Source organism: Elaeis guineensis, chromosome 1, assembly GCF_000442705.2.
Source record: "Elaeis guineensis isolate ETL-2024a chromosome 1, EG11, whole genome shotgun sequence".
Classification (NCBI taxonomy): Eukaryota; Viridiplantae; Streptophyta; class Magnoliopsida; order Arecales; family Arecaceae; genus Elaeis; species Elaeis guineensis.
This window is the reverse complement of record NC_025993.2, coordinates 173562495-173634583: the sequence shown is the minus strand read 5'-3', so window position 1 is coordinate 173634583 and position 72089 is coordinate 173562495. Positions and strand designations below refer to the sequence as shown.

The 72089-nt window shown below is 38.8% G+C and overlaps 4 protein-coding genes and 1 long non-coding RNA gene across 7 annotated transcripts in view; 4 read left to right on the top strand and 1 right to left on the bottom strand.

Moving 5' to 3' along the window:
- The first annotated feature begins 26455 nt into the window (after positions 1-26455).
- LOC105039648 (aldehyde dehydrogenase family 2 member B7, mitochondrial) lies at positions 26456-33422 on the top strand. The gene is made up of 11 exons (XM_010915864.4): positions 26456-26658; positions 28083-28220; positions 28371-28513; positions 28640-28793; positions 28899-29128; positions 30007-30096; positions 31303-31476; positions 31569-31706; positions 32350-32487; positions 32570-32631; positions 32999-33422. The coding sequence occupies exons 1-11, from the start codon at positions 26484-26486 to the stop codon at positions 33270-33272; spliced, it is 1716 nt and encodes a 571-aa protein (XP_010914166.1). The 5' UTR covers positions 26456-26483; the 3' UTR covers positions 33273-33422.
- Positions 33423-39824: 6402 nt separating this feature from the next.
- On the top strand, positions 39825-50082 carry LOC140853812 (uncharacterized). Its single transcript, XR_012136916.1, has 3 exons — positions 39825-40654; positions 45560-45739; positions 49526-50082. It is a non-coding gene; the product is annotated as an uncharacterized lncRNA (long non-coding RNA).
- On the bottom strand, positions 41617-44885 carry LOC105039647 (rust resistance kinase Lr10). The gene is made up of 3 exons (XM_010915863.4): positions 44718-44885; positions 43211-43286; positions 41617-43130 (listed from the first exon to the last, which is right to left on the bottom strand). The coding sequence occupies exons 2-3, from the start codon at positions 43284-43286 to the stop codon at positions 41917-41919; spliced, it is 1290 nt and encodes a 429-aa protein (XP_010914165.1). The 5' UTR covers positions 44718-44885; the 3' UTR covers positions 41617-41916.
- A 609-nt stretch (positions 50083-50691) lies between the features above and the next one.
- LOC105039646 (cytoplasmic 60S subunit biogenesis factor REI1 homolog 2) lies at positions 50692-58687 on the top strand. Its single transcript, XM_010915862.4, has 5 exons — positions 50692-50921; positions 55332-55934; positions 56035-56204; positions 57624-57842; positions 58291-58687. The coding sequence occupies exons 1-5, from the start codon at positions 50817-50819 to the stop codon at positions 58448-58450; spliced, it is 1257 nt and encodes a 418-aa protein (XP_010914164.1). The 5' UTR covers positions 50692-50816; the 3' UTR covers positions 58451-58687.
- A 6949-nt stretch (positions 58688-65636) lies between these two features.
- Positions 65637-72089, top strand: part of LOC105039645 (uncharacterized) — a 7921-nt gene continuing 1468 nt past the window's right edge. The window contains exons 1-3 of one of the 3 annotated variants that reach the window (XM_010915858.4): positions 65637-65932; positions 69258-69352; positions 71959-72089. The exon at positions 71959-72089 is cut by the window's right edge and continues 869 nt beyond it. In XM_010915858.4, the coding sequence (XP_010914160.1) occupies positions 69310-69352; positions 71959-72089 (174 nt within the window). In that variant the 5' untranslated portion in view covers positions 65637-65932; positions 69258-69309. The remainder of the gene's footprint in view (positions 65933-69257; positions 69353-71958) is intronic. The other 2 variants (XM_010915860.2, XM_010915859.4) reach the window with 2 other exon arrangements.

Here is a 72089-nt window from a genome sequence, read left to right as displayed (position 1 = left end):
GTATTAGATTGTATCCATAAATATATTATGGTTTTACATATTTTTTTTTCATAATTTCTAATTCTTAGATCATGGATCCTTCAGTTAATCTGAAAATGATGTAATAATTGCTTTAGCATCAAATATTTATAGTGATTTTGAGTAAAAAGTGATCCAAATCATTGATGAGATGTGAATAGAATGGTGAAGTTGGGATGAAAAGAAGTTAGAGGAGATAGAGTTGCACTAACTTTGATCTCTACCAATGTAAAATAAAATCACTTCTTTCTATTCCAAGAAGGTAAAAAGGAGAAAAGATAGAAATCTCGAAGGAGAGGTTTTTTTACCTTCTCATTGATAGAAATTTTAAACGGAAGAAAATAGAAGAAAGAGGAGAGAAGAATTTTTAAAATTTTTTTCTAGATCGGTAAAAAAAGAACATGTAAGAGGGTAGTATTTATCATATGACAACCCAATCATGATAAGCAGAATCAAGATCTGAATTGAAGAGATTTAAAAATTCGATAATCTGATTGCACTAAATAAAAATTTAGGATGAGATTAAAAATCTTTCAAAAATTTAAAAATTTTTATATAATTAAACTTAATAATAAAAATAAAAAATAAGAAATCAACGCATGGAGGCTGCAACTCCATCCAACGGAGGGGTGTAGCACGCCCGTAGTGTTTCTTGTTTGGGATGAGAGGATTAACGTAGAGAATATGCATGGTTGCCAACATAAATTGGGGTGCCGAATCGTATTATGCTAGTTTGATATGGCAAAATTTTGCATCGTCTTGAAATGGACCAGTAAATCCAAATGTTTAATCTGCTCATGAAATGGGCGGGAGTAAAATCTGTTGGATGAAATAGTCTAATGAGTGTTTGGTTGGTTCCTTGCAATGAAATAATCGAGTTACTTCCCTTGCGGCAGCATCGTATATGTCACACCAAGTGTTTGGATCGGGACCAGGAAATCTCCACCTTTGGACTTTGCGAAGAAATCTCTATGCAATCACCAAATCTTCTAGTCGCGTGGCTTATGCGTCATTTTCTTGCCCACGCCTATATGACGTTGAATTCAAGGAAATTATATTACCAAAATAAGATGCTCAGAAAGCGAAGTTGATGTTAGACTACATGTCACGACATGAGGAGCTTTTTCTATCATTTAGTTTAGGATAGCAATTCGGTGGATGAACACAAGATAATTAAAATATCCAAAGGCTAGCCACAGATCCACAATTAATGTGCATAAGCTACAAGCTGCCCACGGATGATTGTTTCCACCTTTATAGTGATTGCATTTTTTATGTATGCAGGTAGTCGTAGCACCCCATCTTGTTTTGCTTTACGTAATTTTATACCCAACGTCTTCCATCAATTGTTTTGATGCTTTCGCAATTCTGTAGTTTTAGTAGCAAATTCAAACTCGTGCCTACGGCTGTCCAAAAATAAGCACTCTATTTCATGAGGAGTAGAATCAGGCCCCTGAGCCGGTCTGCTAGAAGTCCCATTCCATATCAAATCTCTTATCAAACAAGTGGGCGTAGATATTTCATTTTGAGATGCACCATCTAAAAAATTGGCTCCACAAGAATAGAACACGTGTCCAGATCCATGCGCATGGGGGCTAGCAAGCACCAACTGGATGATGTAGATGCTTTGCCTCAAAGTAATTTTGGCTACTTGTCAAAGATAAACTTGGTACTCAACCATGGGGCCGGCACTGCTGCCTTTCTTGTCGCATTGAATTAAAAAAAAACAAGAAGCCAATGGGGCCCATAATTGGCGTTACCTGGCCCAGTCCCATTCTCTGTTCAAAAGGTAGACAAACCCAAGTGTGAGTCCGATGAGGCGGCGAAACATTTCTTCTTGGCGGTATTTTAGTAAGCAGAAACGCGGACAGTGAGGGTCGAATGTCCTTTTTATATATAGGCTCTCAGTCATTGCCCCATATCAGTTTGGGACGCTACAGGCCGTCCACCTTCAGAGGACCGGAAGGTGGAGGCAGCTGTCTTTCTCCATCAACGTTCCCTCCACTGCATTCTCTCCAACAAACACTCGTTGCCTTAAAATAATGCTTCGGGGCCCAATCCTGGCACAAAATCCCTTTACTTCGCAGCTGTAGTGCACGTGACAGCGGAAACCAGTGCAACATGGCCCGAGCAGTAGGTGTAATATGGGAAATTCTTTGTGCACCGTAGGCGATGTAGAATCATCCGTGATGATTGACTCACACGCAGGAATGAAAAAAAAAAAAAAAAAAATTATGCATCACATTCTAATCTTATACGTGAGTCAATCACCACGAGCGATGCGCATGTTGTGCACCGCTCACGGTGCACAAAAAATTTCTCGGTGTAATATTATTCATCCTCGTAGCATTTCATTTTCTTCTTTAGATCACAGCTATTATCTATTTTTAGGCCCATATTTGCTACTAGAGCTGGAATCGGATATGATCATATATCGGTCACATTTATATTTATTTTATTTGATGAATATTGATATAGATATTAATCATATTAAAGAAATTGATATCTATATTTATTTTAAAATAGATATTGTTGGATATAAAATACCCACAGCCGGAACCCACGGCGGAACCGCCATCAGCAAGTGCAGCTCCGCCCGGACTCCTACAGGAGCCGGGCTCTACCGCCATTAGCAAGTGCAGCTCAGCCCGGACTCCTACGGGAGCCGGACTCCACCGCTATCAGCAAGTGCAGCTCAGCCCGGACTCCTACGGGAGCCGGGCTCCACCGCCATCAGCGAGTGCAGTTCCGCCCGGACTCCTACGGGAGCCGAGCTCCACTGTCGACATCAGCGCAGCTCCGCCCGGACTCCCACGGGAGCCGGGCTCCGCTCTCAGTATCAACGGCTGGTAAGCTCAATCCGGACTCCTATCAGAGCCGGATTTCACCCTTAACTCTGTTTGCAGTGCAGCTCAGCCCGGACTCCTACGGGAGCCGGGCTCCACCGCCATCAGCAAGTGCAGCTCCGCCCGGACTCCTACGGGAGCCGGGCTCCACCGCCATCAGCAAGTGCAGCTCAGCCCGGACTCCTACGGGAGCCGGGCTCCACCGCTATCAGCAAGTGCAGCTCAGCCCGGACTCCTACGGGAGCCGGGCTCCACCGCCATCAGTAAGTGCAGCTCAGCCCGGACTCCTACGGGAGCCGGGCTCCACCGCCATCAGCAAGTGCAGCTCAGCCCGGACTCCTACGGGAGCCGGGCTCCACCGCCATCAGCAGTGCAGCTCCGCCCGGACTCCTACGGGAGCCGAGCTCCACTGTCGACATCAGCGCAGCTCCGCCCGGACTCCCACGGGAGCCGGGCTCCGCTCTCAGTATCAACGGCTGGTAAGCTCAATCCGGACTCCTATCAGAGCCGGATTTCACCCTTAACTTTGTTTGCAGTGCAGCTCCGCCCGGACTCCTACGGGAGCCGGGCTCCACCGCCATCAGCAAGTGCAGCTCCGCCCGGACTCCTACGGGAGCCGAGCTCCACTGTCGACATCAGCGCAGCTCCGCCCGGACTCCCACGGGAGCCGGGCTCCACTCTCGATATCAACTGCTGCTCCGTCAGGACTCCTACAGAAATCGGGCTCCGACCGTTACCGAGCTCCAATCGACAGATCCGCGCCTCCTGACAGGCCCTCAAAATGGCCACGACCCTGCTCCACTTCCTGTGGCGGACTCCGCGCAGTACCATCATTCCCTGACAAGCCGCAGTGGCCATAGCCGCCCTGCTCCACTTCCTGTGGCGGACTCCGCACAGCTCCACTATCCCCTGGCAAGCCACAGTGACGGCCACGAACCTGCTCCACCTCCTGCGACGGATACCATGCGATTCTCCTGACAACGGACGCTGCTCCACCCCTCATAACAGACTCCACGTGGCGGGTCGAGGTGATGCCCACGTATCTGCTCCATTATATTCCGCAATCAATTCCCCTGACCATGGGCGGCCCACTACCAGGCGGTTACAAACGTCGCCATCAGTCCGTTGCCTCCCCCGCCTATAAAAGGGGGACTCAGATACGTTATTCTTTAAGCTCTTTTGCCTTATCTCAAAACTCTGCTAAACTCTTCGTTCGAGCACTCCATTCTTGTTGAGGCAGAGAACTGACTTGAGCGTCGGAGGGTCTTGCCAGAGCAACCCCACCTCCGGTTTAGACTTCCCTTGCAGGTCCCGGCGGCGACCGCGGCTTCCTCAACTCCAGCTTCTCCGACGCAGGCGGATTTTTGCACCAACAGAATTGGCGCTAGAGGAAGGGGCCTGTGTCTTCGCAGCACCCTTGTTCTTGAAGGAGCGCTCAACGGAGCCGTCTCCGGCCATCTCTCCGTCATCTACTCCTAATCCTCCCCCGCGAGATCGACACCCGATGCCTCCGCGCAGGGCGTCCACCCGGCGGTCCACGGCCTCCGCGGTCAGATCTCAGGCTCCGGCCTCCCCTCCCGTTTCTCAGCCAGCTCCTCCTCCCCCTCCGGCGACGGCGGTCGGCGCGGAGCAGTTTGACTTGCTGGCATAGCAGGTCAAAGGCCTCGTCAAGGCCGTACAGGCAATGCAGCAGCAGCCGCCGCAGGCGTCGGCACATCCGGAAGGGGCATCTCCGGAATGCCAGAACCCGACGGCGGGGCGGGCCACCTGGGCCAGCCGCCCCGTCCTTCCCGGGAAGGCGAATCCAAGGGTGGAGAGCCCTCAATCGGACCACGACTCCACCCCTGGGAGATCCCTGCCCCCGTTCTGCCAAAGGACCCTCGAGACTCGAAGTCGAGAGGATTTTCTGGACCGGAGGCTCCAGGAGATGAACCGGCGGATCGAAGAACTCCGCCATGCGCCTCCCGCTTACGGTGAGGATATCTGCACTGACCCTCCCTTCTCCCAAATGATTATGCAGGAACCGATCCCGCCGAATTTCAAGCTTCCTCAGTTCGAAAGCTACGACGGGACGTCGGACCCGGTCGATCATCTGGAGGCCTTTCAAACGATGATGCTGCTCCACGGCGCCCCTGACGCCATCTTATGCCGGGCTTTCCCGTCTACCTTGAAGGGAGCAGCAAGAAACTGGTACTCAGCTCTGAAGCCGGGTACCGTATTCTCCTTTGATCAAATGAGCCACCAATTCGTGGCCCATTTTGTCAGCAGCCGACGTCCCCGAAAAGGTTCGGAGTCCCTCATCAACATCAAGCAGAGGGAAGGGGAGTCCATACGGGCCTACATCAACCGCTTCAACATCGCGGCGTTGGAAGTCCGGAACTTGGACCAGTCGGTTGCCATGGCCGCCCTGAAAGGCGGCCTTCAGAAGAATGATCTCTTATACTCCCTGGAGAAGAAGTATCCCAGGGATTTCGCTGATCTGCTGGCTCGGGCTGAAGGATACGCCCGAGCGGAAGAGGCCTTCAGAATGAAAGATGAAGAGACTGCGAGGGAGCGCCAGGCGGGAAATTCTGGTAAGCTCGCAGTTGAGAAGAGGCCAAAGGAAGCCCGGCCTCGCTCCCGATCCCCTCCTGGGCATAAGCGCGCCCATACTCCCCCCCGGGCACGCAGGCAGAGGAGCCCGGACAACAGGTTTCGGCGGGGTTCCCCGCCAGGGAAGTTCCGCAGCTACGCCCCCCTCAACGCCTCGAAGGCCCAGGTACTGATGGAGGTCAAGGAGCTGCTTCCTAGGCCGGAGAGGATGCGCACGCACCCCGGGAAGCGCAACCCCAACAAGTTCTGCCTCTACCACCGCGACCACGGCCACGACACCGAAGAGTGTATCCAGCTCCAAGACGAGATCGAGGAACTCATCCGGCGAGGTCGGCTCGACATATTCATCCGCCGCCGGCCTGAGGGTAGAGGAGACCGGCCAAGAGCCCTCCCACCGCCCGAACCGCAGAAAAGGGAGGAGCAGCCCGGGGACCGACCTCCTATCGGGACCATCGACTCCATCGCCGGAGGGCCTCAAGGAGGAGCGGGAGAACTGTAAATGTATTGCTTACTATTTCGTTTTGAATCTACTTTTCTTTCTAGCTAACGCGCTCCTCCTACTTAACGCGGATGTATTATGACTGGGTATGACCCCTCCAAAAACAACGGCCATGTCGGGAACAGGAGGAGAACCTCGTCCTGACATGAGCAAAGTCAAAGGCCCGATTCTTTTAGACCGGATGGGGGGAGAGGCCCTACAACGCCCTAATGCGCCCCCACAGCCCTGTTAGGGACAGGAGGAGAACCTCGCCCTAACTTGAGCAAAGTCAAAGGCCCGGTTCTTTTAGACCGGATGGGGGGAGAGGCCTTACAACGTCCTAATGTGCCCCCACAGCCCTGTTAGGGACAGGAGGAGAACCTCGCCCTAACTTGAGCAAAGTCGAAGGCCCGGTTCTTTTAGACCGGATGGGGGGAGAGGTCTTGCAACGCCCTAATGTGCCCCCACAGCCATGTCAGGAACAGGAGGAGAACCTCGTCCTGACATGAGCAAAGTTGAAGACCCGATTCTTTTAGATCGGAGGGGGGAGAGGCCTTACAGCGCCCTAACGCGCCCCCACAAGCCAGGCTGATAACGAGAACCTCGCGCCGGCTCAAGCAAAATGGAAGACCCGGACTCCTACGGGAGCCGGGTTCCGCCACCAAGGTAAGCTTCGCCCGGACTCCTACGGGAGCCGGGTTCCGCCACCAAGGTAAGCTTCGCCCGGACTCCTACGGGAGCCGGGTTCCGCTACCAAGGTAAGCTTCACCCAGACTCCTACGAGAGCCGGGTTCAGCCGCCAGGAAAGCTTCGCCCGGACTCCTACGGGAGCCAGGTTCCGCCGCCAGGTAAGCCTCGCCCGGACTCCTACGGGAGCCGGGTTCCGCCGCTAGGAAAGCTTCGCCCGGACTCCTACGGGAGCCGGGTTCCGCCGCCAGGAAAGCTTCGCCCGGACTCCTACGGGAGCCGGGTTCAGCCGCCAGGAAAACTTCGCCCGGACTCCTACGGGAGCCGGGTTCAGCCGTCAAGAAAGACTTCGCCCGGGCTCCCAAGAAAGTCGGGTTCCGTCCGCTACTTCGCCAGCAAGGGTTAAGAATGGTGGCGAGGCTTGGCCACATGACGAGATCGGATGGAAGGGAAGAGCCCCTTCCCACGATGACCTCTAAGCCAAACAGGCCAAACGACGAGAAAGGGTCAACGAACGACAATATTGGTGCTACGCGCGGACAAGGTAACACAAAGTGCTTTTTCCTCATTTCCGATATATGTACTACAGGGCCAGGACGGCCAGAGAAAGAGGGACAAAACGACAAGAGAAAAAAGGGCAGCTACAAAAAGGGGGTGACTACAAAAGAACTCTAAGGAGGTCCTGCTCCCTCTAACCTAGGGTGATCACCTCCATCCCTCGACCAGGACTGCCTCAGGCTCTCCACCATTTCCTCTAGTTCTTCCTTCTTTTGCAGCATATCCTGGAGCGCCTGACGAAGTCGCCGGCTCTCAGCCTCCGCTTCCCGATGCCACTTCCGCAAAACTTCGGACTCCGCCTCTGCGTCCGCGACGGCCTTCCGCTCAAGCCCCAGTTGGATTTTTACTTGTTGAAGCTCGGCTGTCTTCTCCCCAAGGGAGACAGAAATCCCTTCGACGGTGCCTCTCAAGGCTTGGAGCTCTTCGGTATCTTGGGCGTTAGCAAGCTGCGCCCTAGTAACCAACTGCCCCTGGAGACGAGCAACCTCATCTTGGCAGCGCTCCTCCGCCCGAAGAAGATCCCTTCTCATGCGGCCCGACGCCTCGACATAGGCGAAGAGCTGGTGCCCGATCTGCAGGGACAGATAGAGAATCACAACGAAGACCGAGCAATTGTGCCAGTAAAAATCCGCTTACCTCAAGAAAGGACCCCAAGGTGTCCCAGGCCCGCTGCTCGGGATCGGCACGGTCGATCCTCTCCACGACATCGGACAGAATGCAACCATCGAGCAGCCGACGGATCAGAGCCTTGTCGTTGAAGGGGTTCTCCGATCCCCCCTCAGAGCAGACGGACTCGTCTGCAGCGGTTCGGTGACTGCTCGGCCGACGGGCCACCGATTTTCTCCTCCTCCCCGCGGCGGGCGCCTCCGCGGGGCGGACCTCCGGAATGGGGACCCCGGTCGGCGGGCTCCTTGAGGGGGCCCGGGGGGCCGTTGGCTCGGCATCCGAAGGAATGTCGATTGCCGGGGTCGCCTGGGCGGGGGCAGCCAAGCTCGTCTCCTCCACCCTGGCCCTCTTCGCCGAGCCAGAAGTCATCGCGCCCTTCCTTTTCTGAGCTCTCATGGCCTTGACGAGCATCCGTGTGGCTTCGGCGTCCATTGCTAAAAAAAAAAAAAAAAAAAAAAAAAAGAAAAGAAAAGAAGAAGGAAAAAGCGGCATCGATCAGTCCAGAGTCAAAAAAAAAAAAAAAAAAAAAAAAAGAGAAGAAGAAAGGAAAAAGAGAAAGAGAAAAGAGGAGAGAAAGAAAGAGAGAGAAGAAGAAGACAAGAAAAGGAAAGATATATACTTGCTGGATCCTGAGGGCTCCGGCCGATGTTGAAAAGAAGCTGCTCCCTCAGTAGGTTCGGAAGAGAAGGAGCGGGGTAACTCAGGAGCTTCTGGGCGGCCTGAAGGTCGTCCTCTCCCAGGCTGGGAGCCCGGCGGATGGAATCCCTCAGAGACCCCCAAGGGGGCAGGCCCAGTTCCAGGGTCGGACAGTAAATGAAGAGAAATTTCTCCTTCCAGTTGTGAATCGAAGAAGGGGCGCCCTTCAGCAACCCCTTCTTACCAAACTGGGGGGAGAAGTACCACCAGTCCTTCGCTGAAGGATGGCGTTTGAAGGTGTAGAAATGTCTGAACAGGGAGAGGGAAGGCTGGACCTCGGCTATATGACAGAGAGAGAGAAACCCTATCAAAAACCTAAAGAAATTCGGGGCGACAGAGGCGAGGGAAATGTCTAAGAAACGAAAGAAGGCGGTAACAAAAGCAGGAAGCGGAAGCCGGAGTCCGGCACGGAATGCCTCCTGGTACAGACAAAAGCGACCAGGAGGGGGAGCGCTGGCCCGATCAGAGGGGTCAGAAAGCTCCAGGTCGTACTCTGAAGGGACCCCGTACCGAGCCCTTATCAGGAGAAGTTCGTCCGGAGTCGACGAACAAGGAATGGCGCCCGATGCGAAAATCGGGCGAGGCCCTGCCCCGAACGCGGGTTCATCCGCAGAGACAGGGGCCTGGGGGTTTGAAGCAGAAGAACTCCCAAAACTTGCGGGGGCAGAAGAATCGGAAGACATTTTTCTTTGGGGGAGAACCTAAAGGACCCTAGAAAAGCAAGACGAGAGGGGAGGAAGACACCGGAGGTCAACTCAGGAGAAAATACAAAAGAAGTGAAAGGAGGAGAGGACCCTAGGCGGTAAGAAGAAGAAGGTGGGCACTAACCTATCTTGCTCTGGAGGCCTGGGGAGCGAGAAACGGAAGGCGCCTACGGCTCGAGAGGGCGTTCGTTAGAGCGGACTCTCGGGGAGATGACAGACGCCGGCAAGAAATCAGAAACGGAGTGGGGCGCCTGAAGGGGGAGGACGGGTTTAAATAGGCCCTGGGATCCGACGCCATAATGATCTCGAATCCCCCCAGGCCAGTCCGCATCCGACGCGTGTCCCACTCCCCGTGGCAGACGGCTGAAGGCGGCTGGCGGTTGGCAGGGTCATAATTGCGCCGTACCTAGGCCAGCGTATCTGCGGAGTCTTCGAAGCGTCCTCTCGTACCGTCCCAATTCGAAAAGACTCCGGCATGCGCTCATTTAATGCCCAAATATCTGGGAGCGGCGGGGTGCGGGATTCGAAGGGACGGTTCCGGCTGTACTTCTGTGTACTTCCTTCGTTTGAAATTCAAAACTCGGATGTAGGGGGACTGGTGTTGGGTATAAAATACCCACAGCCGGAACCCACGGCGGAACCGCCATCAGCAAGTGCAGCTCCGCCCGGACTCCTACGGGAGCCGGGCTCCACCGCCATTAGCAAGTGCAGCTCAGTCCGGACTCCTACGGGAGCCGGGCTCCACCGCTATCAGCAAGTGCAGCTCAGCCCGGACTCCTACGGGAGCCGGGCTCCACCGCCATCAGCGAGTGCAGCTCCACCCGGACTCCTACGGGAGCCGAGCTCCACTATCGACATCAGCGCAGCTCCGCCCGGACTCCCACGGGAGCCGGGCTCCGCTCTCAGTATCAACGGCTGGTAAGCTCAATCCGGACTCCTATCAGAGCCGGATTTCACCCTTAACTCTGTTTGCAGTGCAGCTCAGTCCGGACTCCTACGGGAGCCGGGCTCCACCGCCATCAGCAAGTGCAGCTCCGCTCGGACTCCTACGGGAGCCGGGCTCCACCGCCATTAGCAAGTGCAGCTCAGCCCGGACTCCTACGGGAGCCGGGCTCCACCGCTATCAGCAAGTGCAGCTCAGCCCGGACTCCTACGGGAGCCGGGCTCCACCGCCATGAGCAAGTGCAACTCAGCCCGGACTCCTACGGGAGCCGGGCTCCATCGCCATCAGCAAGTGCAGCTCAGCCCGGACTCCTACGGGAGCCGGGCTCCACCGCCATCAGCAAGTGCAGCTTAGCCCGGACTCCTACGGGAGCCGGGCTCCACCGCCATCAGCAAGTGCAGCTCCGCCCGGACTCCTACGGGAGCCGAGCTCCACTGTCGACATCAGCGCAGCTCCGTCCGGACTCCCACGGGAGCCGGGCTCCGCTCTCAGTATCAACGGCTGGTAAGCTCAATCCGGACTCCTATCAGAGCCGGATTTCACCCTTAACTTTGTTTGCAGTGCAGCTCCGCCCGGACTCCTACGGGAGCCGGGCTCCACCGCCATCAGCAAGTGCAGCTCCGCCCGGACTCCTACGGGAGCCGAGCTCCACTGTCGACATCAGCACAGCTCCGCCCGGACTCCCACGGGAGCCGGGCTCCGCTCTCGGTATCAACTGCTGCTCCGTCAGGACTCCTACAGAAACCGGGCTCCGGCCGTTACCGAGCTCCAATCGACAGATCCGCGCCTCCTGACAGGCCCTCAAAATGGCCACGACCCTGCTCCACTTCCTGTGGCGGACTCCGCGCAGTACCATCATTCTCTAACAATCCGCAGTGGCCATAGCCGCCCTGCTCCACTTCCTGTGGCGGACTCCGCACAGCTCCACTATCCCCTGGCAAGCCACAGTGACGGCCACGAACCTGCTCCACCTCCTGCGACGGATACCATGCGATTCTCCTGACAACGGACGCTGCTCCACCCCTCATAACAGACTCCACGTGGCGGGTCGAGGTGATGCCCACGTATCTGCTCCATTATATTCCGCAATCAATTCTCCTGACCGTGGGCGGCCCACTACCAGGCGGTTACAAACGTCGCCATCAGTCCGTTGCCTCCCCCGCCTATAAAAGGGGGACTCAGATACGTTATTCTTTAAGCTCTTTTGCCTTATCTCAAAACTCTGCTAAACTCTCCGTTCGAGCACTCCATTCTTGTTGAGGCAGAGAACTGACTTGAGCGTCGGAGGGTCTTGCCGGAGCAACCCCACCTCCGGTTTAGACTTCCCTTGCAGGTCCCGGCAGCGACCGCGGCTTCCTCAACTCCAGCTTCTCCGGCGCAGGCGAATTTTTGTACCAACAGATATGGATACAAATTGGATGCTAGCAATATGAATATAAATATGAATATAAGATGGATAAATAAATTTATAATTATATAATCAATGATATTATTAATAATAAATTAAGTCAATAGTACGTTGATACGTTCATTTATTTATCTTGAAAATTTTATAAAATTAAATAGTGTTATGAATATAATTAAATATTCGAATATGAATCAGTAGTTGTTTATTCATATTTTTATCTATTTTTTATATAATATATATAAATATAAATATAAATATTAGTTGAATATTTAAATTTTTATTAATATCTGAATAGATTCAGATATAATCGTGGATTTGGATAAGAGTTTCCGATTTGCTTCCACCCCTATTTATTACTACTATGACTATTGCAATAGCTTGCTTGCTTATATTCAAAACTCATTTCTTAGTGCCAATGTGGCTCAAAAAGATTTGAGCGGTCATGGGGAGTTCGCGTGTTGCATGAGCCAGCAGCTAGATCTACCAAATAAGTGTTGTGTTGCTAGAGATTTGAGTGGAGGAGGAGATAATTTGTTGATCATGAAAGGACAATATTGAGTCCTGCAAGTCTGATTTTTTTTTTTTTCCCAGAAAAGAAAGCCACATTTGATGCTTGGCATGGAGGTGAGAGGCATGTGCAAATTCTCACGTAAACAGCCAGTGATGAGCATATCCAATGCACGCGGCATACTGGATATAGATGGTTGTGGATTTAATTGTAGAAATAGGGAAAAAATAGAGTAGAATGATCAAAAGGATTAGGTCAGCAGCAAAGAAAAAGAATGCAAGGGTTAAATGCATTCGATAAGAAACGTACGTGTCCTCGTGAAAATGTTATTCTCCTGGTAAAGCTTGCTACGTCACAGCGTGGTAAATATTTCAAATGCTACCAGTCTGTCCTTCGTCTGGGATTTTTTTTTTTTTTGGTAGAAACTCTAGTCTACAATTGGGTGAGCTAAGGCTCCGTCCTCCCTTAAAGGCTAAACTTGAAGTGCAGTTATCTGGATCATAAATTTGGGTTGTGAATCTTAAGGTTCAAAACACTATGCCAATCTAGATCATGCAATGTGTCAGTTTACCAACCAAATGGTTCGTTCTTTTATGAATAAAAAATTTAAAAAAAAAATAATTTATCTATATAATTTTATACATAAAAAAATAACTTTAAAATCTGTTATCCATATTTTTTTATATTAATATTTTTCTAGATAAATTATTAAAATTTATCCATATTGTCCATAATACTTTTTATATTTTTTAGATTTAAAGAAGATGAATGATTGAGTTATTAAGCATTGAATGATGAAGATATTAGAAATGAAAATGAGGTATTTTAAGAATAAAATTAAATACCTATCTTACTGATTGATGAGAAAATGATTTAGCCACTTCTAGATGGATAATTTTTTTTTATTTTATAAATAAATATTATCCATAAAAAATAATTTATCTATCTTAAAAAATGTGAGAACATAAATAAATTGATAAATAAAAAAATTAATTAATTTTTTTAATAATTATTATTCATAAAAAAATAGATCATCAGGAGAACATGTTTAATTTGATTAGGAGACTTCCTCAAAAATTTTACCTTATACTTTTCATAACATGCTTGGGGCTTTAATTTCTCTTATATATAAACTTTGATTTATCTGTAGATTATACCCATGACACAATCTTATTTTTATCAACCTATTTTTCTAGAACAAAATTAAATAAATTAAATTATTTGATTATAAAGATATTTATGAGAATCCATAGAATAAAATATTTAACAACTGGTCAGAAAACTTGCTGAAGTATCTCAAAATATAGTCCCGATTCCATGAACCAAGATTTTAAACTTCAACGTAACTGCACCTTTTGATACGGTGGGTCCGTGTATGACGTGGCATGTACCGGATGTAGAGACTTTTGTGATATTGCTTGGTTCAATTTGGATATGAGGGGTCGTACGCTCCATCACTTTCCATCTCCTTGGAGAGACTTTTCCCCCTCACGATCACCACATCCAAAATAGAGGTCAGCGTTTCCTCGAGGTGTGCAAGCACCTCAGCTTTCAAGAACCGTCCGATCTTGACCGCACATCGCAAACCAATAATTGGAAACGAGCCGCAGACTGTAGACCGTCGGATGACGCCACAATTTTTGGACCCCTCACCCACTTATTGCTTTCCGTTCGTTATCCGCGCTGCGTGCAACGGCCACTGCCCTCTACTTTGCCCCATGTTGCCCTTGAAATTACGAATTTTGCCCCTCGACAGCGGATTTTTGAAAAGGATGGTAGAAGTGTAATATAGCAGACTTGGAAGGCTAAGAAGCAGGAAGGATTTATTTATTTATTTCGTTCCCTCGTGGTCGCGGATGGTGTTGTTAGACTTCCTCCCAATTCTGGGCAAATTAGACAGGAATCGAGGAAGCTTTTTTTTTTTGGGGGGGTTAAAAATATTGATATGCATTGGTGGCTTTTGGGAATCATACTGGTACGGCTCGTTTGGTTGACAAAAAGTAGGGGAGGATAAGACGGTTACTCAAAAATAAAAAAAAAAATTATTATTTAGTTAAAATTAAAAAAAAAATTATAAAAAATTATTTTTTATATTTTATAAAAAATAAAAATTATAAAAATAAATAAATTTTCATATTTTTCATATCAAGAGATAAAAAATATTGATATTTTTTTCAAAATATTCTTTTAAGATCAATAACTAAGATTTTACAAAATATCAATGAATTATTAGAATGAAATACTGAACAGTGATATAATATTATATTAGTATTATTTTAATATTTATATAAATATAATATTAATATTAATATTATAATATTTATTATATTTTAATATTATTTTAATATTTACACTAATATAATATTTATATTAATATAATATAATATTTAATATTATATTTATATCTATATTAATAAATTTATTATATTAAATATTAATATATATTAGAATTATATTAATATAATAAATTATTATTATCTAATGTTATATTATAATATATTAATATTATATTTATTTTAATATAAATATAATATTTATATTTATATAAAATTTAAAAGTAAAAATCTATAGTTTTATATCTACTAAGAATATAATAGGTATTTTACATAATTTTTTTTCAAAAAAATAGATATTCAAGCAAACATAAGCTATTTTGTAATATATCACTTTTCTATGACCAATCAAATATGTTAAAATTTTATTATCAAAAAATAACTTTCCAGCAAGTAACTTCTTGAAAAGTTACTTCTTAAAAAATAAAATTTTTCAAGCAAATCAAGCGAGTCTGTGGTATAATGGACGGATGGGGAATCAAATGTAATATTGCCTTGTTCACCATGCCTTTTGTTTTTATTTTATTTTTTTTGTTTCAAAGATTAATCATATTTTTTATCCTCTATTTAAGTTGATTTTTAATAAATTTTTAAAATTCAAAAAACTTAAATTTAATCGCTAATATCATTCTTCCTCCTGATTTCAGCCATTTTTTCTCAACGGTAATTGGTGCTAGCATTAATCAGTAATCACGTAGCCGATTATATAGTAGAAATCATTTAGATAGAAAACTACATGATCAATTAGAGATGACACGGGAAGATTGGGTACCATCCGACCATTCTCTTAGAATTTTTACTTATTTGAGAGGGTGTCTTTGGAAAAAATCGTGCCACTATAATTTTGAACAGTAGAAAGAGCTAAAATCGGTTGCAAGATTGGATACCATCCAATCCCCCTCTTGGAATATTCAAAACCTGCAATTCTTGATATGTATTAAAATAGAATGTTAATCATGATCATTATAATATAAATATCTTATGCGTTTAATCTTCCATGCCTTTTTTTTTTTTTTTCATAAACAAACTTCCATGCTTTGCTCATGCCCGTTGACTAGCATTTCAAGAAACACTAAACTATCATTTTACACATATTTTAAGAGGCGCTATGTCTCTCTAATTTTTCAAATCTTCTCCAATGTGACTTAAGAATTTGGGGAGAAGATACGCTGGGATATTTTAGACCAGACAAGGTTAACAGTCGAAGATTTGATAGCATTTTTAAGCAATATACTGGGCGCATTCATGCTGGATATCCCATCTCACCCATTTCCGGGAACTTGGATTCCAAATTCGAATGTGCGGCCCTTCCGCAAACGAAGGGATTGGTTGGCATTGCGTTTCAGATGAACAACAGGAGCTAAGACATTATGCTCAGGATAACTCACTCCAGTTAAACTAGGTCGTCTGGATTGAAATATATCATATGCATTGAGTACATTACTTTGGCTGAAAAAGGAAAAAAACAATAGGGGTGGCCAACGACACATTCCATTAATTAGTTGGAAGATTTTTTTTTTTTGTAGCAATATAAATAAATTGGCATTGTGAAAAAAAATATCATATTTCACATAGACAATAAATTGTATTTATTTATTATTGATTAAAAGTTTTATTTCAGGTTTTCTATTCCGATTACCATTTTATGTTTGATATTTGATCCATACATAAGCATGTGTAATATAGCTATATTTGTACACACATGTAGACATGAAACGGTATTACGAGGAAGAGACCGAAAAAATTGTTCAGGCTTTTGGAGAGCTCTCTCCAAGTTAAATCATCTATTCCCCACCGACAATAGATGATTGTGTTAAATCACCCAGCACTCTATGCATTGATCAAGTGTGTGTATCTATGTATACATGCATATATATATATATATATATATAGAAAGATTTCTAGACTTGATGTAAATCATTTTGACCATTACATGAATGACCTTGCAGGGCTTAGAAGCGGGATCTATTGTACCGAGAAGCTAAACAACGTGTCAAATTTTTTAAGCCATAGCTTATTCATGGACATCCAATTGAGATGTTTTTCTTTTTCTTACAAATCAAATAATATTTTGAGCTCTATGACATGAAACCATCTCTTAAAGGTGCAAATAACTGTAGTTTAATTCCATCATTTAAGTTCAGAAAATCAAATTCAAAATTTTAGTTTAAAAAAATAAATGGCCAGAGATATCTTCTAATTCATAAAGAATTAGGTAAAGCGAATAACAATAAAATCGATATAAAAGCTGAGATCTCTTTTCTGTAGGTTTTTTAGCTTTATGATTATTTCACTAGTCATGCCTATTTCGTAAAAGCTATATCTTCTTTTAATTATAAGAGGAATCTGAATTGTATAAAGATAGATGTCACTAGTATAAATAGAGCATATATAACTCATAAATAATGAAAGAAGGTAGGATTTAGATCCTACTTTCATTATTTTTCTATTTTTTCTAAGTTTTCTTAAGAGATTTGAGTTTAATGGATTGAGAGATTTAGTTTATACTCCTGATTGGATTAATATATATATAACTAAAATTTAGTTATTAAGGCCTTCTATACATTATAATTTATTACCATTTCAAGGACAATTGAAAAAAGGAGAAAAAAAAATCATACCCCTTTGCATCATGTGCTGGGATTTTATGTATAGAGGTTTTTGTACAGAAATCTTCTTCAGCCATGTAGTTGCCAGTATTAGCGATGCTGATATTAGTGGTGGTAGTTTCTTGTCGACTATCATTGAAGTATGTTGCCCAATATGGCTTAACTCATGTATAGTTCTTCACTCACCGTATAAATGTTGATATCAATGATAGGACCTTTTACACATAGATTCAACTTATATAAAGTTATCCGCTAATACTAGTATTAGTAAAATCAGTATTGATGATAAAAATTCTTACTTAGCCATTATTAAAGTTTATTTCTTAATATATAATATTATATGAAATTTTTATTTATTATAATATATTATTATTTATTATATTTCAAAAATAATTGAAAAGATAAAAAAATATATTATATATTATATATAGGATTAGAAATGTGTTCGGGCTACCCAAGTCCCATCAGATTGGACTTATTTTAAGTTGGACTTCGAGCTAGGCTTGAAAATATTTGAACTGGCTTTGGGCTTAAATATAGAATCTATTTATTTTTTAGACCAGACTTGAACATATCATTGGCTCGACCCCGATCCGAGCCCAAATCTATGCAAGATCCAACATGAAGCTCGAATGAAGGCCTAAACCTAGCTCAGTCAATTATAAAATCGATCTGAAGTGATGTGGCTTAACCAACTTGATTTTGCTAATCCAACCCCCGACAAGGATGGAAAGTTAGGGTTTGGTGAAGGCAGAGCGCCATCATTGAGGCCAGATCAAGAAGATGATGGGCTTGTTTGATTTTACTTAAAAAAAGCAACTTCCAATTTTTTTCTAGAAAAAAATAAAATTGATAAATAAGTATTGTTTGATTTTATTGGAAAAAAAAAGTCACTTTTCCCATCAAGGCAAAAATTGGAGAAGAAAAGAAGCAGCATCCGGATTTTTTTTTTCTAAAAAGTACAAGGCTGGGACACATACGCTCGAAATTATTCTAAAGTTTAATGAACTTTTTTTTTCTACTCTATCCTTGCTGACATCTCAAAATTACTCCATATAAGGCTTTTTTTTCTCTAGAGAAATCCAGAGCTTGGTGAATCTAGAATCTGAACACAGACCTCGACTGAATCTAGATCTGAGAGCAGGAGATCTCTCACCATCACCTCGCCCTTGCCGTCACCATTGCCATCGCCTTCACCTCGCCCTTGCCGTTGCCATCGCTTATAAGTTAGATCTCTTCTTCTGGCCTTCTTCGATGTAATTTTGTGGACTTCTTTTCAAAGTAGTTCTACGCAGGCTCTCTCTCTGTGAGATTAAAAAATTTACCTGAGCTCATATTATCATTAATTAGTTTAATTAGGGAAGGCCAATCCGTTCATGAGATTTTAATAAAAAAGTCCGTACCTTTTCAACTTTCTTCTTATGCTCATATGTACTTTTTACCTGTTCAATCAAATGCATACAAGAAACAAACGTAAAAAGTTGCATGATTAATTGATTAATGGTATGAAAGACTCTGTCCTGGATGACATTTAATTATAGTGAGACTTTTACCCATTCTTTCTTGTCTACTGGGAGAGCACTATTTTACTATATATGCACAAGTGACAAACCTGTATTATACTTAAGATTATTGTAGCATGGTCAATAGCATATTATCTGTTTGTCTATCCATTTATTCTCTGGTACTTTTTTTTTCTTTTATGCTTAGAGATGGCAAAATTAACCCGACCCGATGGGTATACACCCTACCCGAACCCGGTCAAATTCGAAAAATAGGGTTTGACTAGGTTTGGGTTCGGGTTTGGGTAAAATCCGAAAACTATAGTACGGGTATAGGTAGGGTATGGGTAGTGCTATTTTCTACCCAAACCCGACCCAAACCTATGGATATGGATAATATCCGAACTCATATCCGAATATATATATATATATATATATATATATATATATATATATATATATATATATATATATATATATACATATATACATATCCGAATATATATATACATATACATATACATATATACATATCCGAATATATATATACATATACATATACATATACATATATATATATAATATATATATATATACATATATACACACACACACATATACACACACACATATATATGATCTCTCTCTCTTTCTCTCTCTCTCTCTCTATATATATATATAATTATATATATGTATGTATGTATATGTATGCATGCATATATGTATGCATGTATGTATGTGTGTGTGTGTTAGAAGTGTGTATGTGCGTATGTATGTATGTATGTATATATAATTGGTAATTCTATTTTTGATTGATAATATGCATAAAATTATTTTACTTTTTTTTTTGTATAGAATGGATGGGTATGGGTTGGGTATGGGGTGGGTATGGATTGGATATGAGAAAATGGGTTACCCACGGGTATCTCCGAACCCGTTGGGTATGGAGATGGGTATCTCTTTTCTTACCCGATTGGGTATCGGGTAGGGTTTGGGTATAGGGTATTAAGTTCGGGTTTGGGGATGGGTAGTATACTACCCGACCCAAACCCTACCCATTGCCATCCCTATTTATGCCTGTTTCTTCTCTGCCACTTTTGTTTCCTTTCACTGTGGAAAACTGAAATCATGCACGCACACATACATTTGCTGCTGGTATGTTTCAGTAAGTTAGCTAATTGGGATCCAAATACAACAAAAATCTTTCTTGATCTTTGTATTGATGAAGCAGAGAAAGAAAATAGGCCTCATATTTATTTGAATGCTGATGGTTGGAATAATGTAGCCTCAAAGTTTAAGAAAATAACTGATAAAGAGTATACAAACAAATAATTTAGAAATCATTGAGATTCACTGAAAATCGACTGAAAAAATTATCAAAATTTGAAGAGACTACAATCTGAAGTTGGTTGGCATGAGGAGAATGGCACTATCACTGCATCAGATGAATGGTGGCATGACAAAATTGCGATAAGTTACTAATATGTTTAAGTTTTGCATTAATACTTGTACTTTTTTACACTATCTGATTGTTGATTTCTAACATATGTAGTTGAATAAAGATTTTGCAAAGTTTAGAAGATAGTCTTTGCAAAACTATGGGTTGATAGAGAAGCTATTCGGTGATATTGGAGAAGCTATTCGGTGATATTTCAGCTATTGAAGTATACACCTACACCCCTAATTCTGGCCACATTCATCAAAGTATGGAGCCTAATACTCTGGAAGAAGATGTGATTGAACTTGGCGAGGACTCCGTTAATGTTAAACTTAAAGATAAGGGTTCAAGTTCACATTCCTTGAAGAAGAAAAGAAAGAAATTTGTACAGCAGACTGAGTCAAGCATAATTAATAGCAATTTTCAGAGATTGGTGACTGCATTTGAGACTAGTTCGGGCACTTCACGCATTAAGAAGTCTAGAAATGAAATTGAAGAGGCTATCTCATATTTGAAAAAATTATCTGTACTTGACATTGAAGGGTCGATGGTGATATTTGGGGTGCGAAAGATGGTGTATGATCGGTGGAGGCAATGCTTTATGGCATTAAAAGATCCAAGCCTCTGATTGAGGTTCCTGCAAGCCGAATGGGAACAAAGGCCCAATGCTTGTTGAACAATTTGTTGTTTGTTTGTGAAAACTTCACTCTGCTTGTTAAACTTCATGGATTATTTGCTTGTTGGTAGACGTGAGTATCCTTTGAGATAAAATAAATATTTTTTTTTCTTTTTATTTTGGATGTGCTTTTTAATTTTTTTCTCAAATTTGATAGATCATGGAAGATGATGAGAATTATGTGGAGGATGATATTTATGAAGATGATGAGAATGATGTGGAGGATGACATTTATGAAGAGGATGATGAGATTAAGGACATGTATAAGGACATCCAAAATAATCATAAAAAATTGGTGCTAGGTGGAGCTTATGTTTGTGCTGTGAATTATTATAACTATCATGCACAAACTTATATGGAACTATGACCATGTAGAACATCCGCATTGAAAGGTTGGCCATAGATCTTGGAGCTTTTGAATGATCAATCAAAAATAGATAGATACTATGAAAGTTTTCGTATGAATGCCATGTTATTTAGAAGGTTGTGTCAATTGCTTGGTGATACCTATAGCTTATCTCATGATGATACTGTTAGAGTTGAAGAGCAAGTTGGGATGTTCCTATGCATTGTTGGTCAAAATTTTAGCAATAAAGCAATTCAAGAATGATTTTAACATTTTGGACAAACCATGAGCCAATATTTTCATATAGTATTAGATGCTCTTATTAGATTATCAATGGACAACATCGTGCAGACACCTGTGACAACAATTCATCCTTATGTGCTGAATAATCCTAAATATTATCCATATTTTCAGGTAATAAGATGTTCATTCTATTAAATTCGAGTATTGCAATATTTTTATCTAAATTTTTTTATTCTTTTGATGTATAGCATTGCATTAGTGCAATAGATGGGACACATATTGAGGTTGTTTTATCATTAGACAAGGGAAAGCTATTTTATGATCGCAAGGAAAGCACTACTCAAAATATTATGGTTGCTTGTGATTTCAATTTGTGTTTCACATATTGCATTGGTGGGTGGGAAGGATCTACACATGACACCCATATTTTTCTTGATACCATCCATGATGAGAGTAAGAATTTCAAACGCCCGAGTGGAGGTTAGTTTTTGCTTATGAATTAATTTCTATACAAAAATTATTATGATAACATACATGGCATATCTTCATTTTATATGATTGCAGAGTAATTTTATTTGGTGGATGCAGGTTATCCAAATATGAAAGAATTTTTTGCTCCATATAGGAACGTACGGTATCATTTGCAATCTTATGATGTTGAGAGATCAAGAAATTCAAAGGAACTATTTAATTACTATCATGCTTTGTTGAGAACGATAATAGAGCGAACATTTGGAGTATAGAAAAATTGATTTACTCTATTGAAGAAAATGCATCATGGGTATAACAGGGATACGCAAGTGAAATTGATGATAGCTACTGCAACTATTCACAACTTCATTCCCCAACAAAATATAAATGATCCATTTTTTGAAAATATCGCCACTCAAGATGATAATGAAGTTAAAAGAATGACTACAGTTGTTACAAGTCCTAGTGGTAGTAGTATCACTGAGAGAGATGGATGTCGTTCATGATAAAGTATGCGATGAAATATGGGCAAGGAGCGTTTTTATCACGTAATAATTATGTTCTTATTTTGGATGCATTACAAACAATATTTGGACCTTCATAAATACTATTTATTGGAACCTTGATAGACTATTTCATTTATCATTTTCGCCTTTACTATAGTTTCACATTAAAAAAAATTCTCCTTCTTTGATTCATGAGCACCAGCTCGAAGAAAAAAAAGTCAGGCTAATATTTTTGTAAATATCTGTTCATGTACCGAAGGATATTCTAGTCTATTTCATACTTTGAGAAAGTAAAAACAAACAATACTTTTTTGCTTTTTTACTTTTCAAGAAGTGAGAATCAAACACCCCTTTACTTAAAAAAAAAAAAAAATGTCTACTTCTTGTCAGAAAGAAGTTACTTCTTACTTTGAAGAAGTAGAATCAAAGAAGTCTGACATGCGACTGGATAATCCTCAATCCATTTTGAATGCACGAACAAGTACCACTATAAATCGAAATTTTGTTACTAGGGTTGTTCTTGAGTTGAGAAAGTTGCTAGCTTTGGTCCAAAATCCAGCATCGGCATGATCTCTAGCCTCTAGTTGTCATTGTTGGCATCAATCGATCGGAACCCATTTCGATAGCACCAACCATCATTGATGTGGCAGCCAAGGTCATAGACGCCATTGCCATGGGGTTGGAGGTTGCTCTACTGACCCCCGTCATCATCACCATTGGAGACCTAATAGGCTCGGGGGAAGTCATCCATCGGAGAGGGAGAAGGGCTGGGGGGTGGGGTGATGGTAGCCCTAGAGAGGGAGAAATGGGTTAGGACCCGGGCTCTTATTTCTTTATTTTTTTTTTTTAAGGGACAAAATGACAACTAATGAATAAGAACCTGATTGGGTTGAGCTAATCAGATTCATGCTTGGTTTTGGGTTTTTCAAAAAACTTGCAAATCTAAGTCCAACCTGAAGCTCAAAAAAATTTCTGATTGGGCTTGGGTAGAGGTGTAGCCTGGTCTAATTCAATCAATTTTCAGCCCTAATTGCATAGAGCCATTATTAATGATAGAAAATTTTAGACTCCGCTTGGGTAAGAAACCTTTTTATCGCTATAATTTATTAATTGCTATTGTGCAAGTTAAGCAATTGAATACATGAACGGAAAGAGATCCGAACTGGATTGCCATCCCCACTCTAGTTCAAACATTTCGTGCCATGGCCCACATTTTTATTCAACCAGGTGACGAGGAGATGAGTCATTAAGCCCAACAACGACAAGCAGTAAGTGCAACAGTCAAATTTAATAAGGTAAGAAAAAATTTGAGAGGTCTCTGATGACAATTCTTAGTAGAAATATGAGTAATATGACTTCCTCGCAAAAAAGAACACGAGAGGCTTGGTCAAAGGGTCACATTCAAAAAAACCGTATGGTCTTATGAAATTTATAGCATTGGAAGAGAGAGAGCCACCAAAAATAATAATTTTCATTAATAAAACCACCAAAAAAGGAATTCAATTTATAAATCAATAATGCTTCCAACCTACGATTATTATTTCTAAATTAAAAGAAGACAGATTTTTTTAAAAAAACTTCAATAAAAGAGCATTATTTTAGACTTTTCAACGGCCATATTGAGGTGATAAAAGCTCACATGTCTTTCCATCATGATTTATGGGATGCATCCGCATCATGATTGCTAGATAATGCAACCTAGTAATGTTAAAAGATTAAAATGCAGAATTTCTAAAAATTATAATGCTATCCTTATAATGCAATACTCGAAAAGTCATCCATTATCTCTACTATTCGTATTTTTTACCTTTTAAAGTAGTAACAATTTTTTGTTTTTGGTAAATTCGCAACCAAATCCTTGATATGTAAATTTATTTAGCAAAAAGTTAGAAACTTCCAACTGGAAGGCTTATAAATTACTCAAACTAAAATTTTTAACCCCAAAAAGAAAGCCAGAAAATGAAAGATTTCAGTAATTTTTAGACCTTCATTTCCAAATTCTTCATAAGACTTTGTGCTTGCTTTTCATGAAAAGGATTGACTTCCATTTTGGAAGTAAACGACATTAATCGGAAATGGTGCACCCGAATGGAACAAGATGGTGATGGCATGCTAGCCTCAACGACTGCTTTCATTTGTTGGTTTTTGTAAGGAAACAGAAAATTGAAGTTATTGCAACTTTGTAAGCTTGTTTGAAGCCAAGCACTCTTCTGTGAATATTTTGATCCCATAATTTTTTAGCTGGTGTTCTCCTACCGTTATTTGGACAAAGAACAGTGTCTTTAAGATCTCCTGAGAGGATACGGCAAAACTTACCTGATGGGTTATAACTATATGAATATATCATCCTTATAAAGATGGCAGGCCAACAGATTTGGATAAGCTGAAGTCTCATGCTAATGGAGTATTGGAGATATATGCATACTAGTATATTTCATGCTTTTTTGAAAAAAACAAAAAATAAAAAAAATAATCTAGAGGAAAGGTTTGAACCTTTAACTTGTGGTGAATGGTCAAAATTGTTAAGCTGTGTGCTTTGGACAACATGTGAGTCAAAACTAAAAATTAGAGGCATAAGAAAAAGAGCCACAAAAACAGAGACGTTTGGAGAAATTTTCTCATAACAGCAAAATAAATACTCCGAAGATGGGAAGAAAGAAATCCATGGGATGAAAAAATTTTTTATAATCGGACTGACTATAGAAAAAATTATGATCGGACCGTCATCATCTGTCATGTACATATATCGAGACATCCATAAAAAAAAATACGGTTATGTGATATTTATTTAAATTATTCAAATATCTCTAAAATTTATCCATTTCATTTTTATTAATATTTTAACATATGTTCGTAAGCGTGTACGGACATCCATCTTTCGATAGACATTTTCAAAATATGTCCGATCATAATTCTTTCCATGATCAATTTGACTATAAAAATTTTATCCGAGGATTGGTCAATTGAAAAATAATTAGCTCAATTATCTTTCTTAGTAAGTTATTAGCTTAACGGGACAATTTGGCAAGATTAGAATCAGTTGTTTATAAGAAGAAGTAATTTGTCATGATTTGAATCACTTATTTGTAAGAAGCAAATGGGACCGGTTTTGATATACAAATTGGAACTCGATTCAATTTAAAAAACTAAGCTGTTAAATTTTCGATTCAAACATCTACATTAATCTTTTTGTATTAAACGTTTTATCTTCTACTAATTATTTTATATATATAAGACTAAACCTCATGTATGATCCTTAATCCTCTCTTTTCGTGTCTGAATCGATCTTAAGTTCCTCTCGAGTCCAATCCACTATTCCGATCAAACTCCGTACCCTGTCTTATTTTTTAAAATGCATTGCGTGTTTAGTGTTCCAGACTAAGAGTCCACTCTTCCCAAAACTCAAGTAGCAAACTTGTCAATTTAACTTGCAGGATCGATGCATGACTACTTTTTTCAATGGTTTGCCTTTCAAGCTTTCTTTTTCCCTAGTCTTTTCGCCTTTTCTATCTCTCCTCCATCTTTGTCCCCACTATCCACAAAACCCTTGGAAATATGCTCTATTTTCTCGTCTTCTTCTTCTTCTTCTTTTTTCCAAGTTATATTTTGGATATACATGCATTCCTTCTGTTTGTTTCTTACGAATTCCCAACGGATATCTATGTGACTCTTTCTGGCTTCATATTACTCTACTTTTATCCAACTATGGATGCCTCCCACCCTACACTAGCATTTAAACGTCCGTTTGGTCCATGACTGCCGAATGGGACGAGCGTGACACAATTTCTGCTTGAAGTGCCAGGAGGACCCAAGCTGGATGAGGATGGCATATCAGGCGGCCGCATAAATTTTGCCCGGCTAGACATCAAATAATAAAAATTAAAAAACATTTATCTATTTATTTATCTTTCATAGGATCATCCATATTTATTAATTAATAAAAAAAATTCATTTAAAAATATTAATTATAATCCGTTGTCAGTCTTATGGCTATTATTTTATTATTTATTTTACTTGGAACTCCAGGCTGACAACATTATTTTATTTTCTAATAAGACTGGACCGGCGTTCCTATTGTTATGGCTTGGCCCTTGCTGACAGCATTATCCAATAAATTAATTTATTGACAGCTTTTTAATTGTCCTCATTTAAAAAATCGTTGGCAAATGGCCTTGTACTTACATTTATTTACGCTTATGCCCTTCGTCGCCGATAGAGGGCCAGCCTTGAAATAATAAATAACTGGCCCTCCATTATGCGAGTTCAGAGAATCACAGGGATCGTTCGCTCCCAGAAGAACGGTACTAACAGGAGTGTGGAGATCTCGGCAATTAAGGCCATGGCGGCGGTGCGAAGGCTTGCCTCCTCTCTTCTCTCGCGCTCTCTCTCCGCTTCTTCCCCTCGCTCTCTCACCTCTCCGTTTCGCGGAGGTGATCCCCTGTTCTACTGCGATCCTTTTCGATTCGTGTTATTTCCGTCTTTTTTTTTTTCGCGTTTTTCTTGTTTAGAAGTGGCTTTTTAGATGTTTTCTTTGATCATCTGCAGCCAAAATTTGTTCTTGGAGCGATCTCTACTTGCAACTGCCGTCTTTGGTCATTTTTCCCCCGATTTCTGGAAGGAAAAAAACTCATTCTTGACGACTTATTTTTGTCTTTTTTCTGGATTTTTTGTTGATTCGTGATTTTTGATCAATTAATTACTCCAGTTGCAAAAAAGGGTCGGTTTTTTTATGTTCATCTGTGATTTTGGGACCCCTTTTTGGATCGAAATGTTCCTCTGTTTCGGACTTTAGCAAAGTTTACTTCTTTGTTTTCGCTTCCAGGGATTCTGGAAATCTTCAAAAGTTATAATTGTCCCTCCAATTTTGTAGTTTCTTTGGGTATGTAGCTTGGTGCGAACCGATGCAGATCGGATAGCAAATCTTTTGCTTCTTATGGCCAGTCAAATCCCCTGCGTCCTGTCTGGCTCTATTTGAGTGACTGTAATCAGCAACTGAAACATCGACATGATTCGACGTTCACATTTTTTGTTAGAGCCAAACCATTTCCCTTCATAGATGGTTATTGGCATTCCAGCATCCGATCTTGGAGGAAATCAACTTAAAATGAGGAATAAATTATCCTCTTTGTTTCTTTATGGACTCATTCTGCTTGAGAAAAGTTTTTTTTGTTTTTTTCGGCTATCGTTTTTCGTCTCGTTAGTTTGCGAAGTAACAGAAATATATCAGACATAAACTCAGAAGAATATATTTTTTTTAAAAGATTATGTACAGATTTTTCTCTGCCAGTAGATGCAAATCGGAAGGCAAGCTCTGCTGGTTGTTGTATCCAATTATCCACTGCATCAGATTTGGCTCTGTTTTTTAATGACCTCGATTGGACTTTGAAACATCTGGATGATTTGTACCTCATTGTTCCTTACTATGAATAAACCATCTCATTTTCGTCGATGGTAAAGGCCAGCAGGCTTAATCTCATCTTCCTCCTCTTCTTCTTCTTCTTAAAAAAAAAAAAAAAAAGGTAAAAAAGAAGACTGGTGTTCAATTATGGAAGACAGTGGGACAAATTGTTGTTTCTTTTGCTTGTATTAATTGCATATGGGATGAATAGACGCTTTAAAAAAGAAAGAATAGAAAGGGAAAAAAAATTTCTAATCAGCATTTATTTTATTTTATCCTATATGTGCTTTACATTCTAACAACTCGCTAAAATTTCTTTATTCTTTTAGTCTATGACTTTCTCTGCTTTAAAATTTTCTGTTTTATTTCAGTATGCATCATAATCAAGTGATTGTAATGGAATACTTTTCTGTGTCTTGACTGAATCTGGTTGCATTTTATGATACTCAACTTCAGATGGAACACGTGCCTCTGCATCGGGGGTTCTTCAAAGGTTTAGCACCGCAGTTGCAGTTGAAGAACCAATCACGCCACCAGTTCAAGTACACCACACACAGCTTCTGATCAATGGGCAATTTGTAGATGCGGCATCAGGTTCACTGCTTTGTTATCATAAAAGCTTCTTGTTTTTTGTAAACTAAATGAAGTATTTTCTGGTCATTGGAATATCAAATCTGCTATGATCACTTTGTTCCTTGGCGCCTTGTATAGTGAACTAACATTTGGAAATTCCACTGCTCCCAGGTAAGACATTTCCAACATTAGATCCTAGGACTGGGGAAATGATTGCCCATGTTGCTGAAGGAGATGTGGAAGATGTCAACCGTGCTGTTGCTGCTGCTCGCAAGGCATTTGATGAAGGACCATGGCCGAAGATGACAGGCTATGTAATGCTCTGAAACTTCTGTTTCTGTATAGGTTTTCAAGGCCTAACCAATCTCATATAATTTCGTCCAAGTTTCATTCAATAGTTCAGTCAAATTGACATGTTCTCTTGAAATTCTTTGGTTCAGGAAAGGTCACGCATACTTTTGCGGTTCGCAGATTTGGTCGAGAAACATAATGATGAGATTGCAGCACTTGAGACTTGGGATAATGGGAAACCTTATGAACAGGCTGCCAATGTAGAAGTTCCAATGTTGGTCCGTCTAATGCGATATTATGCTGGTAAAGTATAAAAGCTGATAGTGACAATAGGATAATATTTTATTTTGTCTCACCTAATCAGTTGACTGAATCATGCATCTGCCGATTTTCTTTGATATCCTGCAGGTTGGGCAGATAAGATACATGGACTTGTTGTGCCAGCTGATGGTCCACATCATGTGCAAGTCCTGCATGAGCCAATTGGTGTTGCGGGACAGATTATCCCATGGAACTTTCCACTTCTTATGTTTGCTTGGAAGGTTGGCCCGGCATTAGCATGTGGGAACACCATAGTATTGAAGTCTGCAGAGCAAACTCCTCTGTCTGCTCTTTACGTGTCCAAACTGTTGCATGAGGTTGGTGCAGTAATTGCATCTCACTTTCTTTGAATAGATAGAAGTGGATATTTCCACATCATCTTTTTGATATTTAACTTTTCTTCTTCAAGATCTGCTAATAAGGCTAGAGTGAGTGGGTCCCTTTCTCCTTGAGGCCATAAATCCAGCCTTAACTAATTGACATAGATATGAGACTGTTTAGCTATAACTCAAGAGTCTTGATGTCTGAATATGGCATATAGGTCTGTAATTAAAAAATCTGTGAGATGGATGCATCTTTTTAATGGATCCCATCTTACTAAGCAAATGGTACATCTTGTCTTTATATTGGCAAAATATTCAAATGAAGGACATCCTTGGTAATTCTTAGAAGAGAGGGGGTAACAAATGCCATAATAAGAACATGTATGAGGAATCCAATGCTAGTCCTCTTTATATAGTTATAGTGTGTACGGTTAGTTATGGACTTCATTATGTTGAATTAATGGTATGCTGCAAATGCTTGCCATGTTATACAGAAAATGAATTTAATCCTTCCAAGCTCAAACAATGCTTTTCACATGATGTGGCTGAATTTAGCATAGAATAATTCCAACTTCTGATGTATGTTGGCTGCAACTTGTGTGGATGATATGTTGGTTCCACTTGATAGCTGTCCAGTATAGCCATCTGATTCCCTTTTGAATTTATTATGCCTTCTCCTTTTCCTTTTCTCACATCTTTATCAAAATTCCAGTTGAATAAGTTTGCTTTTTCTGTTGACATGCAATGTACTTGTTTTGTTTGATATTTGGTAAAGAAGGAAAAAAAAATGAAAGAGGAACTTGGTCGATAAAATCTTCTCAGATTTTTCACTTCCCTTGGATTTTAAATGATTTTGTTGATAAATGTTTTAGGCGGGGCTTCCTGAGGGTGTTTTGAATGTAATCTCTGGATTTGGCCCAACTGCTGGTGCAGCTCTTGCCAGTCACATGGAGGTTGACAAGGTATTTCACAAGCTTATTCTTTTACCAATATATAGAATTTGTTAGTAATGTGAGATTATAATAAAGTATTTATTTATAATGGGAATTTGCCAGTAATATGAAATTTTAATAAAGCATTTATTTCTAATGAAACTTTTCATCATTAGTATGGCGTGTGGTGCTAATTTCCACATTATGATTGGCGTGAGATGTATAGCCTCTTATATCAGGCTCTACTGCTTCATAGCTATTAACATGTTTTCTTGCACTTTAATTATCATGCCACTCCATGCATTCCATTTAAATCAAATAGTCTGCATACTGTTAACATATCTCGGATGATCAGGACATCAGAAGCGACATATTAATGGAAACCTACTAAATTTTGGAATCTAGCCAAACTAAATGATTTTGCATAATAAGACTTGCATGCTTCTATGTTCTTAGAATTTAAATTCTATCTTTATCCATGATAAGCCTTGTGGTATCAACTTATGGGTTAGATCTAAAATTGAAAGTTGGAAATTGGAAAAATACTACAGGCATCAACTTCCTAAATACAGTTTGTTGTTTATGCATTGTTCAAGAGTATGGTATTGCAAACAATGGGCTCTTTGCCTATCTCTATAGTGACTTTGAGGGCTTCATACAGGTTTCGGGTGTTTCCATCAAAAATGCATGAAGATAGTCTTTTTATATATTTTTTTAGGGGAAATTCAAAGACAACCATTTTGAATCACTTCTAGCAGGAAATTATCCAAAAGGAAATCAAGTTACCTCAGATGCTCATATGAACCTGTTAGCTCCTTTTAGAAATAAAATAAGGACTATCTAAATTTTCAAGTGTAGCTAGGAGTTTTTAAGAGGGACTTGAGAAATAAATGATGCAGTAGCACTTGTGGCTACCTATAGAATTTCCCTAATTTTTCTTTTTTTTTTTTTGAAAATTGATCATAAATAGCTCAAAAAGAAGAAAGAACAAAAGAAGAAAGGCATGATTCTTGGTACCTGGAGGTTGATGGGTTGAAATGCTTATCATCAAATTTTCATTTCCGTTGCAGTGGATAACATGCAGTAGTCATGTAGTGAATGCATCGCTTTGATGATTATGGAGGGAATACTACCAATACATGATAAGATAGTTATATTGCAGTTAATGTGAAAAACTCGGTCCTTTTCTAACCCCTCTTATATCTTCTAATTTCACTTTTTTTTTCTTATTTTCAGCTTGCTTTTACTGGATCAACTAATACTGGCAAGATCGTACTTGAATTGGCTGCAAGAAGTAACCTTAAGCCAGTGACATTAGAGCTTGGTGGCAAGTCCCCTATGATCATAATGGATGATGCCGATGTGGACCACGCAGTGGAACTTGCACATTTTGCTTTGTTCTTTAATCAGGTTTGCTCAATAAATTGCATTTAATGTTTACATCTAAAAGCATTGAAACATTCTTGGAAAATGATGTTATGATGACAATTTTGATGATACAGGGACAGTGCTGCTGTGCTGGGTCTCGTACATACGTGCATGAAAAGGTGTATGATGAGTTTGTGGAGAAAGCAAAAGCACGTGCTCTGAAGCGTGTTGTTGGTGACCCTTTCAGAAAGGGTGTTGAACAAGGTCCTCAGGTATGTTTAAATCTTTCTCTTCTTCTTTCATGTCTGGATTATCGTTGTTTCCTTGTGAGCTGGATGTCATGGGTTCGAAACACAGACATGAGGGTAAGGCTGCAGATATTTGACCCTTCCCAAATCCTGCAACAGTAGGAGCCTTGTGCACTTGGACGCCCTTGCATATGTAAACATCTAAGGAATTTTCTTCTCTTTCTATTGGCTATCACTCATATTTTTGGAGGAGCTTATAGTCATCATTTTCAACAAAGCTTTTATGATCAAAAGAACACTAAATAAGAATTAGCATCATTCTGGAGTTGAAATAGACTGAATCAAAAACATGTTCTGTTTCATTTGATCAAAGTCTGCAGAAAGGACAATAATTTATTTGGAAAAGCTTTGTCTACCTTATTAAATAAAATTATTAATAAAATGTTATTTTTAACCTGAAGAAAACCATAGTGACAGAAGTGGAGAAATTACATGTAGAATGCTTGCAGAAAGCTAGTAGACATCTTCCTTGACATTTTCAGAAAACCAGGCTCACTCCTTGCCATTGATCAGCTTAACTGCTTCAAAGAAAATAATGCACCTGTACGGCAGTCTATTCTTCAGAAAGCTGATAGTGATATTATATTGTGGTTTTGAAACATTACAGATAGATGAGGAGCAGTTCAACAAGATCATGCGCTACATTAGATCCGGCGTTGACAGTGGGGCCACTCTTCAAGCAGGAGGTGACAGATTAGGCAGCAAGGGTTACTTCATTCAGCCTACCATCTTTTCAGATGTGAAGGTATGGTTCACTTTTATCACTAAAATTTCCAGGACAGCGTACATTCATGCTTGACCTAAACCCATTGCACAATGCTTTTTAGGATGGAATGCCAATAGCACAAGAGGAGATCTTTGGGCCAGTTCAATCAATCTTAAAATTCAAGTGAGTAACATTTCTCCAAGTTTGTCTTTCAATTTGTGATTTCAGACATTGGTTTTTTCGGACGACTGTTTGCTTCAATTATAAACACTGCATGTTTAGGGGAGGGGTGTATAAGTTGAACCTATTGTTCTACATTTCCCTTTCCTTTCATAATAAGAAACTTATTTTTCTTTTCCTCCATACTCTATAGAAGGTCCATAAGCTTTAAGGCAAGGCTAAGAACATCTCACGGAGTACTTGCTGAGAACATACCAATAATCACTTCTAGATGCTAGTCACGAAGAAATGAGTTTTAAGCAGCTATGGAGTAGACCTGCTGCTTGATTTCCCTTTTGTGGGTAATGATCATATTTCATCTTGATGGCAGTGATCTTAATGAGGTCATACAGAGGGCAAACACCACTCGTTACGGGCTGGCAGCTGGAGTTTTCACCAACAACTTGGACACTGCCAACACCTTGACGCGTGCCCTGAGAGCTGGAACAGTATGGATCAATTGCTTTGATGTCTTCGATGCTGCGATTCCTTTTGGTGGCTACAAGATGAGTGGGCACGGAAGAGAAAAGGGCATCGATAGTCTCAAAAACTACTTACAGGTCAAGGCAGTTGTGACTCCATTGAAGAACCCTGCATGGTTGTAAATCTGTTGTAAATCTCCTAACGTTGTGGTCTTGCTATTTATTTTCTGAGACACCAGGGAGATGATGCATGGCCTCTAATAAGCCTGACTGCTATCTGAATATATCTGGTTTTGTACTTTCGTCTTAAAAATCTCAAACTTGTTTCTGATATGAGGTGCCATGTCTGTCTAATAATGATATAGAACTTCTCATTTGTCCCATGATTGGTGAGGAGAGCTTAATTATTGTCTTATGGTTTATATGCGAACATTTATGATTGACGATCTATCCTGCCGGATATTTGCTAAACCACCACTTTCATGGTTGCAAACAAACAGGGACCGCAGGTACTTCTGTCTAGCGCTACAAATAGGTCTGGGTTGGACTGAGGCATGCTTGAGCCAATTCGAACTTTTTTTCAAGTTTGGATCTTGATTTTGGATCTGGACTCAACTCATCCGCTGATTGCGCTCGCTCAAGTTGAGTCTATAGAAAAGATTGTAAACCAAGTAGGTCATCCGAGTTGGATAGAGGTGAAGCATGACTTGGATCCAAACCGCAGTATTTGAATTTGGGTCAAGACCAAGTAGGGTTGGGTCAGCAATTTGCTTTTGTAGCTCCAAGTATGATAATTGATGGTTAAATATAACCCATTAAAATTTTCAAATAAAACTCAAAAGAATAACTTGAATATAAATCTTTATTCATTTTTAAATCTGAACCAAGAAAATGGTCATTTTTAAGATACAAGTTTGCAAATTATAATTTCAATAATAAATGTTGATATAGTTGAAAATATTATGAATAACAATCTACCAAATCAAACAACGAATGCTTAAATATGATTAAGTAAAAGTAGATGAAAGGAGAGAGGCTTTTCAAGATGATGAGAGAAGGCTTGGTTTGAACAAGCATTTATTTGGCAAATTAGAAAAGGCATTTATAGTATAGGAGAAGGGATTTTATACGATTCAGATTTACAATTTGATTCCAGTCTGATCATTCAGGCCTATCTTTTATTGATCTAAATTAACTCCGATGATATACAAAACAGGTTGGGTAAGATCAATATAGATACAAATCTAAGACTCAAAATGGTTTCAGATAGCATTTAATTTTTGACCTAGCCAACTATTCAAACTTGGATAGGGTCAAGTCTAATCAGGTCGGATTATAGATTAGCTTGACCAATTTGCAGCCCTATTTTTGTCTAATGGAATCGTGCCTATGACATTATGCAATAGCTAACTAATAAACAACCCTTACAAACAACATTGCAAAAATCTAAGTTTACAACTCCTAAACTTCTACCTACAATGGATCAACCACCTAGCACGTTATCCTTCATTCTTAGATGGTTTTTGTATGATAGGCTAGTCGATGAGGGTTGCTAATGAGAGTACATCTTGGCTTTTTTTATTGAGTGGAATCTTACAGCTAGCAGCTAGTTGTGAACTTGCTGTTCGAGTTTTTGGAAGAAAACTTAAAATTTTTTTTCCATCCAAAATCTTCTATTGGTCTTGATTTGCTTTAGTCTTACAATAGAAAGGGACAATTTATTTTAGATGTTTATAATCCATCTTTCCTTCCCCTCCTTTGCTTGGGAACTTTGGGGGATATGAATTTTCTATTTCACATGTGCGCGCCGGCTCAACTCGCACGTGTGAATCGTAGCAAGACATTTAATATTATATTTTATATTATCTTTTATTACTTTATTTTGTTTCTTAACGATCGATCACGCGGGATCTCTTCACGGTCAAACGGTCCAATTGGAGAAAATTATTAGCATCATTGTGTCCTCTCTCCCTTCTTCTCACCATTTCCAGTATTATCTGGGACCAATTCGCCTTCTATCCTCGGTTCATCTCTTTGATGGACTGCTTCTCCTTTCTGTCAAAACCGAGAACAATCCCCTTAATATGAATAACTCATGTTTTTAAACTTTGCTCTTTGTTTCTGAACTCACATATCTCCCTTGGTCTAATCGTTGTACATTCTTTTCTTTAATAAATGCTGGTGGCTGATAATAGGACCAATATATTCCATAATAAAAGCGTTTGATATCATCTAAATTGCTTCGTTGTATGAGATTTTTGCTACTCGTCATCCACGTTTGTAGTGCTTATCATTATCATATATGAAGAAATTTACATGCATTGAATATTTGTCAGAGCAGTTCAATATCTTTCTCATAATAATATAAAAAAGATCATTATCCAGTTATCATCCGGCAGTTCAGTATTTTAGGAGGAGGGATGGGCTCGGCCCACCTAACATGGACATTTTTTTAAAACAAATATATAAGTCGCTGTTCTGGGACCTAAACCATACCATTGTGCTTGTTATCCCAAATTTTTTATCATAATACCAAGCAGTGACACCTTCTTTCTGATAATGACATATACCTAAATGATAATCAACAAGAAGTCTCATCAAAAAAAAAAAAAAAAAAAAAAGGATAATCACCAAGAAGAATGCCAGGACAAGTGTAGTGCTTTGACAACCCATAACTGATCTTCGTCTTAGTTGGAAGTGGGGCAGTGAAATTACCATATCGATTTTGTTATTGCTAAAACAATAAATTATGAGTCCTTACCACAATATTTTAAATTGCGATGAAGGGAATATTGGTTAGTATATAATATTTAAAATTGCAATGAAGCCTACTTATCCACATGAACAATGTTATACATTTTTGTCTCCAAGAATAATCTTAACGAATCAGGTTTATACACCCCATTTTTCTCAACATTCATTTCCATCCAAAACCCTTTTTGAATCGTAAATTAGGCGTCATCCCTCCGTTGCAGATTCCATCGAGTTGTGGGGTCCCTTCTCATGTGGGATTTTTTTATTATTATTATTTTTTTATTTTTTATTTTCAAAAATGTCTCCTTTTTCAACTTATTTTTCAAATCACCATCTACGTTGAAATTGCCGGTTGAATTGACGATTTAACAGACACCTTGACGCTGACGTATTCTTCATTTTTTTTTTAATTTTTTGACAAATGTAGGTGCACTGGGGTGGGGGCGGTGGAGGCAGGGGAGGGGTGGTGCGGGGTGGGATGGGTGCACAGAGGAGAAGGAAGAAACTTCAAAAAAAAATAAACATAAAAATAAATAATAATAATAATAATAATAATAATATATTAATTTTAAAAAATTATTATAATTGATTGTTGAGATTATTATTATTATTTAGAAATTAATATTTTATAATTATTTTTTCAAATTATTTTTTATAATGATATTTTATTATTATTTTAAAATAATAATAAAATATAAAATAAATAAACAAGTAAATAAAAATAGATAAATAAATAAATAAAATATTTAAAAATATTTAAAAATAATTTTTTGTAATGAAAAAAAGATATTCAAAATAATGACAAAATATTATTTTTAAAAATAATTTTGAAAAATATGTGGATCGGCATGGAGGAGCGGCGGTTGAGCGGAGGAGTCGTGGGTAGTGTCGAGGGTGTGGGTATTTAGTGTAGAGCCATAGAAGGAGAAAAAAATTAAAAAAATAAAATAATAATAAAATATTATTTTTAAAAAGTAATTTTTAAAAATGCATAGATGGGTGCGGAGGAAGTTTTTTTTAAAAAACTACTACAAGCCATAATATTTTTTGAATGAAAATTTATATTTATATTATTTTGTTATGAAAAATGACATATACATAATTTTATTATTTTAATTTATATGATAATGATTACAATAAAATATAAAAATATAAATTAAATATATAAATTAACTAGTGACTTTCAATATTTTACATAACTAAAAAGTCGTTCTATCATAAAGTTGCCCTACGATAGGGCGACTTATAGAATTGCTCTATTTTAAAGTGACTTACTAGTTGTTGCCTCCACCTTTCATATGGCATAAATTTTTTCTTATTTTTTTATTTTTAAATATTTTTTTTATTTTTTAATATTTTTTTTCTTTTGTGCTCTTTTGGCTAAGTAATTTTAAAAATAAAATTTTATTATTTTTTAAAAATTTTCCTTCTTCCTTCCTTCCACGTATTTTTTTAAATTATCATTTAAAATTAATATTTTATAATTATTTTTTTAAATTTTTTAAAAATAATATTTTATCATTATTTTAAAAATCTATTTTTTATTACATGTATTTTATTATCCTTCCTTCCATGTATTTTATTATTTTATTTATTTTTTTCTTATTTTTCTTATTTTTAAGCATTTTTTAATATTATTTTTTTAAAAAAAATATTTTATCATTATTTTAAAAATCTATTTTTTCTTCTTTCTCTTTTATTTCCAAATAGATTTTTAAAATAATAATAAATTATTAATTTTAAAAAATATTTTTTATTTTTCAAAAATAATTTTTAAAATCTATTTTTATTACAAAAAATATTCTATTTTAAAATTTTTAATAATTTTTTATTATTTTACTATTTTTGTTATTTTCTTCCATGTATCTTTTATTATTATTATTTTTTTCTCTTCCTTCTCCTTCCCCTCATGCCACACCCCGGTAAACCCACACCCTACACTTTTTGCGGCTGCCTCCATCACCGCCCTCATCCACCCCACTGTGAACCTGCACCCCACCCCTCATGGCCCCCCACACTGCCCCCTGGCCACACTTACTACTTGCCAGCTACCCGTGCTGCCCTCTGGCCGCCTGCATAGCTCCCCAACTGCCCGCGCTACCTCCTAGCCACTCGCATCGCCCCCCTGGCCGCTGCTCCACACCTTTGGCACCGCGCTCCGACCCCTCGACAGCCCGCACCACCCCCGGCCACACACGGCTTCGCCGCCCTCCCCAGTGCGGCCCGTCAATGTGCACCCAGCATGGAGGAGAGGAGCATGCGAATCTAACGAAATCGACGGCCCAAATGGTGATTTCTTTGAAATCGCCAACCTAAGCCCAGCTCGTCAGATGAGGTGTTGGATGGGGGATTTCACTGAAATCCCCATTTGGGCGTGTGATTTCATTAAAATCGCCATTTGGAGGAAAATCGCCGGCTCAAGTGGTGATTCATTGAAATCAGGTGATTCACTGAAATCACCGGCCCAAATGGCGATTTCAATAAAATCGCATGCCCAAGTGGCGATTTCCACCACATCTGGCCAGCTGGGCTTGATGGCGATTTCATACGTAGATGGTAAATTACTGTATTTGTTTTTTAAATAACTAGAAGTTATATAAGTATATCATTAACATTAAATTTTAGCTTCCATAATAAACAATCAGCATAAAAAAAAAAAAAATTTCAACGATAAAATAAATAGAGGACAAATTTCTGTGGATATTTGAAATAATTAATATAAAAAAATTTAAAATTTAAAATTATTCAACTATAAAAAAATTTTATTAAAATCAAGAGACAATCAACCATTTAATCTTCTGCTTGTCTGCCTCAATTTCCGCACCACAAAGCTTGCCTTGAAAACTCTTGGGGCCGCAAAGCAACCTGTCGGCCGCTTGGATTTTTTTTTTTTTTTAAAGTTGTGGGTCTCACATGAAAGAATTTCTTTATTATTTTATTATTTTTTATTTTCAAAAGTGCAGTCGTTCGGAACTTATTTTTGATTTTCACGTCAAGATTGTGATGTCTCTTTTTACGAATTGTTTCATTATTTTTATTTATTAATTATTTGAATAGATAATAAAAATTATTATTATTTTATGATATTTTATTTAATTGTATAAAAAAATAATATTATTGCTTGTTGAATACATTGCAAAGTATCTAGTAGCAATAGTAAGATAATCTTGATAAAAAACCTGGCATTGCTCATTAGTTTTTCATTAGCAACTTCTTTTTAATATGCTTTTTCCCACTGCTGTCTAAAACTGCAAACCCAGTGTATTTTGCCGTTGTTTGCCTCAAACTCCCCAACCGTGGTGTTATGACTTTTTTTTTTTTTTTTTTCTTTTGCAATAATTTCCTCCACTTAGTTGGGAAAGAATATGATGATGAAGAAGAAGATAGAGGAGTAAAGAGATGACAACAATGTGCTGACAATTTTATAGTAAGATGGAAACTAGTTTGCTAACTTTATATGTTTTACTTGAAAGACAATTGCATGTAAAGATTTGTTAATGCCAATTGAACCTCCAACAGGTTGTTTGCTGTGGTAACCAACCCACCCTGTCCATGAAGCCAAGAAATCATTGAATACCAAGCTCAGTCATATTGGCTCTGCACTCCTCAATTATGCACTACAGCACCTCGGCTGTTGCATCTATAAATCCCAGAGTACTTCAATTGGATTCATACTCCAAATGGAGCAGGGCTCTGGTTGCTTAAGAAGTTAAGACTGGATCTATCAGGTGAAGGGTAAAAGAGCGGATAAGCTACAGCAATAGAGGTGGTACCTGCCTGCGTGTTTGGTACAAGCACACCTGATCATGAAGGTTGTCTTTATTCTTCTCCCTTGGCTTCTTCCGCTGGTGCATATGGACTAATTCCATATAAAAAATTTAAGTAGTTGTTGAAGTGTCTCTTTCGCTCCCTTGAATAGTGCAATGGTTGTTATTAGTTAGTGCCAAAAAAAATGATCGTTATTGATTAGGTATCGCTTTTGCATTGTGTATATAGGAATATCTATATAGACATCTGAATACCATTTTGATTGCCATGATCATGCCAATGCTTCCCCTTTGGAAGATGGGATAAAATTTTTAGATGAGCCTCAACATACCCGTATTCTGCTTTGGATAGGTTCCCACCACTGCGAATCAAAATAGCTTTTCGCCCGATCGAAAAATCAAAATATATTGAGGATATGTTTAGTTGAGAGGAGTTGGTTTTGAAATGAAAATAAAAATAAATGATTTTTATTTTAATTATTTAGTTGGAAGGAATTTTTTTTTTATTTTCACTCGAAAAAAGAATGGAAATGTCCAATTCTCTCAAATCTAATCTTTACTTTCTTTTGATATTCAAAATTTATTTTGATTCTGATTTCACTTTCTGACGATGAATCAAAAGTGTTGGAAGATGAAAATTTTGATTTTTATTCTAATTTTAATTTCAATCGCAAACCAAAAGCACTGGAAGATCATTCAACCAAATAATAAAAAATCAAAACTACACGTAAATTGGGATCTCATGAAAACTTTGCCAGTCATTTTATCACTTGGCTTCTTTATTCAAGATAGGAAAGCCATAGGACAGAAATGTCTAATGGATGTACTAAGGATGATCGTAAATCTAAGAAGTTAGAAAATTATGTAAACTCTGTTTCCCTCTTTCCTCCTCAACCGGCCATTATAGTTTCAACGACTCAGGTGGAAGATGGATTCAGATGAGGCAGAGAAGGAACGAGAGACGGTGGGGTGATTAGAAATGCTGTTGCCGATGTGCGATGCCTGCGAAAAGAAAATCTTAGGGCAAAAAACAGCAAGAGAAAGGTAAACTATTCTAGCTGCTAGGGTTAGGTTTTGCGGATTGGGCTCCATTTTAACTTAATGTTTGTGAAATTAATAGCAGGTTTACTGATTTATTGACTGTTGATGATATAGAAAATTGCGTGCATATTCACTTTAAAGTGTTGTTTTTTTGCCTTATATATTTTTTTTTTCTTTTCATCCTACGGATTCTATTTTTCATTTTTTTTTATTTACCGATCCCTAGTCAAGGCCAAAATTTGTGAAACAAGAAGCTTCATCATATAATTTTTCACCAACTCCATGCAAGTTTGCTCGTCTTTTGTTTTTCTCTTTTTTCTATTTTGTTCTTTCCTCTGCAATTCAAGAACTGCCCTTCATCATTGCATATGCCTGATTTTCAATGAATACCATTGAAAAAATCTCGAATCTTTTGCTTGCTTTACTTCCAATATTGTCAATGTAGCCTTCTTATAGAGGTTCAATAGACCATAAATTTCGCAAGGTAATTCAAATAGAGAACAATGGATCTGTCTCACTAAAAATGGCCTATGGTAAAGCATAAAATCCAACTTTTGACAACATCATGATAAGCTAACATAATATATTTCTTTCTGAGCCCCCGAGTTTATTATAATAAAAATAATTAAATGATGAGTGAGCTAATTTATGGAAGTGAGCTAGTTAGAAAATGAGCTAATAATAAAATAAACAGTTTACCACAGTAATACCATGATATGATGAGGTTGGTTAAACTAGCGGTGGCTAATTTATGGCCGAAGATGTTTTCTTATTCATCCTCCATATGCTATTCCATAATTGTGTTCAAACTCTTCAACTCTGTTTGTTCTCAAATATCAAACAACTGATTGTCATGCTATGATACCCTTATTGCCCCATTTATAGTTGATGGGCATTAAAGAAATTAATAGAAATGAGAGAAAATGAAAGAAAAATATTGGAAGTCGAAATGTAGTCTGAGGGCTGGCACAACGAGATAAAATGTAGATATCACAAACCGAGAAATATTTACTAATGTCAAAATATCCGTTACCAAGACCAAGGCTAGCTTTTCATGATAGCTTGGATGTGCAATATCTAAGATAAATGAATACCACAATCAAGAAACTGAAACCTACTGACTGACTTTCATGACTCTAAGGGTAAAAGGTGCCAAATGTACTGCATACACGTTGAATGTTAAGTTTCTCTAAAGAGATGCTTTCTAGCATCCAATTTGCACCCTTTGAAAAAAGTTTTTCATGAGATTTTGATGCACAAGTATTTCATGATGAACTACCCAGTTCATTTTCATCTTCGGTGGTCATTCTACTGGTTGATTCTCCTGTACTTTCACTCCACTGAGTTGAACTTGTGGCATATGAGGTCATGTATTGAAATGGATTCAGGGGTGCAGCAATTTCCTCTTCTTCCTCCAACATTCTCACAACATTGCTCATTGAGGGTCTTGCTACTGGATGATACTGGACACACCACAATGCTACTCTGCACATTCTTTCTGCCTTCTCTTGGTATTTTGCTTCAATACCTGAAAGTGATATTACATTCTCCAATTGCCTTTGCTCATACTTCTCCCAAACCCATTTTGGGTACCACTCTTGGCTCTCACCCTGTTTGAAATCTAGGTTCCTTCTCCTCCCCACGATCTCAAACAAAAGCATACCGAAGCTATAAACATCACATTTATGGGTCACAGGCAATGGCATCCAAAGCTCTGGAGCAGCATAGCCAGGAGTTCCTCTGGCTCCTGTGAGCGTGACATGAGTGTTCTCTCTATCACAGTGCTTTGCCAATCCAAAGTCAGAAACCTTTGGGCGGAAATTTGCATTGAGAAGAATGTTACTAGGCTTTATGTCATAGTGTACTATCTTCTGTTCACACTCCTCATGTAGGTATCTAATTCCCTTGGCTGTCCCAATTGCAATCTCATGTAGCTTTCCCCACTCAATCCTGTTATTCTCATCAAATAGGTATCGATCAAGTGACCCATTCTCCATATACTCATATACCAGTGCCTTCACTGTTGGATCAAGACAGAACCCATAGAGCCTCACCAGATTGATGTGATAGGTTCTGCCAATAGTGCCAATTTCTGCCATGAATTGTTCCTCAGCTCTCTTATCCAAAGTTCCATGAAGGACCTTAACTGCTACCTGCAACCCATTGGGAAACTGGCCCTTGTATACTACTCCAAAACCACCTGACCCTAGTTTATTAGCATAGTTATGAGTGAAACTTATTAGATGCTGGGGGGTAAATCTCATGGGCTTCTCTTTCATGATGTCATTAAGGAACCTATCAATTGTTTCCATTTCAACGTTCAAAGCCACACTATAGCTTGAAAAATATGGTGAAGTTGCAGTATTGCTGCTGGAAATTTGCCCCTGAGCGGCGTTACATTGTGCTTTTGACTTCTGAATACATCTTATGATCAGAATGGCTATCACAATTATTACTGCACCTCCGACAACTAGTGCAGCTGTGAAAATTGAAGGGAATTTGGCAGTATCAGATTTCAATAATTAGAGAGTTGCATCTAGAATAAGAGAGTTGGCTTACTGATGGCGACAATAACATCCCCAGCACTGATTTTATCCGAGCTTGATGACTGCATGCTACTCGGAGAACTTGACATCTGACATGGAAAACACAAAGTGAAGGTAAGTGATGCAGAATCTTGAGGGCAAAAAAGCCAACTCTACATGTTCTTCAGTCTTCCCCTATTTCATGACTATGCAATGGTTTTGTCATCCAAGAGATCCACATAGTTATATCAAAATAGGCCCTTCCTACCCAAATCTTTAACTTAATGCATCTCAATGGCTTGATTTTTGTGATCATTCAACATTTATTTTCATGACTGTTTTTTGAGAGCATATAACAGAGAAGGCACAATTATATTTACTCCTTCACTTACATATTTGAATTTTTTTTGCTCTTAAGTAATTAACCGAAGTAATGAGAGCAAAGCCATCTACAGGAATAGCTCTTAAGTAATTAACCGAAGTAATGAGAGCAAAGCCATCTACAGGAATAGTTCCAAGCGACTCTCCCACTTGAGAGCTGCTTTATCATGACAACTTTTGTTGGTTTCTTCAGTTGTTAGGCTTCAATATTTGTGTAAATGCTGGTTGTACGCATGTTATAGCGAAAGCTACTTGCTTTGTTATTCTTTAAAGATCAGCTCCATGAATTGCCATTCTTTTGTCATTTATATCTTCCTGGAACCCCAATTGAATTGTATGTTAGTTCTGTCAATTGCAACTTCTGTGAAAGTTTTGATTCCCTTGTTATTGAGTAAAAGAACACGTCTGGAAATTATTAATGGATGTTCTTTGTGAAGTGGAATCCATCGCTGGTATTTAAGATAAATTTGGGTTTCCCTTCAGTTTTTTACCCTTTATTATTAAGCAAATTTGTATTTTCTGTACTTTGTATCCTTGCTAGAAGAATTTGTGAATCCTTACTATATTTTGAGATTGCTTTGTGAGGCGCCACCTGGTTGACTTGGTAAAGGGACTGGGTATTGGATACCATCTCCTACTTCTCCAAAGGGAAGAATACATATGCTTATATAGTTTTGCTTGGATAATCTCACACCAATGGTCTTGGAAATTACTTTGGTTGGTTGATTTTCTCTACCATTGCCTAATCAATTGGGGTATGAGTAGCTAATGATGAAGAACACTACGGTGGTATAGAAATGGGAAATTAATGGATTTATGATGGGAGGATGATAAGAACTATTTTCATGGGCTGCTACATGTTTGGTCAAAGATCGCAAATTTGGAGGAAAACCGAGGAATTGTTTCTTTTAATGATGTTTGGAACCAAGTCTCTAGAAGGTATCTAATATACAAAACGCTAGCAGTCCCTTAATCCAAGTCAAAACTAGATCCGCCATCCTTCAGTTATCTTAAAGTGTCATTGCTGCTATAGTTTTGAAATAACTCCAAAGTGATCAGGTTGGTGTATCAGTTGACACTCCTGTTAGATTCTTCAGGTGAAGATAATCTAGGTGAACAATGAAAGAGAGAGTGAGCAATGGCATGAGGATGATACTTGCCTTTCTTTAGCGCTGCCACGCAGATGTGCCTTCTTCCTCTTCCTCTGCTTCGTCCTTAGGTTGGCCGAAGCCAGAATTTCTGATCTGATTCAATGGATATTATATATAAGAGAAGTTGCTGAGGCATCTCTTTCTCTATTAAATTATGTATCGATCAGTTTAGGACCAGATACGCAGGACGATATGAGTTCTGCCAATAAGGCCTATCGACCTGGTCGGAGCTTGTCCCAACTGAAGTAGTCCATAACTACTCTTTGTTGTTAAAAAGTCCGTTTGTTGTAAAACTTTCCACCATCCATTATAACTACACATGGATTGCATGAGTAATTCCGTTTTGTAGTATTTTTTATATAAGATATCTATGAGCTCTCCTTCTGTGTGGACAGATTCAAATCCCATTTCTATCGTGGTATCAGAGCATAAACATGGCTAATTGTCTACTTCGATCTTGTGGCTCTCTCGCACCTATTCCTTTCTTCTCTTTTCTCCTTAATATTCTCATTCTTTCCTGCATCTACAATATTTCTCCAGTTCCAATCCTGAGTTTCGTACATGGCATATCAAGGATCAAATGGCAATAGGACTTGAATCATTTGATTCCTTTTTACCGACAAAAACCCATACTCGATAAAATTTATTATTTCGAGCACAAATTTTTCTGATCAAAATATATCTTGTCTTTATCACGAGTTATTTTTCTTGATTAACAATATTTGTAGTTTTGTCGATATTCGCAAGTTCTTCAATTTTCTTTTTTTCTTATAGAAGAAATAAGATGTTTAGATGGTATACTATTTGTATATGCTTATTAGAACTCTTTGGCTTCTTCTCTCTATGGCTAGGGATCCGATTGTGACTCTGATCGGTGATCTTGCCACATCGCATGAAGTCTGGATCTCACTTGCTGATATTTACGCTTTACAAATCTCGACTTGGGCTGTCAGTCTCAGACTTTAACTTCCGGCACTTGGATGTGGTTCTTGGATTGTCACGGAGTATCTCCAACAAGCAAAAATCCATTGGTAATATTCTAAATGCCATTAGTAAGTCATTATCATTTGAGGAGTATCAAACTAATATATTTCGTCCATTAGATCATGATTATGGACTTGCCACTACTCTCACCGGCCGTGTTGGCACGCTCATCCATGATAATCTTCGTGCTATACTTCTAACTCATGAAACACTATTGGAATTAAGGATGCAAATGGATTGGATCTGATCGGGCCATGATGACCCCAACTCGATCCAGTTTTTTGATTGGGTCTTGATATTAGATCCAGATCTAGTCCGATAGAAGATCGGATCGGATTGGATCGGGTCAAATTAACGATTAGATTTTTGATCCAACAGATCATTCGAGTCAGATCGTATATAACCTGATTCGAATCTATGAATTATGGATCTGATTTGGATCCAGATAGGATCTGGATCCGGTGACGAATCAATATATCCATTTCCCCTTGAAAGTCATACTTGCTCATATTACGGGTTCGGTTAGTATATCTAGCCCAAAACTAGAGACTGTTTCAACTTTAGGGCGGAGATAACGCGCCACAAAGCTTAGTGGGAACTGATAGAGACTGCAATATGCATTGAAGAGCAAGTTTACCCAAGGAAGGAACCATAGAGGTACATTCCGTTCCATGTTATCCTCCCTTGTCGTTTGATAAGCTACCGCTATCATTTCATTCTTAGCCCCATGTTCTTCATTGGCACTCATCAAGAAACAAATTTTCAAGCACACCAAACTTTTATTCTTCCGATCATAGCACTCAGAATCAGAAAATTTATCCAAGTAGAAGCTACCTTTTGTGGTATATTAAGCCCAATGTGAAAGCTATTTGTGACAGCATGACAAGGACTTGGATGGCTCTAATTTGTACACAACTATTAGACGTCTCGTGGCGTAAACAATGTGAGCTCATCCATTTATCCATTCACCAGATGATATCTGGATTGCACATCTTGTTTCAGAGATCCAACAATCTGGAGCCCCGCTTTTACCCTCTGTGGAAAGGAAATGGATAAGAAACTTATAACAGGGATATCCCCCATTGGTTGGCAAGTGGTAGATTTAGACTTAAGAATCCAAATCAGAACAAACTCATGGTCGGCTCTCCAAACAGAGGAGGGTTGAGGGATTTATGGATGGTTTGGGCCCAATATTTAGTTCGGGTAGGATTGGATCGTTGAATATAAGATCTAAATCAATCCATAAAACCAAGTGAGCCGGGTTGAGTTGGGTCCAAATTCAGTAAATTCAAACTTGATACGGAAAATAGAATGGATCTAATTTTAAAACTAGGCTCCGACCCATGGGTCTTTTAACATGGATTGGATTAGGTCTAAATGGATCAGGCCATGGGTCATCCTGATCAATTTACAGACTTAGCTGAAATTAAATAATATGGACACAAGGCTCTTGCCCACACCCTTAGCAAATCTGGCTGTTCAAAAATAAGCAGCCTCAACAACCTCATGATCAGCTGGCCTCACTTCAGTCCACGTACAACACTTTCTCTACAAGGCACTTTCATGCTGATTTGAGGAATAATTGAAATTGCCGAATCAATCAAAAATGTGGTACCAATGTTCGGATTGTTCGTTGTTAACTGTGGCAAGAATGGTTATGTTGCTGCGACGTGTTATCAAAGATTTGATCATGCTTTTCAGTCTCATTGAACTCCTCCACAGGCTCAAATTGCGATTGTTCCTTCAGCATCTCAAGTGGTCGGCGATTACAAATAGATTCTTGACTTTGGGGCCACAGATCATATGAATGACTGCAGACATGGCAAATCATTCTCTCAACCCATGCTCCGAGCAGGTTACAATTGGTGATGTCATAGGTTTGTCTGTCACACATAAAGGCCGCATTACCCTACACATACCTTCCCATTCTACTTATCTTTCCAATGTCTTGGGTGTTCCCTCCATTGCCAAAAATTTATTGTTCATCTCTACAGTCACCGGAGGTAACGACTGCTTCCTTGAGTTTCACCTCACTTGTTTTTGGTGAGGGACAAGGACACCAGAACCTCACTTCTCAAAGGCTTGCTTAAAGATGGAGTTTATCATTTTTCCAATAAAGATGTCACCAATTTGAAGCTGTGGCCTTTTTGACATCTCCTCTTTATCACTTTGGTATTTTTGTCTCGATCATATAGTGCTTTCTACTGTTTGTAAACCTCTCTATGATTTCTCTATTTTCTTTCGTGATGATATTAATGAAAGTCTATTTGGATAGTTGGACCCAAAATTTTATAGAAGTCATGAGTTTGGATTAATAAGAATTCTTTGTCTACCATCCCTGATAGAGAAAAAAATATACCATTTCATCCGATTAAGCCACGTAGCACAATTAATAATGGAATAGATATTTAATGCAACTCAATTTTTTTTTAAAAAAAATTCTAACAAAAATGTCCTTTCCTTCCAAGACACAGGAAGTCATAATAATCAATAGCATATTATATAAAAATATAAAAAGTCATATATATTATTCAGGATGTCATAGAATAAAAAAAGAAGATTACTATTACTTTCTGATGCCTTATATGATTTTTCATGAATCCTATGACATCCCGAATAATATTATGACATATTGTGCTTGGTATGAGATCCTATGTTAGTAATATTATTTCTCGATAATTGTTGTCAAATATGGGCAAAATAGAATAAAAGAAGAAAAAAAGTATTTTAGTTAGAAAAAATTGGAAAAAAAAAAAAACTAAGCTACATTAAATACCTACTCCATTATTAATTACGCTGCGTGGCCTAATCGGATGAAGCGATATGTATATTTTCTATCGACAACGATGGACAAAGAATTTCTCTTGAGCCAATACAGCCATAAGGAATTGATTGGCTAGATATGTTTACACAAATGCAGAATACTTTTGGAGTAGATTGGCCCAAATCCCACAAGGAGAAAAAGGCCTCCTACTTCCGGAGTATTTTGAATTTGTGTAAATATAGCCTAGCTAAACTTGATTTGAATGATTGTATTGGCCCAAAGCTGCGATTCTATAAGATTTTGGGGAGGGCTTGAGGGGCTTTGCACTCCTCAAAGCCATCAATTTTCTTTTCTTTTATCTGCTTCTTCTTCCTCCGCTCTACTACAATTAATAGTACTGATATTTGGAGGCCATCTCATGTTACTTCACATTTGAATAATTATCACTTCTTGGATGATTACCCGGCATACCCATGGTTCTATCCATTATGCACTCGTTCCGATGTGTTTATGTATTTCACATTTTTCGATTGCATGTTGAAAATATTCTTGTAACTGAAATCAAATTTATTCAAACTAATGGGCACGTGAGTTTTTTTCACATACATTTCAAAATGAACTGCAAAGCAATGGAATTGGCCATCGTATTTTATGTCCTCACACCCCTAATGAAATGGTGCAACCGAATGTAAATATCATCATATTGTTGAAATGGGTCTTGCATTAATTACACAAGCTCACATTCCAATTCGTTTTGGAGACTTTACCTTTGAAACGGCAATTTTTATTACTAATCAACTGCCTAACAAAAATCTCATTTTTTTTATCTCCTTAGGAAACCCTCTTTCACTCTAACACTAACGACACCATGTCTAGGACCTTCAGTTGTCTTTGTTTCTCTTATTTACGTCCTCATATGTCTCTAAAACTTGAAACTCGCTTTGGCCCATGAATGTTCCTTGGGTATCCCTCTAGTTGTAAAGCTTACTATGGTTATTCTCATTATTCAAGTCGCATTTTTATCTCTCACAATGTTGCATTTGATGAAGCATTTTTCCATTTGCTACAGGCTGGTTCATCTTCCATGCACCTCTCTACCCTTGACCCCTTGCCTTCTCCAAACCATGGTGACAACACCTGTGCTCTTCCCACTATCCCTCTTTTGCCATTTGCTATTTGCCATACTCCTATTTCATGTGACACTTCTATAGCTTCAAGCAATGCCCCTCATACTAAGTTTTTACCAGCAAAATGATCTGCCAACTGAACTAGGTTCTAATGAGAGATTACTTATATTGATGGTTGCTCCTGACTCTGGGCCTTCATCTCCACCTTTAGCTCAACCCACCAGCCCACCTTCCTCAGTGCCATGTGATTCTTCTCCGGCTCCTACGATTCCACATCTTGCTGCTCCACTCTCAAATGACCCCACTGCTTCCAGTGCTGCATCTGCTAATACTTATGCCATGGTCACACACTCAAAGGATGGTGCTATTCTCCAATGCCACTACTCTACTAAGCATCCTATAGTATTGGTGGCTTATGCATTTGATGTGGAACCAACATGCTTTACACATGCCAATAAAGACTTATGGTGGCAACAAGCTACGGCTGAAGAATATGATGCTGTCATGGGTAATGGCACTTAGCCTCTCTCTCTCTCTTATTTTGGTGATACTGATCCACTTGCACCTTAGCTGTGGCCATGCTGAATTGACTCTAGAGAAAAATGTCCATATACAAATCCATTTGTATGTTGAAGGCTTAATCAAGACAAGATTGTATTCTTGATGATTTCATTAATAGGAACAATATACTAGTTTTTTTTTTTTTTTCTGAATATTGAGTAAATTATGTGCGTCACTCTCATCCTGGATAGGACACCGATCTAGACCAGCCCAACATAAACCTAAACAAGTTAACTCGTTATGCCTGCCCCAGCCCAGCTAAAATGACCCAAGTAACCTGAAATTTTATTTTATTTTTTTTTTGGTACAAGCGGTAGATCACACGAACCCGAGATTTTTTTTAATTGAACCAATCTTACCAAACCAAGTGCTCACTAGGCTGCTCATGGAACAACCATCAAGCCGTCGAGATAACGCTTGTCGTCATCACCTACGCATTCGTCCGCAATCCATCAAGCATCGTGCGGTCCTGATCCAACGTCCTACAAGCCGTGGGATTGGGCTCCTCACGAACCGCCTCGCTGCCCGCAGACCACCCCGCTATATATATACAAAGGGTTGTTCCTCCGGATCAGGGTTGTCCCTAGATTCCCCTTCCCGCATCCCTTTGGAGACTACGTCGAACGAGGAGGAGATTAATCGAAGAGGAAGAGGTAGGAGATCGGGATCGAGATGCCGGTTCTGACGTGCAACGCGTGCAACAAGGAGTTCCACGACGAGGTGGAGCAGAAGCTCCATTACCGATCCGAATGGCACCGCTACAACCTCAAGAGAAAGGTAAGTAAATCCATACATCCTTACTGCTAGGGCTAGGGTTTGGTATCTTTCGATTCGCTGCGGTCGGCGCTCTGGATGTTATAAATTTCTCCTTGTCTTATCGGGTTAGAGTTTTGGGTCTGTTTCCGGCTCTTATTCAATTAGGGTTGTTCTTTATGTCTTATATGCGAATTAAGTGGGTGTGGATTGATTTCCGGTTGACATTTCTGTTTTCTTCTCCCCTCATAACGAGTAAGCTACTACTGTCAGAACGTTGATGGTGTGAGCTTTTGATTCGTTAAATTTGTGTTTTACCTCCTTAAGAAAGAGGGTGTTTGGCATATCAAAAGGCCCGTTGCATAATTTAGCGTTTTCCGGCTTCAAATATCTAAAATTGCTATATTTTCTGAAAAGCAAAGTTATCAAGATAGTCACTTGTGGACTCAGATATGAATGTTATGTGGTGTCATGGTTCTGACGAATGTGAAAAATATCGATATATGTTTCTATCAACTGAATTGACGAGTTGTTTTGGGTTTAGACTAGACTTTTGTTTTGCATTAAGGGAAACCCTAAAAATAGAAGGGGAGAAAAGGAACATTACATCTTTAACTGGATCATATGCTTGTTGGATCAAATCAAAGTCAACATAATCATTGTGTCGGTCCCTCTAGAATGATAGTTTATAGTTAATGTTTATGAATATTGAATTGAAAATCTGTAAGAATCACTGCTCTTTGGAAGTAACTTTTAGTTTTTTGTGACATTGCCTGCTTGTAAACTAGTGTCTCTACAGTAAGAATGATATGCATCAGACATATTTAAGAACCACAACATGACAGCATGCCCAGCAATATAAACCTCCAAGAAGTGGATCTTCCTCAAAGATTTCCTCTATAGAAGCTAGAGCGAGGGAAGAGAGAGGCAAGACCCTAGAGAAGTTCGCCGGCTGCGGGTCTTCGAAGAGGACTGCAGCAAAGCCAGTGAACGGGGTGGGGTGGCAGAGGGGCCCGGTGCCATTGCCACATGAGCGGTTTAACATAATTTGTGATATTCAGCCGCTTCAAGCCTCACGCAATTGAGACTTCCGAGAATGGAAAAAAGAAAGGAAATACCCAACACAACTTCCCAACCATTGTCTAAGCTTCCCTGTTCGGCTGCTCCAAGCAGCCCACCCGATTAGACTCCAAGGGACGCGAAAATAGAGGAAACATGGGGAAACATAGAAAAATCAACAAAAACAGAGGAAAGATGGAAAAAAAATTAAGGATAATATCTGATCTCTTTTTTTTCCCACTTTTTTTTTTCTTTTCAGTTCGTTATCTTTTTCAAAGATCTATGGGAAAGGAGAGCACTTGAAAGAGATTAGAGGGGTTTCTTAGGTTCCCATCCCATGCATCGCATGGGATTATAAACTAGTTAAACCTAACATCAAAACATGTTCTAATCATTTGCAGCAGCTTTATAAAGCCACATCCGTCAATGTTCCAAGGTTTGCCTTACCATCTTATCACATGATTGGCCAAATCCTTTTTCTCAGCTTTCATTAGCTTTAATTTGGGTCTTTCCATTTTGCTAAATATTTTGACACATTTGTACTTATTGGAGCCTTGTGAAATTTTGGTTGTATATGCTTATTTTATCTTGATTGAATTTCCATCACTTTGTAGTCAATGGATAACTCTGACCTTTTTGGTTTATGGCACATGCAATTTATGTCCCATTTATCTTTGTTATAATATGATCTATTTATTGGTGAATATATAGTCATATGAGAATGTGAGTCTTATTCTCTATTTTATAGAATTGGCTCACACGCCACCAACAACTCAATTAGAAACATGATTTCACCACTCAATGCACTAACCAAATCAAGAAACCGATTCAAAAAGATTGACACACGAAAGCGAGATAATGAGCACCAGCAGATTTGTATAGACCCCCTTCCACAGGGAAATCTCAACTAGAGAGGATAAGGTAATTAACCATAAGGGGTATCCTTATTTCTCAACCAAATAGATTATATGCAATGTCTGCCCAGTGAGCTTGTGAAAAGTTCCCCTGATGAACAACCATGTGGGGTGCAAAACTTCGATGTGTGGGTTATAGTGTGATATAGGTTATTAGCTAAAGCTAGCTTGATGACTTGCTCTCTTTCTTCAAGCTCTGCATTCTCCAGCCTCTATTTAGGGTTAGCTCTCTTCTTTTGACATAACAATAGTAAAGGACGTGTTTTGCTTGTATTTAAGGTTCAAATGTTAATCCTCAATTTTCTCCTTAGCATTCTTGCTTAGGATACTAAGCATGGTCTTGTCTGCAGCCTCAGCTTGACTGGAGGGTTGCAAAAATTTTTAAGGTCTGTTTGGATATATAGGATTGGGCTGAAAATCCTATAGGAATTGGATCTATTTGCCCATCTGGCTTGCATTTTCAATCAAACCCAGCCCAAATCCTGACCTTTTGGCTGCATTTTCCTCCAGGATTTGGGTTGGGTGGTGTTTGGTTGAAACAAGGCTATGATTAAATGAACAGTTCAATCCATGAATCCTATGGGATTCCAGTCCAATCCTATAGGAACATCCAAACATGCCCTTAGTAATCCCAAACTCTGGTTGCATATATTCTCCCGGCTTGGGTACCATTATCTAAGACCATAGATAAGGAAGGCCGATTCAGTCTAGAAGCATCTTTTGACTTCATGGAGAGAATGTGCAATGAAATGATAGAGAAAGTGAATTTTGGAGTTTTGCCATTCAACTCCCAGCATGGATCTTCATGTTCTGCAATTTGATGATCAAATACAAAGGGAATTATTTTTTTAAAAAAAATCCAGTATGGCAGCTTTATGACCATGATATTACTCCATATAATTGAGGTAAATATAAATGTACATGGTATTTTTTAAGTTATGCTTTCATGAATTTTTGATTGCATATTGCATATTGCATTGCATAAATTCAAAATTATGAACAGTAGAGATGTACAGCTAACCATGAATGAGAAATTAGAGATGAGTGTAACCATAAATTACAGATGTATACTCATGAAATTAAGCTATTGCCTAATTGTGTTGTTCTGAATAGGTGAATGCGTGCAATGGGAAGGGTGATTTTGAAGTGAGGGTGTCTGTTGAAAATGGAATATTTGCCCTGAATGAAGTTTGTGAAATGGGTTAGAACCTTTTGAGGAATAGCATGCCCATGGATCATACAGATTGATGGAATGGGTTGTGTATACCGAGCTTGTTTTACATCTGAGTGAATTCTTTTTGTGAATTTAATGGTTATTGTTAGCATCTTCTATGATAAGCTGAAGAACTTTGCCTGCTATTCTTAAGTTTGTCCTAGAGGATATTGGATCAAGGTACATATGTTTACATCTACATCTTTGAGGCCATTTGCTCTGACTGTTACATTCGTGGAATAATTGGCCTTTTTCAGTTCTCAGTTTTGCAGACCTGCTGACATTTTACTGGCACTACAGTGTACATAGATTCTTTGTTTCATGCCGAGAGTTCCAAGGTCCCTGCTACTATATATGAGTGGGGATCCTTTTCTTGATTTTCCCCCTCTTCTTTATGCTTAGCATGTTGCTTTTTTGCTTGACTTGCAAGTTTAGGATATCTTCAGGGGTGTCATGACAATTGGAGCACTCATCTTTCTTTAGATATTAAATCTGTTACCAGGGCTACAGAACACTATAACTGAACTTCTCATTCTGTTCAGTTTTCTTATATCTTGCATAAGTTATCTGCCAGCACTGTAAAATGCATGAGATAGATAGGTTTTTGAGTTGAGGAGCAGAGATATCACTTGCAAAATTTTGTTTCGAATACCTTTTGATTATCTGAGGCTGCTATTGTGGTGTGACTGATGAAGAATGTTTTCTTCATGTCAGGTTATTGTTATTGCTAATCATTAGCTTCTACAGTCTGATAGTGAAGTATGTTGCCAAATTGCACTTTTTTAGATCTTTGAACTTCATTTTGCTATCAGCAGCTTTCTTATTTGTCCAGCTGCTTTCTACAGCCCTTCAACTGAAGTATTGTATAGCTGAAACTGCATGTTATTATATTATTATTATTATTATTTAGGATCCTTGTTTAGGCTACGTCATCTAGCCTTGTATTACATTTAATGTAAGATTCAAACCTCTGTGTTTTAGTTTTTGTTCATAATGGGAGTGAAGACATCATCTGACTGGTTAAGGAAGGATGGGGTGCTTGGTTGATACATTCCTTACATGATACTATGATATTTAATATTTATAGGTTGAATTGTTTTATTTTGGAAGCCCTTGATTATCATGTTCTTTTGCAGTTATTCTTGTTTAATGATTGTATGGGAGGGCTTCAATTTGCTTTTCTTACAATCTTATTGGTTATCTAATAAAGAAAAACGTCATCATAAATAAACTGTTTATTTGCATCAGGTAGCGGGAGTCCCAGGGGTGACGGAAGCATTATTTCAGGCTAGGCAGTCAGCCCTGGCTGAAGAGAGAAACAAGTTGAGTGCAACCCCCATGTTGTATAGTTGTGCTCTTTGTGGGAAGGAGTATAGGAGTTCCAAAGCTCATGCTCAGCATCTGAAATCACGAGTTCATGCTATGAAAGCTTCTCAAGAATCAGATCCTGCCATTGCAGGAATTACTATAATCAAGCCAATTACAGGGCGCATGCAAAACAAATCAACATTGCCAAGCCAGTCCTCTGCTGTAAGAGAAATTGATGGTGAAGAAAGTGAAGAGAGTGATGATGAATGGGTGGAGGTCGATCCAGATGATGAGTTGGAAATGGCATCTGAATCTCTGACTAATCTGCATGTACATGAACAGAGTTCTGGCTCTGGTGTTGACCAATCTGATGACATGGATGAATTTGAAGACTTGGACCCTTCATGCTGTTTTGTCTGTGACCAAAAGCATCATGACATAGAAAGCTGCATGGTTCACATGCATAAGCAGCATGGATTTTTCATACCTGATGTCGAGTATCTGAAGGACCCTAAGGGCCTTCTTACATATGTTGGTCTTAAGGTGATGAGGAGGCTTGCATCTTTTGAATGTTGTACTTTGGAGATCTTGCTTCTGAAATCTTGCTGACTGAAACCTCCGATTGCTTCTTTTTGCTCCGCAGGTGAAAAGGGACTTCATGTGTTTATATTGCAATGAGAGATGCCATCCTTTTCAAAGCTTGGAAGCTGTAAGGAAGCACATGATAGCCAAAGGTCATTGCAAATTACGATATGGAGATGGAGGTGATGACGATGATGGGGACTTGGAAGATTTCTATGATTATGGCAGCAGGTTATCCTCAAAACTTCTTGATTTTTAGTTTCTAAACAAGTATGGAATCATCTGTTGATAGTATTTCTACTTTTCCGTCATCAGTTGTAGGCAAGTTAACTATTCTCATAGATTTGGATTGTTAACATCGTATGTTGTGAGGGTTGGCATCAAGCTGTAAATAATGGAGGGGGCAGATTGGATTGGATATGGATCAGATCATGGATCCTAAGATCCTTGTTGATTCCTTCCAAAAATACTAAAAATATAAAGGGATGTGAACATTGTAAAAGATTTGGATTGTAAGCATCAATTTTTTTAGGATCGGGATCGAGTTGTAAATCATGGTGGGGCAGATTGGATCATATCTGGATCAGATCATAGACCCCACGATTCTTGCTGATTTCTTATAAAAATATTAAAATTATAAAGGTATATGAAAGTTGTAAAATTGAGACAATCATAAAGTAGATGAATGAAAATGGAAAGTAATATATGTAAAAGGTCTAGTTTCCATCGTGATAATCTTAAATATAGCATGTCTAGTAAGACAAACATCATGTCTGGTTTTTAAAGATGAACCACACTAGCATTCAGAATTTATCAATGCAGTATCTTTTCAGGAAGCAATTTTTATTATTTTTAATCAGATTTAGCAAATGATTGTAGAATTGTAAAGGTTTTTTGTCCTTTTAATGCTACAAACTTGAATATCTCTTTTTCTTTACTTTCTATAGTTAAATACCCTTATAGGCTTGCTAATTTTCTGCGTTTAGTGTTAGTGACAGATGAGTAATTGTAAATGCTATATAGTCAAATTTAAGTTTGAGGAAATGGGCTTTCACATGGTTTAATTGAATAAGATGATCAAGTTTGATCTTATATTCCTAGAGATTATATAATCCATACAGATACTAATTTCATGGTCCTAACCGATTCTTATCCAAAGATAAGATTCAGATAGTTTAGCACCAGTTTGATAGGGATCATAAGATCCAGATGAAAGGTCAGATGTGACCTAGGTAGCATTTGTGGAGTAGATGTCTATAGACCTTTATTGTTGACCGTGCTTTAAGGGAGATGTCACTCATGAAAGTCATTTTATTTTGAGATGTCACTCATGAAAGTCATTTTATTTCAAGATGTCACTCATGATGGTGCTAATTGGGTGGTGCCTCATGATTTGGATTATACAGGGGCATGTCTGGAGCATAAAGCTTATCTTTGTTCTTGGCAGTACCAAAGTCGCTTTTTAAACCTCTGCCCTCAGTCCCTCTAGTCTCTCCCTTTTCCTTTAATTGAGCATATGCATTTCATGTGCCCAAAAAAGGAGACAAGGAATTCAATTACATTGATAAATGATTTTGCTTTTTGTTTGGATAATTTCAAAATTTTGTGCTGTTCTGACTGTGTAGAATGGTTATGGTTTTCTTTTGATAGCTATTTGGATGCGGATGGTAAGCAGTTGGTGGCTGCAAATGATATGGCTAATAGTGTTGAGCTTGGAATGGGAGGATCTGAGCTTATTGTAACACGGAGGACTGATAGCGGGGTTCTTGTTCGAACTTTTGGATCTCGGGAGTTTCTGCGTTACTACCGCCAGAAGCCACGACCTTCTCCCGCAAGAGATGTTGCTCTAGCGATTTCATTAGCTTCAAGGTATGTGACCCCTCATTTTTATTAAAATTATCATGGAAAATTGCATGTCGTCGGCAGCCTATTTTCTAAGGGATCAAATGGTGTTTGTGAATCTCTCTGCATGTAATCCACAACCCACTGTTAATGACTCAAATTCTTTTTTTCCTTCATGTTTGTTTGTTGTTTTGGGGGTTGCAATATAATATATACATCTGGATTGAACATGAACCATGCATGGTTGAAGGACTGGGATTTTCCTTGGTCAGTTCCTAGTGGCTCTGATGTTCCCAATGAGTCACATCACAGAAACTATCATATTATTAATTGGCTCTGTAGGTGTCATGACTGAAAGTTACTAATAATACTTTAAGTAAATCAAAAATGTTACGTGAGACCTGTAGTTTTGGAGTTATTATAAATCTCATTTTGATTTAGTCGCAGCTGTAAACAGTTATCTCCTGTCTTTTAGGTATCGAAGTCTGGGATTGGCAACGGTGCAGTCAAAAGAGAAGATTGTGAGGATGAAAGTTTTAAGGCAGATGAATCGGAATGGGGTAGAGGTGATGCGCTCAAAAATTGGAATGAAGAGTAATGTTATCAGAAATCTTCCAAAGAATGTCCCGTATTAGCCCTGTTGCAGAGTTCTCGACCTGTAACAACAGGTCTGTTCATCTAGTATAAAGTAGAATGGTGTGTGGTAAAAGCGGTGTATGGTTAGTGAATGAGATTACCATATATAAATTTAATCAGGCTGGTCTGACCGGTGGCTGGTTATTTATGCATTCTACTTGGAACATGGTCGCAGGATGTTGTTCTCGTTTCACAGCACTTTGTTTTGTTATTAAAATGATTTTTGTATGTTCAAATTCTTGATTGCTTTTTTGACATCAGTGCAAGTAGGGTATACCCCATAAGATGTTGGGGCACTTATGTTGTCCCTTTTTGTTTAATTAGCTATATTTTGAAGTTGGATGGTCATAGGAAATGATGGAAAGAACTTGTTTAACCTAAAATGGAGGTTTTCGTGCTGTCACTGTTTATTTACTAGCAAGTCTTGTTGGATGTTGCAAGACTAAAATGATTGTGAAGATTAATTACATCTGAGAAGTACCGAAACTTTGCAATCAGGGCTTGTATGTTGTTTAGGGCAAAATAAGCTAATTCTGACTGGTTGCAAAATTGCGGGAGATCAAAGGCAAACGAGGGTTGGCATCGATTCATTTCTGCAGGTTTGGTGAATGCTGGGTGCGTGAAGAAAGTCCGTGAAACGTGTTCGCTTGTTGCCATCTGGGTTCCGTGATATTTGGTTGCGTTTATGTATGTACTAACTTAAACGTGACTTACCTCTGCTGTGTCTTTTTTGTTTTGTTTTGTCTTTTTTTTTTTTTTTTTTTTTTTTTTTTGGCTAATGAAAATTGCTTAAGCGGCCATTTGGTACAAGGCGTGGACCAGGGGGGCCTTGCCTCCTTGGGCAGCCAGTTGGTAAGGGTTTGGCTTAAACGATCACAATTCCTTGCCCAATAAAGGTAAAAGCTTACACTGGTATTGAAGTTACAGATGATTTTGATATCTTTTCAACTTTTATAGATAATTTTACAACTAAGTGGAACACTTTGTCTGCTGATGGTTATCCTAGCCTTCCTCACACAGCTTTCGGAAGTTGATAACATGCCTTTGATCTCACCGGTTTAGGAAAAAGATCTTTATGATGTGGTGTTTAGTTTGGACTTTGATAAATCTCCTGGGTGATGGTTTTTCTTTTATATTCTTCAAATTCTTTTGATCTATTATTAAAGCTGGCTTGCTTGATGCATTTCGGTGGTTTTTCTTCTATATTCTTCAAATTCTTTTGGTCTATGATTAGGGCTGGCTTGCTTGATGTACTTCGAAATATTCTTAAATCTTAGGTTATGCCTGGATGATTGGAAGATGACTTACATTACTTTGCTTCCAAAGAATGCCAATCTCTTGGAGTTAAAAGAATTTCACCCAATCAGATGACTTACATTACTTTGCTTCCAAAGAGTGCCAATCTCTTGGAGTTAAAAGAATTTCACCCAATCAGCCTTTGTAATTCTGTTTATAAAATGGTTGCTAAATTGTTTGTTAGCAGAATGCAGTTGTTCCTGCCCATGCTTATTTCAGAATGGCAAGGAGCTTTTGTTTGAGAGAGACGTATATCAAATAATATTCTTTTACTATAGGAGATTTTTTACTCTTTAGATCTTGCTTTTAAGAAGGCAGCTTTTATTGTGGCTAAAATTGACGTAGAGCATGCCTATGATAAGATCAAATGGGACTACTTATTTGCTATTCTCCAGCAGTTTGCTGTTCATCTTATTTTTATTGGTTGGATTTCTATGTGTGTGGTCAAACCAAGTTTTGCGGTCCTTGTTAATGGCATTCCATCATTTTGGTTCCACTCATCCTTAGGTCTTTAACAGGGATGTCCACTATGCACATTTCTTTTTGTTTTATGTTCAAATATGCTGTCTAAGATGCTTAATGTGGCTCTCTGAAGGGTCTATCAACCAACTTCATCGAGCCCCAGGATCTCCCATGTCATGTTTGCTGATGACTTAGTCACGTTCTTAAGAGCTACTATTCAAAATGCTTCTAATCTCTATCGGATCTTAGCTTCATTTTGTGATCAATCTGGTCAACAAATCAATATTCAGAAATCACATTTGATCTTTAGCCCATCTACCGAAAGAAATGTTAGAAGAGACATTATGAATCAATTTTATATTGGGATCAAGACTGAAATCTTAAATTATCTGGAGGTACCTATAGGTGGAAAGAAGTTGACAATATCAGACTATAATTTTGTTCTAAAAAAATTAATGGTGAAGGTGGCCGGCTGAAAATAAAAGATGCTCTCACAAGTTGGTCTCTCACAAGTTGGTCATTTATCTCTTATTCATTCGGTTCTTTCATGGATTCTTCCGTACCTATTATCTTATTGTGCCATCCCTATTGGAATTATTGATAAAATCTAGAAATTATTTAAATCTTTTTTCTGGGGTCATGAGATTGGCAATCGTGGTCACCATTTGCTATTTTGGGAAAAGATTTGTAAGTCGAAGAAGGTAGGTAGATTGGGCCTGCTTGATTTGCATTTAAGACGATCTACTCTTATGGCCACTTTAGCCGCTATAGTCATCTTATCACCCAACTCTCTTTAAATGAAGGGGGTCAATGCAAAATAAAGATTTCCAGGGAGATGGGATGATTATAAGGCTCCTAAAAAGACTTCATCCATCTAACATCTTATATCTAAATCTGCATGGGCAATTCAACATTCCCTCCAATGGCATCTGTATGTATGATGGTTCTAAAGTTAAAGTCCCGAAAGATGTTTGGATTTCCAATCAACCTTTTAATAAATCACCTACCTATCTCAACTTGAGTGCATCTCTTGAAGGCAAAGCTGTAGCAAATCTTATGACTGAATTTGGCACTTGGGACTAGCAACTTCTTTCTAAGTATTGCTTTCTTGAATTGATTTTCCAAATTTCTCTCCCACCTCTTTTCCATCATATTTCAGAGGATTGCTATACTTGGTATAATTCTGGTTCTTTTTCAAGTTGCCTCTAGAAGCCATCCGATCAGTGGTGGCCAAATTTCACGATCCTAATCTTATTGTTGAGAGCGACTCTCTTACGGTTATTCATTGGATCACTCAAAAGTAAGTTTTGCCTTCATCGATTCTTGAGAACGACTCTCTTACGGTTATTCATTGGATCACTCAAAAGTAAGTTTTGTCTTCATCGATACCAATGCTGATACAGATTCCTTGGCTCCTCTCCTCATTTCTGCATTTCCAAGCTCAACATGCTCTTCATAAAGGGAATGTTTGTGCTGATTTTCTAGCTGGCTTAGCTCAAGATATCCTTTTTATTGACAACTCCCCGATCCATCCAAACTTTGCCTTGTTGCTTGAACCCGATGCATGAGGGACCCTCTACTTCAGGCCTATGATGTTTCTCTTTTTTCCTCTGACTCCGTTTCATTTTCTGTTCTTTATAAACTTTACCAAAATAAAAAATAAAAAAAAAAGAAAGTTAAAGGCTTACACCAGCATAACTAGAGGTCGAAAGGCTGGTGTAACCAACATGACCCAAAAAATCCTAACCAGGAGATTACGGAGGATGTGGAGATCCTCATCCGTGTTTCATGAGCTGAGAGGCGCCCTTCTTTTCTTTATTCGGCAACCTCGCCGGCTCCGGAGAAGAAGAACAAAGAACAAGTGCCAATGCCTATTAGCATTGGGGAAGGAAGCCAAAATCTGTACTCTGACCTACTTGCCTTTAGTCATCCAGTGGTACTGGTGAAAGAAAAGTCAAGGCGTTTTAATATTGCACCGAAGGGGGAGAGAATCTGCCGACCTGCATAGTTCTTGGTTGCTAAAAACCATTCAAAAAAGAGAAAAAAAAGAAAAGAAAAAGAAAACCAGCTCCTTAGAACAGGAAAACTGGTTTAGAACCAAAAGTTCATGATGTTATTTTAGTCTTTGGATGAGATCCAAGCATCAATAATTTGAAAAACAAAAGAAAAAACGATCTATACTTTTTGGAATAAAAATATTTGTCACTCATGGTGTCTTCTGATGGTAGTATAAACGCGGAATGGAGTTAGTCTTGTGGGAGCATAAGCGGTCCAGATATGCAACTCTACCTTTTCTGGTGGAATAGTTTTATCATCAAATAAGTGCAAAACTTATTTTTCTTGACTCCTTTTCAGTCTTTATTTACTTTTCATTCCACAAAAAAAAAGTAGAAGATAATCTTGTTTTCTGATAGAATTTAAATATGCTATTAAATTCGATGCACTTTATTCTTTTCACACTTATCTCTTTAACCAACCACTAAAATCTTCTTATTCCCTAATCTACATTTCTCCGGAGTACAGGGTATAATTTTTTCTCACCCGATATTTTATTCTGCAACGTTGCGTAACTTCACAAAATAATTAGAATTGGACCATAATAGACACATTTAGGAATATTTTGCTTTTACTTTTCCCGTGAGTTATAACTTATAACCCTACGTCCTACCTGATACCCCTACGCCTCAATCTAAACTTGGGTTCCCGAACAAACTGAGCCACTGCTTATGAAATCAGGAATTATTTGGGCATCAAATGGGAACCGTTGGCTACTTAATACCATCCTTCTTGGAATTCGGCAAAATTGAAGCTTTACCCATCTTGTATTGACGGCCAGGTTTGGCATCATGTCTGCATCGCACGCCAATTCAATCCGGTGATTGCTTGGAAATTAATTTATAATTATTATGCTGGCTTCGTGCTTTCCACGCTTGTAAATTTTTAGTTTAAATTTTGGTAACAAGCATCACATGTTCTTCACCCCTGAAATTTATAAGAGACAAGCTATTCTCTATCCAAAAGAAAAGGGTACCGTTATTGATCCCCACCAATTCTTATATCCCATGTGGCACTTGCTATACAAGAATAGAGGAGAAATTATATCTTACACTATATACATCAAGTAGCCGTATATATCATCAATTATAATCATTTATTTTCATAGCAACACTCGGAGATGTATGCTTGATGGATAGGACTTATAAAAATGAGCAGCTACGACCGATTGTATGTATGGCCACATGATGTATATAATATAGAATATAATTATTCGAAACGGAATGGGATTATGCACTTTATTATGTTTCAAAATTTTTTCTTCAATATTTAAAAAAAAAATAGCCATCTTTTAAAAATTAATATGACCAACCAAGTGGATGTTCTAGGTAATAGGTATTTTTTGCTGGGCGTTGGGAGTGGGGAGTATTTTGTAATGCTTGATAGCCGTGGAATACCATTTTAGCGATAGTTTTTTTATTTTGGTTGGATGTTAGGTTATGCTAGTCATTGATTATACTTATCTTGATACCTACTCTGTTCGCATTGGATCATTGGTTGTTACAATCGCTAATGGTTAAGATGATAAGGCCACCGAGCCATTAAATCTTCGTGCATAGAATACATTATTGAGACGGCTGGGCCGGTCATTCTATCGCATGATGTCAGATGATTATTTATATGGGAAGAAAAAGTGGAGAAGAAACAAAACCGAACGGTCTTCTTCGTGTGCTCTTCTTGTCACATTGTGATGTCCATGATTCGCCCATTCTCTTTTTTTCTTTTTCTTCTTTTTCTTTTATAAAAGATTGGTGGCATATGTACTTGATCTTAGAGAAGGGAATGCTTTCCCATTTGCAAAATTTCTATGGAATATTCTTAGCACTTATATTCCCATCTTTTTTACTTGATCTCCCCTTCTCGTTAATATCTCGTGATCCTCGCAAGATGCCCCTACTCTTGGAGAAATTATTACATGCACTGGGTGCAAGTGAACCGAGGCAAATCTCATAGTATATGCACGGTGGATGGATGGCGTGCAATTGAGAATTGATAAAATACAAGGGTTGCATAGCATGTTATTCACCATAAAATTTGATGCGGTCCAATTACACCTGATGCATGCAATATGAAGACCAACTCTTTGACTGCTAAAGATGGATTAAACTATTGATAGATAGAGCATAAATCTTTTATGCTCGGAGCATCATGGAGTATTGGACAACTATGGATAGTTGCCTCCGAGAAAGAAGTCATCTAAAACAAAGTAATCCACAAATATATGCTATGTCACACATGATGCATATTATTTGATGACCATATCTATTTTTTAATAGTAATCATCCAAAATTGCACAGTATTCTAAAGTGTGCAAGCTACATCATAGAAGATCTTAAGTGTTGGTGAGTGTTGTGTGCAAGCTACATCATAGAAAGACCTTAAGTGTTGATGGAGAAAAACTTGCTAGCTAGAATAACCCGTTCGTTTAGAGGACCCATCATGTTTTAGCGTACTTTTTTTAGCAAACTGAAAATATTTTTGGTTCCCTCTTCCTGTTATCTCTCTCTCTCTCTCTCACAGTCTACTTTACAAAAATAAAAGATAAAAACTAAAAATAAAAATTCAGCATAGATCTAAGTTGGTGAAGAAGTGACTCCCATTGAAACAAGGCTTGAATAAGTAGAGTTGACCTCACCTCAAGACTAACATTTGTTCTGATCTAAACACTCTACTAACATAACCAACAAAATCTGGATAACTAAAGCTAGATATAGGAAATATCAACTCTGGCTATCTTGACTTAATTGATATGCATATCCCAGTATATCAGTCAATATGTTTCTTTCTTAGTCTTCTCTCTTTTTTTTTTTTGGAGGAGAGGAGAGGAAAAATTCTACAATATTTTTTAAAAAAATTTAGAAATATTTCTATTAAATAATGTAAAAATCATCTTTATTAGTGTCTAAAATGTAAATTAATCTCAGTTACATTATTTTGATTGATATTTTGAAATTTCAACTCCTGCTACCTAGGCTAGTATTAATTGATATGCATAACCTATCATATGAATCAACATGATTATTTTTACATTTTTTGTTTGGGGAGCAAATTTTTTTTTTGTTGAGATTCCAAAATTTTTGTTCCACAAATCACAATTATTTTTATTTACCGTTAAAAATCATAATTAATATCGCAAAATATACACCATACTGATTGATGTTTACTTTTATTTGGACAAGATCTAAAAAGATTCTTTCCAAAATTCTCCCAACCTCAGGTTCCTGGAAAAAGCTTAGCTTGACTTGGGTCACAGGCCCATTCGCGCTGCAATGGCACGTGCGTCTCACGTGAAGTTTACGAAGTCAGCAACAATTTCTTTCGTTCCCCTCATCTCTTTAAATTAATTAAAGAAAAGGGATAAGATTGTTCGACGTTAAAAGGACTTTTGGGGGTCTCTGAATCCGGAGAGCAGCCATTTTTCCCACTGTCTCCCTTTATTCCATCTCTTTCTTTCTTTTAAATATAATAATATTAATATTAATGTAAACTACTTGTCTTCTCCGACTCTTTCTCCTTCGATCTCCGTCCTCCTCCCGTCTTTCTCTCTTCTTTCCCTTTCCTGCACGCCATGGAGATCTAGGGTTAGGGTTTCGTTCAATTCTCTTCCAAGGCTGCGACCCGCACTCCCCCGCTTTCCCTCCGAGGTGGAAGTTCTCCAAGGTTAGAAGGTCCGTTCTCGCTTCCTCTGATGGAAAAACTTTTTTTTTGTTTTTTGTTTTTTGTGTGTTCGCTCTAGCTTTTTCTTCGTTAATTCGGTTCCTTTTTTGAGAAGTTATCAGTGATAATTGTTTGGACTTTGATCGTTTCTTTCCGATTCTAGGGTTTTCTTTTTCTGTTTGATATCTATGTGCTTTCTTGGATTGGTGGCAACGTTGGTTTTACGGCTTGGTATTATGATTTGAGGAATTGGATGATTGGTGATGCTATGGTGATGATTCTATTTTGGATTCGTGTGCTTGTGTTTGTGAATTGTTTTCTGTGGATTTATGTTGCGGTGATTTATAATTGGAGTGTTGAGAGGATAACTTGGATTGTCTGTTGATTGGTTTAAGCAATCCTCCTAATTTTCCTTTTTTTCTTTTTTTCTTTTTTTTGAATGTAATCCTCCTAATTTTCAATTGCATGGATTTTGTTTGGGGATATGTTCAAGTGTCGGGTTTGAAATAACGCTTGCTGAGTGATGGATTAATTTTTACAGTACTTCATCATGGAAGAATCAGAATTAGATTAAGGCCAAGCTATACTCGTGTTGGTTGATTTGCACAGCACCCTTGTTCTTATAAATTTTGTTGGCACTTATGGATTGGCTATTCTTGCATGTGTGTGGAAGCCTCATGGCATGAATTATTTCTGCTATAGTTTTCAGTTGGAACTAACTATTCTATCTTAATGAATTCTTGTTACATGTTGGATTGTGCTTTTCATGGTGAGCTATGTTTTAACCAAGTGATTCGTGTGCATGCACTTTACAAAGGACATTCCTTATTTCCCTTTATAACTAATTAGTGTCCCTGTCACTTTATTAAGTCCATTCGAAGCAACAATATATTTGGCATGTTGTCATTCTAAAATTTTTTAAAGCAAGTCCTTTTTTATAATGAGATGATGTGGAAGGATATCCACGAGTGTGAACTTAGGGTTACTGATAAGGTCGTTTAGTTTCTTGGGGCTTGCGGATTTACATAGAGACATAGAGTGGTTGCTTGGATTGCAATATCATGTTTTCAAGAAAGGAAGAACCTGGATGGTTGTTCGAAAAGAAGTGAGGGAAATTGATGTGTTTAAATTTGTCTTGAAGGCACCTCTCTAACAAAGACTCAGCTAGTGGATAGGAAAATTTTCCAAGATAGAGGTGGGGGCAAGATAGGGAGAATGGGAGTAATTGAAGCATGAAGTTAGATGAGATCTGATATGGTAGAGAAAAGTTCAGTAAAATAAATGGTGGGCGTAATACAATTAAAAATTAGAATGTCTAAAAAGGGAGATGAATTTACAGTGGAAGAATTTTTAAAAAAAGATGGACTGAGGATATTATTACGAGATGAAGGAAAATTGTTCTGCGGGCAATGAAATAATCCAGACCACTAATTGGAAGGAAATTAAAGGGTTAAAGTGATCATAGTACTGGGGTACCGGACATGATTATTCAGGTAGAAAATTGAGTACTTCACATTCGAGGGAACTCGGAAAGGTACTATGTGATAATATCATGTCAAGTGGAAGGGAACAAAATTGCAGATGGTGACTTCAAATTGCAAAGGAAACTTGAATGCATGGGTATATAAAATATGATTGATAGTGCTTGGCGGTTAGAAAATGTTTTGGTGGGCAGAACAGAAATGTTTTTAAATACTCAGGAAATCCCAAATACAGATTTTGTGTATTGTTGCTTAACTGATAATTACACTTTGAGTGAATTTAAATACTGTGTATTTAACTATACTTTAACATAGGTTTCTTTAAATGGTCATCTTAGGTGGTTATTTTCCTTAAGATCACCGGTCATGCAAACACTTGGATTCTAGGAAACTTGGGGCTTCTGAAACAGCTTCTGAGATATAGCATTTACTCATGTTGAGATTGTAGTTAACTTCCCCTAGTATGCCATCTCCAAATTTGTAGTTGTCTGCATGAGAGAACAACTTGTTATCAGTCATGGCACGTGTCACCCTAAAGTAATGTTGTATAATGACATGTTTCTATCTTTCCACTCGTTTAATTTAAAAATTTCTCATCAAATGCATATAAATGAATGAGAGAAGTTAAATTTCTGATAGGGGGAAACAGCAAGGCTTCATCACTTTATAGAACCACATCCACACTGCCTTTTTCCAAAGAAATCTCCACTATGAGATAACTTGGCCTAAACACCAGTTCTTTGCTGTGGCAAGGTTCAAATCCCAGTCTCCTTATGCCATTACTAGCTTTCTTCAAGACTTTCACATGTTCTGCTTCCTGGCCTAGCCACCTTTTTCCAACCTTCCCTCTTTTCACAATTTTGTCCTCTACTTTTCCAAGTTACTTGCAATGTTACCAAATAGATTCATAGCATGCTATATAAAAATAGCAGCAGTAAAGTAACAGTGATGTGACAAAATTAAATATATTGCTAAATAACAGAGGAGTTACAGTATGGGTATTTAAATACTGTGTATTTAACTATACTATAATTACTTCTTTCTTTCTTTCTTTTTTTCTTTTTTTTTAGCGTGTCTGTTTGTGTCTGTATGTTTTGCTTTTTTTTTTTCTTGTTTCTCCGGTTGTCCTTTTTTCTTTTTTTGGGGGGGGGGGGGGTGGGATGGAGAGGATAGTGGATTTATGATGAGATTATGTCATTTGTTAATGCAGGCAACCTTATCAAGCATCATCATTTTTATTATCAGTAAGACTTTGTCAGCAAATAATTGCAACATCAACAGATTGCTTTTGTGACCTAAATTTGTTAGGAGTGTTTCATGGATGAGTGGTGAATATTTCATGAGTAACTTCTGAGCAGTTGAATAGCTGGTGAACAATTCGATTATTTAAGAATGATTTGGAGAATCACTTGGCCAGTAGTATATTACCAAATTCTTACTTCCTACGAGTAATATATGCTGTTATGGTTTTACGATTTAACATTTAACTCATTTGAAAACTATCATTTCATTTAGTTTATGAGATACATATATTTGGTGGATTAATTGAGAAAATAGAGAAAGTCTCTTTCTTTTAAAAAAAATAAATTGTAACTTGCACTTGATATATTGATGATCGATGTTGGAGAGGATTTTTGTAACAACCTAAGATGTCATCCAAAAAGAGTAGTCAGAAGGTATTACTTGGGTTCTTTAGCCATGCGTAAGTATCCAAGATCTTCCCAGCGAGTAACCAATGGGACTAAATACACATTTGCATGTGTCATCACAATTTTTAACTATCAAATTCGATAAATGCATGTAAGTTCTTACTGATGGAAGTTGACGATATATGTTGTGCTTAATATGATTGCAGGGAATAATTTTATTAAGTGGATATTTGGATCTTGATGTGTGCTTGAACATTTATGTGGTGTGGTAACAAATCAAGTCATCATCGGAGGAAACTCGGTGGGTACTGTAAGATAGGTGTTATATAAATGAACATATTTTAGATGGATTATTATAATTTTTTGTTGCATATGTGAGCAAGAGTTAATCGAGTGTAACTAAACTAAATTTTAACAATCAATACATCAAATCGGGATTCGACTCGTGAATCGTCCATGCCTTAACTCGAATCGCGACTCGAATCGTGACTCGAATCGTAAGATTCAATAACAAATTCAGTTTTTTTATAAAACAATAGATATTAGCATTAAAAACAAAATTAACATTATAAAAATGATAACCAAATATAATAATACCTTATTTTGTGTAATGAATTTGATAAAAAATATAAAAAATATTCAAAAAAAAAGTAAGAACTGTTATTTTTTTTTTTTTAGTTAAGTGACCGTGCCACGGCTGTGTGTGTGTGTTTTTTTTTTTTGTTAAGTGGTTGTGCCACGGCCCACAGGAACAATAGGCAACACCACAGGTTAGCCCACAACAAATGTCCGATCAATAAAAAAAAAGGGAAAAAGCCTTCGTCGATGGCTTCGTACGTGGCTTTGTAGGAAGATTTGAGAAAAAACTTCGGCCGGATTATAAAAAAAAAAAAAGAAATGCTTCATGGTGGCTTCGGAGAAGAGAAACAGAGCGGGGGAGAGAAACAGAGAGATCGAGAGATCGGGGGAGAGAAACAAAAAGAGAAAAAAAAAAGAAAAAAAAGGCTTTGGGGTACCTACCGGACAAACGACGAACTCATGGGGATGCTTCGAAAGCTTTAAGGATTCCTTTTCACCATGCGCTCTCTTCCTATTCTTGCCGTAGTCTTTGAAGACTCGAAACAGTCGGAGAAGATGCAGAAACAGTCGCAAATAGAAGTTCAAAGGTTTGGGACTTCTTTTTTTTGCCAAAATCCGACTCTTCCACTTCCAAAAACAACGAACAATTGTTTTGGGAGTTATCTTTTCCGACTCGACGGTATCAAACGATCCCGCGAGTCGCACGTTTCAACTGACGAGTCCGTGATTCAGGTACAATTCTTCCTCTTTTGCGATTCTTCATGTCGGTTCGACTCGGCCGGGCTTAGAATCGTTTCGAATCGTACGAGTCGAATCGTGACTCGTACGATTCTAACAACAAAGAATAGGATGACTTTTACTTTATCGAAGATTGTTATCGTATGGGCTGTAATTCAGCTTTTACGGACAAAAAGGTATATGAGTGAAAATGAAACATCAGACAATTGCACTGTATGACGTGCTCATCTTAAATTTATTCAAGCTGAACTTTCATGGAAGCTTGCATTGAAATTCAGGTAGACGCAGATTGTTTTTTGTGTTGAAAAATCATTGAAGCAGTCCTTCCCATTCATGCCATATAGTAAGGATATTAAGTAGGTAATTATCATGATATTAAGTAGAAAATTACCTGGGACGTTTGTTGTTGATGCATACTATACAAGTAGCTGATCCATGATTGTAGAAGCCTGGATAAATTTGACATGCAACTGATAGCAAGGAGTTGTACTGTCACTTCTCCAGCTACTTCATTTTGCATACTGTGAAGCGGTAATAAAGTGACTTACCAGTTTGGAATTTTCATTCTTTGTAGATCAAATACATTGTCATACCTATGAGTATACAATATATAATATATAATTGCAACCAAGGTTTGCTATACCGTGCCGAACCAGTCGGTACACCCCATCTTGTACCGGACCGGTGGGGAACCGGCATGATTCGACCGGTAAAATCGGTACACCGGCGGTACCGAAGAAAAAAGAACGGAAAGTGAGAAAGAGAGAGAGGGGAGGGAGGGAGGTGGGAGCCGCCGGAGGCCGGCGGTGGTTGGCTGCGGCCGTCGGAGGGCTTTCGAGCCTTGTATCGTCTGATAGGGCTTTCAAGAGAGCAAAAGAGAGAGAGAGCGCTCGGAGGGGAGGTGGAAAACCTACCGGACGGACGGTGCCTCCGTTGCAACGCTCCTGGTGGCCGGCGAGCCGATGCCGACGGCTTGAGGGCGGTCGAGCGGGCGGAGCCCCTTCGCGGCTCCGCCCTCTTTTTTTTCGAAACAGACGACGTCTGTTTCGATTTTTTCTTATTTTTTGTTTTAAACTTATGAAGTCGGCAATTGGGTTGTCGACTTAAGAATATTTTTTTAAAAAAAATAAAAATCGTGAAGCCGGCAAATCATTTGCCGATTTCACTTAAAACCATGTTTTTTAAAAAAATTTGCGAAACAGGGGCGATGCCTCTGTTTCACGTCTGCGGCACTGTGCGCATGGACTGTGTCCTCTGACGGCCAGTCGGTGGCCGTTCGGCGGCCCCACTGGCTCCTTCCTCTCCCTCTTTTTTTCTTCCTCTTTCTCTCTCTCTATTTCTCTCTTTTTTTCTTCCGGTTCGGGTCGTCGATTCGGTATGGTATGAAACCATACCGAACCGTACCGCCAGTCGGCCAAAATGGCCGGGGATACCGGTTTAGCATACCTTGATTGCAACCATTTGGTTATCCGTAAACTCAAGTGCTAATAATGTTTTCTCAAATTATGTGTATGTAAAAAATTGATATTCTTATTATGACCCTTGCTATTCAAAGAATTCACGAGTCTTTTTGCTTGATTTCATATGCAGCTTCATCCAGTCACATTTTGGCCAAATTTAATTTCAATGGCAGTGAAGTTTGTTTAAGAAAGCTTTGTATGGCTTCAGACACTTGTCAGAAGAGAGGTATCAAGCAGAACTTGTTGAACCTGGAAGACATA

Bases quoted from the DNA above. Each gene is read 5' to 3' on its own strand.
- LOC105039648 (XM_010915864.4), top strand. From the start codon at position 26,484: ATGCGAGTTCAGAGAATCACAGGGATCGTTCGCTCCCAGAAGAACGGT. The intron at 30,097-31,302 runs GTATTTCACAAG...TCTTATTTTCAG, and splicing joins GTCACATGGAGGTTGACAAG to CTTGCTTTTACTGGATCAAC. The intron at 32,488-32,569 runs GTATGGTTCACT...AATGCTTTTTAG, and splicing joins CCATCTTTTCAGATGTGAAG to GATGGAATGCCAATAGCACA.
- LOC105039647 (XM_010915863.4), bottom strand. From the start codon at position 43,286: ATGTCAAGTTCTCCGAGTAGCATGCAGTCATCAAGCTCGGATAAAATC. The intron at 43,131-43,210 runs GTAAGCCAACTC...CAATTTTCACAG, and splicing joins GGATGTTATTGTCGCCATCA to CTGCACTAGTTGTCGGAGGT.
- LOC105039646 (XM_010915862.4), top strand. From the start codon at position 50,817: ATGCCGGTTCTGACGTGCAACGCGTGCAACAAGGAGTTCCACGACGAG. The intron at 50,922-55,331 runs GTAAGTAAATCC...TATTTGCATCAG, and splicing joins GCTACAACCTCAAGAGAAAG to GTAGCGGGAGTCCCAGGGGT. The intron at 55,935-56,034 runs GTGATGAGGAGG...TTTGCTCCGCAG, and splicing joins TTACATATGTTGGTCTTAAG to GTGAAAAGGGACTTCATGTG.